Source organism: Erinaceus europaeus, chromosome 19, assembly GCF_950295315.1.
Source record: "Erinaceus europaeus chromosome 19, mEriEur2.1, whole genome shotgun sequence".
Classification (NCBI taxonomy): Eukaryota; Metazoa; Chordata; class Mammalia; order Eulipotyphla; family Erinaceidae; genus Erinaceus; species Erinaceus europaeus.
The window spans coordinates 40,212,459-40,284,547 of record NC_080180.1 but is presented as its reverse complement, the minus strand read 5'-3'; the positions used below and the strand labels follow the sequence as shown (position 1 = coordinate 40,284,547).

Genomic DNA, 72,089 nt, shown 5'->3' with positions numbered 1-72,089 from the left:
TCATTTTTCATGGACCTGTATTCTCCCCACCCACCCACCCACCCCAGAGTCTTTTACTTTGGTGTAATACTCCAATTCCATTTCAGGTTCGACTTGTGTTTTCTTTTCTAATCTTGTTTTTCAACTTCAGCCTGAGAGTGAGATCATCCCATATTCATCCTTCTGTTTCTGACTTATTTCACTCAACATGATTTTTTCAAGGTCCATCCAAGATTGGCTGAAAACGGTGAAGTCACCATTTTTTACAGCTGAGTAGTATTCCATTGTGTATATATACCACAACTTGCTCAGCCACTCATCTGTTGTTGGACACCTGGGTTGCTTCCAGGTTTTGGCTATTACAAATTGTGCTGCCAAGAACATATGTGTACACAGATCTTTTTGGATGAATGTGTTGGCTTCCTTAGGATATATCCCCAGGAGGGGAATTGTAGGGTCATAGGGTAGGTCCATTTCTAGCCTTCTGAGAGTTCTCCAGACTGTTCTCCACAGAGGTTGGACCAATTGACATTCCCACCAGCAGTGCAGGAGGGTTCCTTTGACCCCAAACCCTCTCCAGCATTTGCTGCTGTTACCTTTTCTGATGTGTGACATTCTCACAGGAGTGAAGTGATATCTCATTGTTGTCTTGATTTGCATTTCTCTGACAATCAGAGACTTGGAGCATTTTTTCATGTGTTTCTCGGCCTTTTGGATCTCTTCTGTGGTGAATATTCTGTCCAATTCCTCCCCCCATTTTTGGATGGGGTTATTTGTTGTCTTGTTGTTGAGTCTGGTAAGCTCTTTATATATGTTGGTTATTAAACTCTTATCTGATGTATGGCATGTAAAGATCTTCTCCCATTCTGTGAGGGGTCTCTTGATTTGGGTAGTGGTTTCTTTTGCTGTGAAGAAGCTTTTTAATTTGATGTAGTCCCATAGGTTTATACTTGCCTTAGTCTTCCTTGTAATTGGATTCGTTTCATTGAAAATGTCTTTAAAATTTATGCGGAAAAAAGTTCTTCCAATATTTTCCTCTAAGTATCTGATAGTTTCTGGTCTAACATCCAAGTCCTTGATCCACTTGGAATTTACTTTTGTATTTGGTGAAATACAGTGATTCAGCTTCATTCTTCTGCATATGTTTCAACCCATTGTTTCCAACACCATTTGTTGAAGAGACTCTGCTTCCCCCATATAATAGTCTGGGCTCCTTTGTCAAAGATTAGATGTCCATACGTGTGGGGCCTCATTTCTGGGCTCTCAATTCTATTCCACTGGTCAGTGTGTCTGTTCATGTTCCAGTACCAAGCAGTTTTGATGACAATGGCCCTATAATATAGTTTGAGATCTGGCAGTGTGATGCCTCCGGTTCTGTTCTTTTTTCTCAAGATTGTTTTGGCAATTCTAGGTCTTTTCTGGTTCCAGATAAACATTTGTAGCATTTGTTCTATTCTCCTAAAAAATGTGCTTGGGATCTTGATGGGGATAGCATTAAGTTTGTAGATGGCTCTGGGTAATATATTCATTTTGATGATGTTAATTCTTCCAACCCATGAGCATGGAATATCTTTCCACTTCTTTGTGTCTTTTTCAATTTCTTTGAGTAGTGACTCATAATTTTCAGTATACAAGTCTTTCACTTCTTTGGTTAGGTTTATTCCTAGATATTTTATTGTTTTTGTTGCTATAGAAAAAGGAACTGATTTCTGGATTTCAATTTCTTCTAACTTAGTGTTTGCATAGAGGAATGCCACTGACTTTTGAATGTTAATTTTATAGCCTGACACATTACTGTGTTGCCTGATGATTTCCAAAAGCTTCTTGCTAGATTCCTTAGGTTTTTCCATGTATACTATCATGTCATCTGCAAATAAGGAGAGTTTGACTTCTTCTCTTCCAATCTGTATTCCTTTAATTCCTTGCTCCTGCCTGATTGCTATGGCAAGAACTTCCAACACTATGTTGAATAGTAATGGTGATAGTGGGCATCCCTGTCTAGTACCTGATCTGAGGGGAAATGCTTCCAGTTTTCACCACTGAGTATGATGTTGGCTGTAGGTTTGCTATATATAGACTCCACTATCTTCAGGAATTTTCCATCTATTCCTATTTTTTGTAGTGTTTTGATCATAAAGGGATGTTGGATTTTGTCAAAGGCTTTCTCTGCATCTATTGATATGACCATGTGGTTTTTGGTCTTGCTTTTGTTAATGTGGTGGATCACATTGATTGATTTACGTATATTAAACCAACCTTGCATGCCTGGGATAAACCCCACTTGGTCATGATGAACAATTTTTTTGTTATACTGCTGTATCCGGTTGGCTAGAATTTTGTTCAATATTTTCGCATCTATGTTCATCAGAGATATTGGTCTGTAGTTTTCTTTTTTGGTTGTGTCCCTGTCTGCTTTTGGTATCAGGGTGATGTTGGCTTCATAGAAGCTGGCAGGGAGTATTCCAGTGTCTTCAATCTTCTGGAAGACTTTTAAAAGTAGAGGTATTAGTTCTTCTTTGAAAGTTTTGTAGAATTCATTTGTAAAACCATCTGGTCCAGGACTTTTATTTTTGGGAAGATTTTTGATAACTGTTTCAATTTCATTAGCTGTGATGGGCCTGTTCATGTTTTCCACTTCCTCTTTACTTAGTTTTGGAAGTTGGTAGGTATCTAGGAAATCATTCATTTCTTCCAGGTTCTCTAACTTGGTGGCATATAGTTGTTCATAGAAGCCTTGCATGATATGTTGAATTTCTGCAGTGTCTGTTGTGATATCTCCTCTTTCATTTACTATCCGATTTATTTGGGTCTTCTCCCTTTTTTGTTTTGTGAGTCTGGCTAAAGGTTTGTCGATTTTGTTTACTCTTTCGAAGAACCAACATTTACTTTCATTGATCTTTTGTATGGTTTTCCTATTCTCAATGTTATTTATTTCTGCCCTAACTTTAGTAATTTCTGTCCTTCTGGTTGCTTTAGGGTTCCTTTGTTGTTCTTCTTCTAGGTCTTTAAGATGTGCAATCAGGCTGTTTATTTGTGCCTTTTCTTGTTTCCTAATGTGTGCTTGTATAGCTATGAACTTCCCTCTTAGGACTGCTTTAGCTGTGTCCCAAATATTTTGATAGCTTGTGTCTTCATTTTCATTGAACTCTCGAAACATTTTGATTTCTTCCTTGATTTCCTCTTTGACCCAGAAGTTGTTAAGAAGTGTACTGTTGAGCTTCCACATTTTGGCACTGTTACTAATCTTTTGTTGATTGTTAAGTGTTAGTTTAATTCCACTGTGGTCTGAGAAGATGCTTGGGATGATTTCAGTGCTCTTGAATAGGCTGATGCTGTCTTTGTGGCCTAACATATGGTCTATCCTTGAGAATGATCCATGTGGATTTGAGTAAAATGTGTATTCCAGTTTCTTGGGATGAATGACTCTGAAAATGTCCAATAGTTCTAGTTTATCTATCTCTTCATTTAGCTCCCTTATGTCTTTACTGATTTTCTTCCTGGATGATCTGTCAAGTTGAGATAGTGGGGTGTTGAAGTCCCCTACTATGATTGTGTTACTGTTAATATATTGCTGTAGCACTTTCAGTAGAAGTTTGATGTATTTAGATGGCTTCTCATTGGGTGAATAGATATTAATAATTGTTAAGTCCTCTTGATTGACTGATCCTCTGAGCATTAAGTAGTGTCCATTCCTATCTTTTTTAATCTTATCTATTTTAAAGTCTATCATGTCAGATATGAGAATAGCTGTTCCTGCCCTTTTTTGTGGGCCATTGGCTTGAATGATAGTTTTCCATCCTTTCACTTTAAGTCTGTGTTTGTCTTGTTGCGTTAGGTGAGTTTCCTGTAGACAACATATTGTTGGGTTGTGTTTTCTGATCCATCTTCCTACTCTGTGTCTTTTAATAGGTGAATTCAGGCCATTCACATTTATTGATATCAAAGATTGAAGATATTTTAACGCCATTCTTGTAGAGTTTTAGAGTGTTTTGATATACGTTCTATTTGTGGTGGTCTGGTTGTTTATAGGAAACCTTTCAGAACTTCTTTCAAGGCAGGCTTGGTGATGGTTGCTTCCTTCAACTGTTGCTTGTCTGAGAAGGTTTTGATGCTTCCATCTAGTCTGAATGACAATCTAGCAGGATATAGTATTCTTGGCTGAAAGCCTTTCTCATTGAGCACTCGATAGATATCTTGCCATTCTCTTCTGGCCTGTAGTGTTTGTATGGAAAAGTCTGCTGCTAATCTTATGGGTTTTCCTTTGTAGGTGACTCTTTGTTTTTCTCTTGCAGCCTTGAGGATCCTTTCTTTATCCTTATTCCTTTCCAATCTAAGTATGACATGTCTTGGTGTCTTTAGGTCTGGGTTAATTCTGTTTGGGACCCTCTGGGCTTCTTGAATCTTTATGTCTTTGGTGTTGTCTAGACTAGAGAAATTTTCAGCTATTATGGCCTGGAGAACGCTTTCTTCCTCCCCTTCTCTTTCTTCCTCTGGTAAGCCAATAATGCGTATATTGTTTCTTTTGAAGTCATCCCATAGGACTCTGTTGTTGTTTTCAGCATCTCTTAATCTCTTTTTGAAATCTCTTACTTCTTCTTTAGTTGTCTCTAATTCATCCTCAATCTTGCTAATTCTGTCTTCAGCCTCATTGATTCTATTCTCTCTGCCCTCTACTGCTTTCTGGAGTTCATCTATTTTGTTGCCCTGCTCTGATACTGTTTTAGCTTGTTCAGCTAGTTGTCTTCTTAGCTCAGCAATTTCAGCTTTCAGCTCTCTAATAACCATGAGATTATTAGAATTTTCTTCCATATTCTCATTTGTTGTTCCTGCAGTTCTGATTACAATTTTTTCAAATTCTTTACTCACTCCTGTTATTATTTCCTTAGCTAATGTTTGGATGTTGAACTCATTGTTTTGTGCTTCGCCCTCTGGAGGACCTTTAGCTGGACTCTTGTTCTGGTTCGAGTCTCCATTATTTTTTCTTGTTGTTTTAACCATTTTATATAAGTTAACAGTTTTTTCAATCCCTGAGTTGGAGTTCAGTGGTGTAAAAGCCTTTTTTTTTTCCCCCTGTAGGCTATGGTAGCCTGAGGGCTTTTAAACTATCAATAGGCTTCTTGGCTTAATCAATGACTCCTGACCAAGAGATAAAGCAGGGTGTGGCAGAGATAATCCAGTGGTTATGCAAAGAGACTTTCAAAGCCCTTCAGCTATGCCACCAAGGTATAGGTCTTCTCCTGAGTTTCCCGGTTAGATCTCTGTGCCCTGGTGTCCCTCTCTGTTGCTGCTCCAGATTCTGAGGGTAGTAGCAATGGAGACTCAGAGTTGTACTTGGTGAGTCTCTGGGGAGTCCTTTCCTCCCTTCAGCTGTCCCCTTGTTGGTGGAGCAGACTGGAGGTGGTGTCTCCACTGACAAACTGTCGAACTGTTAGCAGTCACTTAATCTCTTCTTAGGCCCCTCTCTCCTCTCTGTCACCAGCCACGCGTGTTTGTACTCACGGGTGATTTACTGGGTTTCTGTGGTAATTCTAGTCCTGTCTTGTTTCAGTCCGGGTGGTCTCCTTTGGTATTCCTAGTTGATCCGGGAGAGGAGAGGAGAGGAGAGAAAGAGATCTGCTGCTCGTAGCTCCGCCTCCGGAAGTCGAATCCCAAAAATATATTTTCTGAGAAGCAGAAGTCCTTATAAAACTTGGGTCATGCATAGTCAGAAAGACAAGGACAATAGATAATGAAGATTCATCAGTGGGTATTTGAAAAGCTATATGTGACTGACTGCTGAGAGGAATTCGTATTAAATTATTTGTGTTGGTGTTAAATTGTGCTTAGTGCCCTTTCAAAGAAATACTAGTTATTCTAATCTTTCAGTCTGGTTTGAATTGCACTAATGGATATACTGTCACAGCTGGAAGCCTCTGCCAATTATTCACAATATGAGGGGGGGTCACATACTTAAGTGCAAAACAGGAGGGAGAAGTGGTAGCTGAGATAGATTACACATAGTCTTCATCACTGTTCACTCTCTTGGATTCAAAGTTATTGGATATTCTGTTGAGAAAAAAATCTTTGTAGATGTCATAATACACTCAATCTTAAAAATTCACATCATTAGAATATTAAAATATCAACTCAGATATCTTGCAGCAAAGAAATTCATCTCACTTTGATCAGATTGTCTATAAATTTATCTGACCTTAGAGGACATTTGATAGACTTCTTCTTCACACAATGGGTAATGCTTGTGTTTCCCAAAACAAAACTCTGAGTAGTGAAGAGCCACTGAGGGTTTTTTGTTTTGTTTTTTTAAAACATATTGAAAGTAATTGCTTTAGTGGAATGACTTTCAGGAAGTGATGATTTAAGATTAGCACTGAAAATTACAATTTTTCCATTCCCATGGAAGCAGTTGAACTGAAAAGAAGACACACTGAGTCAATCACAAAGTGATGCTTTATTATAGATGAGTTTGCTTCAGAGTTTAGTGTACGGCACCAGCCACAATTCAAGGCTTTTGGTTACTAGGGATTAATAAACACAGCTGGAAGTCTCTAAATCATTCAGAAAAAAAAAATCTATAGCGGTAGTTTTTTTTTTAAGTACTTTTCTTTCTTTGAACTTTTTTTTTTACTGTGTTTACCCTACTTGATCTATCTTTAAAGATTAAGAATGATTTAATCACATCACACAATTACATGAATTAATTAAAATCAAATATATTGCTTATGCAATGCATTTCCCCCCAGACTAAAACAGTGGAAAGTAAATAAATAAATTCCTTTTGCGGGGGCCAGGTGGTGGTGCACCTGGTTAAGTGCACACATTATAGTACTCAAGGACTCAAGTTCAAGCCCCTGGTATCCACTTGCAAAGGGAAAACTTCACAAGTGATGAAATAGGCTGCAGGGGTCTCTTTGTTTCTCCCTTTTTATCTCCCCCTTCCTTCTTAATTTCTGTCTCTATCTAATAATTTACAAAAAAAACCTTTTTGCACTAAGTCGGCTGTCTCCCTTGGAGTTTGGTTTTTGGAGAGAACTGGACCATCCACCTTTGAATTCAGTCTGGTCACTGAGCGAGCACTGAAACTGCTGCTAGAGAAACCCAGGTCCCCCCAAACTAGTAGAGAGTTCTTATCCTCCGATCTCATAGACATGATCACGTCAGAAATTATAACTATGATGATTTGCAATGGATTTTATTATTGGAACTCAGAGATATCTGGAGCAGCCAGACCAGAAAAAGTCCAGAGCTGCCTCTCAACATCTAGCACTTAGACTGGAGTTCTGATTAGTCAGTGTGCAGGAGCATCCTCCAGGTTCCCCTTGTTCAGTTCTTCTTCTAGCGTTTGCCCTTCTTCCATAGCCAGTCAACAGCGTCAGGTTGAAAGCTGTCAGGAGCTACTTGTTGCTGGCTTTGAAAGTGACTGGAATCCATGTGGATTCAGTCGGCTAGGAAGGATCGTCAGATTCCCCAATGAATGGGTACTCACGGGATGCACCACGAGAAGGTCGATCCAATGCAATCTGGCTTGTATTCTTATTTGATGTTCTTTTGCCTTTTCTTTGTTGCATGGAGCAGGAGCCTTTGAGACATGTAGTCTTCCTTTCTAACCATGGCTTAGTTCTGAGTTCTTTACCTGCATCTGCATTAAATATTACAGGCTCCCAGAGTAGGGTAACAGGTCAGAGTCATCTCAAGCAAAAATCATTGTTTATTTGCCTACAATAAGAAAATCTTGCTACTACTATACTTCCTTTAGTAATATTATTTATTTATATCCCAGGCTAAGAATAATGAGCAACACCAATGTCGTTTTCTTATATTCAGAACAGTTACAAAGAGGTTTACTGAGGACAGCACAAGGAGTTCATCTTCTTGGCTAGTGATAACTTTACATTAGCCGAATCGGGGGCTGATTGCATGACACTGTTTTTGCTCAAGTTGCAGGGCCATACATTTTAAAATGAAAGAGTTGGGCATTGAGTGATGGCACATTTGGTAGAGTGCATGCATTACCATGCCCAAGGACCCTGGTTCAAGTCCCTGTTCCCTACCTTCATATCCAGTGAAACAGAGCTGCAGGTGTCTCTCTTTTTTCTCTCCCTTTCCTCTCAACTTCTCTCTATCTCTATCCAAAAAAAAAAGGGGTGGGGGATAAAATGGCTTCTTAGGTGCAATGAATTCATCATGAAGGCACCAAATCCCAATAACCCTATGTCAATAAAAGTAAATAAAAATAAAATGAAAGAGTTGGTGATGTCATTAAAAACTAAGATAATATGTAAATGCAAAGATTATGATAAAACATATGTAAATGAATGTTTAACAAGGATAGCTTTAATATGAAAATCTTGCCTGCTTTCCAAGAGATTTAAAAAGCATGTTACTTGTCAGAATTCAGGTAGTGGGAATTATGTGGAAATGTACCCCTCTTGCCCTATGGTCTTATCAGTATTTCCATTTTATGTTAAAAAAATAATACATTTGTAATCTAGAGTCAGTTTTCTAAAATTGAGACTGTTCAGGGTGTGCATAAAATAATATATTTCAATGTATCAATGTAACATTTCCTGTTAATAACCTGGGAGGTGATGCAGTTGATAAAGAGTAAGACTGAAACATGAGATTCTGAATTCAGTACCCAGAATTGCCTATGCTAGAGTCATGCTCTGTTTCTCTCTACCTTCTTCTTTCCTCATTAGTAAATGAATAAATTTAACTAGATGCCTTCCTCATCTACTTCCTATTTAACTTCCCTAAATCACTCTAAATCTCACTTTAAGATAAAGTAAGGACTATAAAAATTGGATTAGGGCAAGGGACATTGTAATGACGGCCCTTTTGGTTACAACCAGGCCACCTCATCATCTGGGGTCCTAGTCAAGGAATCCTGGGATTTCCACATAGATATGAAGGGCCTAGACCTCTAACAGATTCCTCTCTCCACCACCACTAGTCATCTCCATTAGGAATAGTATCATAAACCCTCTTTTGGTCCTCTACAAGAACTTTCCCTCAGTGTAGAACAACTATGATAAAGACTGCCCCACTCTCTGAAGGGAGGCTAGATCAGCATACTCTGCCATTCCAGGAAGACTGGTCCTGAAATGAATGTGACTTAAAATGTTCTTAGCTATGACCATGGAATGTGAGCTCAGACTGACAGGGATGCAGAGGTTACACAGGTTTCTGTGCTAAATATGAATTGTCATGGGCACTAGGTCAGATTGATGGAGTTTACAGTTAACGGTATTTATATACTTTTTTTTTCATATTTGGGAGCTACTCTTTTCCCTGACCTACCTGTCTGGTCCTATTTCCAACTCTTACACCATCTCCCCAGATAATACCTTTAGCCTACCTGCATGTTAGCTATCAGGCTCAGGAAAAAATTAGTAAAGACTTGGGCCCCTTGGAATATACCTAAAATAGACATTCTTGCTTCTTTCAACGTGAAGACCCCAAGTTTCATCTGCTATAGTCTTACCTTTAAGTTCCTGATTACTAAGCAATTTGTTCTGCTTTGTATCTTCGTGTTTTTCAGTCACCAAGTTGCAGATGCTACCATGACTCCAACCTGATTTCCCTGGGCAGACAACCTCAGCAATGTGTCCTGGAATCCCACCTTCCCAGAGCTCCACCCTACTAGGGAAAGATAAAAACAGGCTGGGGGGGGGGGGGGTATAGATTGACCAGTCAAGGCCCATGTCTAGTGGAGAAGCAATTACAGAAGCCAACCTTCTACTTTCTGCATCCCATAAAGATCTTTGGTCCATTAGTGGGGGTTGTGGGCAAACGCTAGAAGAAGAAGTGGGGGTTGTATTGTTATATGGAAAACTGAGAAATGTTATGCATGTACAAACTATTGTTTTTACCGTTGAATGTAAAACATTAATTCCCCAATAAATAAAATTAAAAAAAATATCTTTGGTTCATAATCCCAGAGGGATGAAGAATAGGGAAGCTTCCAGTGGAGGGAAGTGGATAAGGAACTCTGGTGGTGGGAATTGTATGGAATTGCACCCCTCTTATCCCACAGTCTTGTCAATAATATAAAATAACTAATATTAATAAAAATAAAGGAATAATTTTAATCCAATAATTATTTGATGTGAAGTACATGACTTCATTTAAATCAGAGTGGCCCCTTTAAAGACATTCTTTTTTAAAAATTTCTTTATTGGTAATTAATGGTATATAGTCAACAGTAAGACGCAGTAGTTTGTAGATGTGTAAAATTTCTCAGTTTTCCTTATAATAATTCTTTCTTTAAACAGAAGGGGATATATCTTTTAGGAGAGGTTCAAAGAGAGGGATAAAACTTTGCAGATTTGATAGAATATTACTCCAACCTGATGTAGCTTAAACTTCATAATACAATCTTTTTACCTATTTCCCAAATTCCTAGTCTAGTTTCTAATTTCAGGCAAGACTAGAGTAAGGTGTAAGGAATATCACAAGTTAATGCAATTAAGAAAATGAAAATTCTAACAGATGTGTTAAGATTTGAAATAGTCTTTACTCAGTGATTTTTGTTCACATTCATATATTTCAGAACATACAATTCACAAGTGAATATTTGGTTAATAAAAACACAACAGTGTATAATACATATCCAAACATTCTTATATATAATAAACATTTTCTGGAAGAGAAGGGGAAAGAGAGAGAGAGGGAATGAGAGAAGAGAGTGGGCAAGCATATCTGGGACATATTAGGTGCTCAGTCGATGCTTAGTGAATGAATGGATAGATAAATGAATAAATAAATGCTTTTGCATGCAAGTTTATTTGAACTTGCAGAAAATGCAAACTAGTAAATTGTACCAATTCTTAACATATATATATATATATATATATATATATGTATATGTATATGTATTACTAATTGTACCTACAGTCTAACTAAATAGAATTATCAACTTTTAGGTGGATCACTCTTCTAAATTATGGCATCACATAATCAACAGTGATTTCTTTCTTTGTTTTTCTTCCCTGACAATATAATAGTCATTTGGTGAGGAAGGAATTACTTACTGTTCTTTAATAAAAGATAAATCAGATATGACAATATTCAAAGCAGGCCTATTAAAACTTGTTTTATTTGCTTTCTTTTTAATGTATTCATTTATTTAATAGGACAGGGAGAAACTGCGAGTGAAAAAGGAGATAGAGAGGGAGAGAGAAGGAGAGAAATAGAGACACCTGCAGCATTGCTCTTTGTCTCCTGAACCTTCCTTCCTGCAGGCAGGGCCCTTAAGAATCATGTGCAATGTACTGTGCACTCAGCCAGGTGCAGCATCAGTCAGTCCCAGCTTATTAAACATTTTAATGGACTGGTCAACAAGACAGATCACTAGGATAGTATGCTGATTTGCAATGTGCAACCCAGGTTTCAACAGGGCCTTCACCACACTGAAAAAGGTTTGCTGCCATGGTTTATTGATCTCTCTACATCTCTGTGTCTCTCTATCTGAACATGAAAATAATTTATTTTTTTACCACAGTAGTGCTCAGCTCTGGATTCTGGTGATACTGGAGGTTGAACCTGGGACTTTTGGTACCATGGGCATGAAAGTCATTTGCATAACCATTGTGCTAAAATCCCTTACCAATAAATTAAAATGTTTAGTGGACTGCTGGTTCAAACCCCATCACATTGAAGAAAGCTTTGGTACTGTGATTTTTTTTTTCTGTCTCCCTCTCTGCCTGTCTCCATCTCTTTATCTGAAAATGTCAGCCAGAAGAAAAAAGTCCCCAAGATAATAGGTAAAAAAAATCATGGAAATACGAGTTTAATAAAAACTACAAATTGAAATCTACAGCTAGTTTCCAAACAACTTATTTTGCCTCACTCTTTAATTCAGTAGAAGCAATAAAGCTGATAAACTACTAATCTTTGTTACTGAGTCTAAAAATGACTATACAGTGATTGTGGAGACTACAACGATGCTTCTAGACATGAACTGGTTGTACATCACATTTACTGAAGATAGACTCAGTCTAATTCAGGAAATTTTGAATTAGCATGACTACATGCTTTACTCAAGTCATTGAGAAAAGTCATTGAGTGTATCTACTTAATGGAAAGGTCGACTAGAAGTTAATTAATTAAGGAGTGTTGGGAATGGGTGGCATTATAGGCTTCTGTTTAAAATGTAGTAAAAAAAAAAAAGGTCTATAAGTGTAGAGATAAGTAGGCAAAAGCAAGACTGCATAAAAAAGATTGATTTAAAGTTGAAATTTGTAAAAGAGGGAAGGAAGGCATTTTTTGAGATAAATGTGTGTAGTCTCACAGATATTTTAAGTGGAGAGGCTCTTTAGCTGAGAACTAACTTCAATGGAAAAATAAGTAAGTCACTGAGTGATGTCCAGAAGAACTAGAGCTGTGAAGTTAACCATCAGCCCTTGTAGTTTTCCGCTCATAGTGATCAAGTGGTGGTAAGCTATCCATGTGTTGACAAGAGGGCAAAACAATACGAAGTAAATCATAACATTTATAGACTTTGATTAGTCATAAACAAGGCAGATTCTTATCTGACATTTAAGTCTATCAGAGGTCTAGCAGCTGCCAAAACAGAAGAAGTTTGCGAAATTTTCCATTTCCTGATTCCGACAAATTGACTCATAAATTTTGACAAATTTGGTTTGAGAAAAACTAGTGTTTTAAAAAATGGTAATGAGCTTATGCTTTTAATATCAATCATTAACAAATGCACATCACAAGCTCAACCAATTGTTTCTGGCTCTAAAAGTGCAGGTTGTGTGATTTCAAATTAAATAATTTCAAGAATGAAGCCTGAGCCACAAAGCTTGTAGGAACAACTTAATACTGTGAGGAGGTTTTGCTTTTTTTAAAATTTTTTTGCTACTCTTACTTTTTCTATTACATATAGTATCTTATTCCCTCTTTTTAATTTTTTAAAAGATGTTTTTGTTTATGAGGGGATTGAGAAAGAGAGGGGATGATAACACCACTCTGTCCCATACGATGCTGTGGATGGAATGTTTCGATCTTATGCTTGATGGTCCAACACTTTATCCACTGTGGTCATAACCCTTTTAATTAAAAAAAAAAGAATAGAAATGTGAATAATACAATCTATGAAAAACTTGAACGTTTGAAATAATTTGACATTTTAATTTAGAAAGAAAAATTAGAGTGTTTCTTAAATAGGAACAGAGAGGGAGAACACAAAATGAAACTTGGACTGAACATATCATCATGGTGTATTGCATCAAAATAAAGGACTCTGGGGAATGAGGGGGAGGAGGAGGTTGAGGAGAACCGTGGTGATGTAGAGGGAGCTAGATTGTGGCTGAGAGTATTCTATAGAGAATTTTCAAAAGGAGATAAGAAATTGTACTCATGGGAATCGGGCTGTAGCGCAGCGGGTTAAGCGCAGGTGGCGCAAAGCACAAGGACCGGCATAGGATCCCGGTTCGAACCCCGGCTCCCCACCTGCAGGGGAGTCGCTTCACAGGCGGTGAAGCAGGTCTGCAGGTGTCGATCTTTCTCTCCTCCTCTCTGTCTTCCCCTCCTCTCTCTATTTCTCTCTGTCCTATCCAACAACGACAACAACAATAATAACTACAACAACAAAACAACAAGGGCAACAAAAGGGAATAAATAAATAAAATAAATTTTAAAAAAATTAAAAAAAAATTGTACTCATGTGTCAATGACTGTACTGTAAACCATTAACCCCACAATGAGACTGTGTGTGTGTGTGTGTGTGTTTCTTAAACTACATTGGGACTACACTGAACCAAAAATATAGCTTACCTGAAAGATTGACTATTGTGTTCTGATTATGATTCAGGTTTGAGCTTGACCTCTACTGCACTGAGGGAAATTTAGTGCTATGCTATCATCTCTCTCTCTTTCAATATTTTATTTATATTTATTTTAGATGCATAGGGAGAGAGAGAGAGTTAGAGTTAATATTATAGCCATATTTCACTGTTCCTGAGTACTTAGACCTCTTGAATTAAAAAAGAGGGGGGAAGCTTAGGTATGTTAATCTTTTGTGTAATATTAAGTTATACCTTAAAAATAACTCCCCATTTCTAAACAGTACTTATTAACACTTTGTGGAACTTCAGAGTATCAAGGGAAGCAGTTTAGGAAAAGCTAGTTTATAATATTTGTTATTCCACTTCCAGTTTCTCATTTACTGAACAATTTATTATTTAATGTGCATTTAAATTATATAATTACTGTATCATTGTTGCAGTCAGGCTCCTAAGGAGAAATGAAGAATTGGGTGCAAGAATGGTTTGGGGTGAGAGTCGGCGGTAGCGCAGCGTCTTAAGCACAGGTGGCAAAGAGCTCAAGGACCAGCATAAGGATCCCGGTTCGAGCCCCCGGCTCCCTGCCTGCAGGGGAGTCGCCTCACAGGCAGTGAAGCAGGTCTGCAGGTGTCTTTCTCTCCCCCTCTGTCTTCCCCTATTTCTCTATTTCTCTCTGTCCTAACAGCAACGACATCAATAATAATAATAACTACAACAACAATAGAAAACAACAAGGACAACAAAAAGGGAAAAATAAATATAAAAATTAAAAAAAAATTAAAAAGAATGGTTTGGGGTAAAATGGATGGAACTGGAGATGATTTTACTAAAAGAAATAAATAAGAAGTGAAAGACAACTGCCAGATGATTTCACTCTTGTGTGAAATATAGATAACTAAAGCACATGCACTTGTGTAAAAGAAATAGTAACCAAATTATTTCTTAGACTCTGTGAAAATTATGGTGGTTATCAAAGAAAATGGAGGGAGAGGGTAGGGGAGAGCATAGGATGGGAACACAGCAACACTGATGGTAGGTTTGGTCAGCTGTACACACACAGAGTGTGTGTGTGTGTGTGTGTGTGTGTGTGTGTGTGTGTGTGTGTGTGTGTGAATATACTCCTCAAATCTTATAACTTTGTATAATAATGTTTATTCAGCAGTAATAGAATCTTAAATATTGTACAAATAAGACACAAAACACATGTAAGGGGGTAGATTGCATAGTGGTTATGGAAAGAGACTATCATGCCTGAGGCTCCGAAGTCCCAAGTTCAATCCCCCGCACCACCATGAGCCAGAGCTGAGCAGTACTCTGGTGTTTCTCTGTTTTTCTCTCTCTGCATCTCTCTCAAAAATAAAATAAATAAAATACTTTAAAAAAAATTTACAAAAACATGAGCGAGATCTATAAAAAAACAGGGATGATATGCTAGCCCACAGCTGCCAATCAACAGGAAGAAGCTCTTATCACATCAAAGCTTGAGGATGAAAGAAAAGAAGACTAAGAATGAAGAGTCCTGTTTTTCACAGAGCTACCTGGGAGGAGCCTTCAGTGGAGGAACACTACCAATACTACCAACAGTCAGCAGACCTGAGGGGGAAAAAACACAACAAAAACAACCCAGTTTTCTACAAACCCACATGTCTCCTGCAGTGTGTGAGAGTGTAGTGTACTGACCCCAGTGAGAAGCCATAAAACAAGAGGCATCGTTGATGTCAGTCCTTCCAGTGTACTGACAAAATGACAAAAGATAAGCAGTGGACCTAGGTGGTCCTGGAGGTGGTGCAGTGGACAAAGTGTTAGATACTCAAGAATGATGTCCTGAATTCAGTACCTGGCAGTGAGTGTACTAGATTGATAACCGATGATCTTTCTCCTCCTATCTCTCTCAATAAGAAATGAATTAAATCTTAAAAATAAAAAGAAGTGGACATAGAAAGGCATGAATAATAGTCACTCTTTTACAAACTCGACCTGAAGCATTCCTTTCTCTGCTATATATGGGTTATCTTTGATTCCCTTTACCCATCCATAGAACAAAATAAATGAAGAGACTTAAGGAATAGCATGTGTATTTTAGGGAAAAAAAGTAAGTATATGTTCCTACATTGATTTTTTTATTTTCTTTTTTAAATTTCTTTATTGGGAGATAATTTTTTTAAGTTGACAGTAAATACAACAGTTTGTACATGCATAACATACAATCCCCCCACTCGGTCCTCTGCCATTATGTTCCAGGACCTGAACCTCCCCCCAACCCCACCCACCCCAGAGACTGTTACTTTGGTGCAATACACGAACTCCAGTTCAAATTCTGCTTAGTGTTTTCTCTTCTGAGACTGTTTTTCAATTTCTGTCTATGAGTGACATCATCCCATAATCATCTTTTTCTTTCTGATTTATCTCACTTAACATGATTTATTCAAGCTCCATCTAAGATGGGCTGAAGAAGGTGAATTCACCATATTTATTTATTTTTTAATTTTTTCCCTTTTGTTGCCTTTGTTATTGATTGTTGCTGTTGTTATTATGGTTGTTGTTATTGCTATCATCATTGTTGGGGAATTCACCATTTTTAATAGCTGAGTATCAGTATTCCATTGTGTATATAGACCACAACTTGCTCAGCCACTCATCTGTTGTTGGACACCTGGGTTACTTCCTGGTTTTGGCTATTTCAAATTATGCTGCTATGAACATAGGTATACATAAATCTTTTTGAATGGGTATGTTTGGTTCCTTAGGATATATCCCCAGGAGAGGAATTGTAGGGTCATAAGGTAGGTCCACTTCTAACCTTCTGAGAGTTCTCCAGACTGTTCTCCACAAGGGTTGGACCAACTGACATTCCCACCAGCAGTGCAGGAGGGTTCCATTTACCCCACAACCTCTCCAGCATTTGTTGCTGCTACCTTTTCTGGTGTATGACATTCTCACAGGAGTGAAGTCATATCTCATTGTTATCTTTATTTGCATTTCTTTGACAATCAATAACTTGGAGCATTTTTTCTTGTCTTTTGGCCTTTTGGACCTCTTTTATGGTGACTATTCTGTTTGTATCTTCATATCCTCACCCTATTTTTGGATGGGGTTATTTGTTTTCTTGTTGTTGAGTTTGGCAAGCTCTTTATATATTTTGGTTATTAGCCTCTTGTCTGATGTATGGCATGTAAAGATCTCCCATTCTATGGGAATTCTCTTTGTTTGGGCATTGGTTCCTTTTGCTTTGTGGAAACTTTTTAATTTGATGTAGTCCCATTGGTTTATTTTTGTTTTAGTCTTCTTTGTAATTGGGTTTGTATCATTTAAGATGTCTTTAAAATTTAGATGGAAAATAGTTCTGCCAATATTTTCCTCTAAGTATTTGATACTTTCTTGGTCTAACATCCAAGTTCTTGATCCATTTGGAGCTTACTTTTGTGTTTGGTGAGATATAGTGGTTCAGTTTCATTCTTCTGCATGTTTCAACTCATTTTTTCCAACACCATTTGTTGAAGAGACTCTGCTTTCCCCATTTAATAGTCTGGGCACCTTTTTCAAAAATTAGATATCCATGGGTGTGGTAGCTTACTTCTGGGCTCTCAATTCTGTTACACTGTTAAGTATGTCTATTTATATTCCAGTACCAAGCAGTTTTGACTACAACAGCCCTATAATACAACTTGAGATCTGGGAGTGTGATACCCCAACATTAATTTTTAATTTTACTTTTTTGACTTTTAACAGAGCACTTCTCAGCTGTAGTGTGTGAGAGAGAGAGGTTAATGGGGTGGGTGAAGTCTTAAACCTCAGGCATGAAAACCTTTATGCATATCCATTATATTATCTCCCCCTATCTTGCTCCTCCTACCCTGTTCCTACATTACTGCTAAACAATTAGAAGCAGACCAACAGGGTATCTTAAATAGTAAGTTATATTTAGTATTTCTTTTTTAAAGTTCTTTTTTTTTTTTAAATTTTCAAAGCTATTTGTTATTGGATAAAGACAGAAATGGAGAGGAGAGGAGGAAATAGAGAGGGAGAGAGACAGAGAGACTCCTGTAGCCCTGTTTCACCACTTGTGAAGCTTTCCCCCTGCAGGTGGGGACCAGGGGCTTGAACCCGGGTCCTTGCTCACTGTAATGTGAGTGCTTAACCAGGTGCCTGGCCACTATTCAGTATTTCTCTTTAAAAATTTAGTAAAGTTTGAGCCCAGTCCCTACAATACTAGACAAAGTATCTGTGCTGTGATGCTTTTCCCTCTCTGTTTGAAAAAGTCAGCCCAGAGCAGTGATTTCCTGGCGATAACAATATATATATTTAATCATCTTTCAGTGTGACTTGTTTTATACACAACTTGGTCCTACATTAATTCATTCTATGATCTGTGGCCTTTCAAAAGAAAGAAAAAAAACCCTATTTTTCTTGCCGTATGGAAATTATTCCTCCATCAAATCACATCGTATAAGCAAAGAAGTGCTCTTTGTTTGTTATGTGGCCTGGGGAATGAACCAATGGCCTTACCCATTTGTGCTGCTAGCTTGTGAACTCCCTAGCCCAATGTCTGTATTCTCTATTCTTAGAGATAGAGAGAGAGAGAGAGAGGAGAAAAGGAGATAAAGATATGAGGTGACAGCAATTTCTTTCCTTAGAATTTATCCCATGGGAAAAAACAAAACAAAACACCAATCCACATAAATCTATGTACACCTGTGTTCATAACAGCACTGTTTCAGAGGTCAAGCAATAAATGAGTAGCCAAGGAAATGTATATATGTCACAGCTGTTTATAATGAGAAAGTCGTCTCTTTCGCTTCATCTTGGAAGAAACTTGAAGGAATCATGTTTCCTAAGATAAGCCACAAGGAAAAGGACAAGTCACCTGATGATCTCACTTACAGGTTAAACTTAAGAAACACAAAGCAAAACTTGGACTGGGTGTGATGTATTTCCCTAAAACAAAGGATTCTGGGGAAGAAAGGGTTGGAGAGGGCATTAGGGTTCTGGTACATGACAGTGGGAAAGGACCTAAATTGGGGGTGAGAGTGTTTTGCGGACATAGCACGGAGAGATCAGAAATTGTACCCATATGTCAACAACTGTATTGTAAACCATTCACTCCTTAATAAAATGATAAAATAAAGGCATGGGGCAAGGACATCAGAATATAGGGCACCTGTACCCTTGATGCTGTCCATGTTGCCCCCCCAGGTAGCGCTGAGGGCTGAACCCAGGGACTCACTCATGGTAAGATGTGTTTACCTGATTAACTATCTCCAAGCCCTCAGAATGGCTCTGTTTGTTTTGAGGGTTTTTTTTTTCCTTTTTCTTTCTTTTTTTGTTTGTTTTTTTTTTTCCTCCAGGGTTATCACTATTTTTCCTCCAGGGTTATCACTATTTCATAGTGTTAGCACTATGAAACCACTGTTCCTGATGGCTATTTTTTTCCATTTTATTGGATAAGACAGACAGAAATTAAGAGAGGACAGCAGGGGGATAAGGAAAGAGAAAAATAGACACCTGCAGACCTGCTCCATGGCTTGTGGAGTGTCTTTCCTACAGGTAGGGAGCTGGGGGCTCAAATCTGAATCCTTCCACAGGTCTTTGTGCTTAGTACAGTGTGCGTTTAACCAGGCATACCACCGTGCAGCCCTTATGTTTTTATTTTTACATATTTTTTCTTATAACCACCATACGGTTCACTGGGACTGTGTGCCTACTCAATTACATCACTCCCCAATGGGTCCTATTTTTAGATAAATGGTAAGAGACAGAGAGGGAGAAATAGAAGAGAGACACATAGCACTGCTCCACCACTCCTGTTGAAGCTTCTCCTTTGGGTGGTGCTCCCCTGGAGTGGTTCAGTACCTTGAATCTGGGTTCTCAAAAGAAAGTTTCAAACTATGCCACTATTTTTTTTTTTTTATCAAATCTTGCACTTGCTTGTTCAATACACTCTCCTTTTCAAAGAGAAAGGAGCTACTATGAACATAATTTTGACTTAAGTATAGGACTGGTCTGCAGGGATTTAAGAGTCAGGTTTTACGGTTGCGTGCTGTGCTTGATGGTTCTCAACAGGGCACAGTGAGTAGCAATGCTGTTAGCTGGAAATAGAGGAGAGGTTCATAGAATCAAAGCACATTTCCTCACATTCATTTGAACTCAATTCTAACAAAAACCTTTCCTCTTCGCTTTCCAGTTATCTTCTTCTGACAGTCAAGCCAATATCATAGAGTCAAAGGAATCTTGGACTCACCATCAGCAAGCAGCTGGAGGGTCAGGACAGCTGAGGAAAGAGTAAGATCACTTCTTTGTGCTCAAATAGCACCTACAGTGCTCCTAAAATTGGGCTCTTACTGTGAAATTTCCTTCAACATAAAGCAAAGAAAGGTAAAGCTAAAGGGATAACCTACTTGACAGGGAGGAAATGGTGAGAATCTTAGGGGTGAGTGTGTGTGTGTGTGTGTGTGTGTGTGTGTGTGTGTGTGTGTAAAGAATTTCCATTTGAAAAATGCTAATTCTATTTTCCAACAACCAAAACATTAGATTTAATCATTATTGTTCTTGATTGGCATTTGGTGCAATTCCATTGTACAGTCTGGCTCATTTTAGTCACTGGCATGTTGGGGACAAAAAAAATTTGACATGATAGCAGAATTCTCCTGAAACTTCCCCTCTTTCCATGCGGGCACACATTCTCCAGTCACTGAGAGTAATGGATTGTTGTGTCCCCATACTGAATCACTCAATTGTCTTTCTTAGGTGATAACTCTACCTCAACACAGCTCTCAGCCAATGATGGTTCATAGGGAGAGCAAAGGTGTGCACTCAGTCCTTACCAGGGGCCAAATCTGAAGGACCATCACCACCCATGGGATTTGTCAAGATCTTTTTTTTTTTTAATGATTATTTATTATTGGATAGAGACAGAGAAATTGAAAGGGGAAAGGGAGAGGGAGAGGGAGAGAGAGAGGGAGACAGAGAGACACGTGCAGCCCTGCTTCACCACTTGCAAATCTTTTCCCCTGCAAGTGGGGGCAGGGGGCTTGAACCTGGATCTTCGCACCACTGTAACATGTATGCTCAACCAGGTGCGCCACCACCCGGCCCCCCGGATTTGTCAAGATCTTTAGTAGAAGAACAATGCTTCTCCCCCCTCAGGGAATGTTATTTTTCAAGAATGCTGTTAAGAATCATATCTTATGGCAGTGCCAATAAAGAATGTTTAACCCATTATATTTGTTGAGTGGATGAACAATTATATATTATTGTAAGGTGGTTTAACCTCTATTTCAAGAGATTGAGTTGAGTGATCATTTTTGAGAATGCTTACTTTCCAAAATAAAAAAAAATTGTAGAATTTGTTTAGGGTAAAATTAATTTATAAAAATCAGATAGGTTTTAGAATTTCTGTCCTCAGAGATTGTGGACAAATGTCTAGTCATCAGTCAGTTAGCAGCCTCTTCCTGTTCTGGGACAGCTTTTCTTCTCTGGTAATTATCATTCTCCTTTTCAGAATCTAAGGAGTTGTCTTTATTTTTGTTTTATTTGTTCATTTTTTGTGTGTCTGTGTATTCCACAGTGAATATAGTCACTATGTATTATAACTCTAGACATTATTCATCCTTCATAACTGAAACATTGTACTTTTTAAGTTGCCACCTCTTAATTCCTCTCCATATATGTATTCATTCTCTTTGCCACAGGGATAGCTAGCTTCATGGATGTATACTTGTGTCAAATTTTCTCAAATTGGATACCTCACATATGTACAATTTATTGTATACCCGTGTTTCCTCATTTAAAGGTAGCTTTCTTTTTAAGAGTCACATTTAGTCCTCCTTCTGTTGTCTACATAAGTATCAAAAAATGAAGGAAAACCCTCCAGCATCTCATATGCTATTATTGTGGAAAAAAGTTGAGCAATGAAATTTGGAGGATATATTCACAAAGGATCACAATACTATGAGCTGAAAAATATATGGCAGGTAAAAAATGATTTTAATAATGATGCATGAAAAATGCTGTAAATTCTTAAACTTGGCGGAATACTGGCAGGTAAAATAAGTTATGAAATCAAAAACGCTCTTGTGAAAGGAAATCTAAAACTTCACATAAAGAATTATCAAAACTAATAACACATTAATTCAGTCTCTAATGAGAAAGAAACTGGATATCCAAATTTCCTGTCTGAAGAAAGTCTTAGAAGTAAAAAGGGAAAAATTGCATCTATGACTCCTTTTCTAGTTATATGACAGCTAAATGGAGTAAATAAAATAAAGAACTTGGCTTCAAATCCAGACACTGGGACATTTCGACTATGTAATATGAGCGATAACACATTTCTAGATCATGAACTTCTCAATGAGAAACATGAGATTTGTAACAGCCAACTTCTCATTTACTGTCAACATATGTGTATATATAGGAAAATTGTGATGTCAATGGATTACAGCACAGATGTTGACACTGGGGTACAACTCTTCATCTTCACATGATAAGTGTCAAGGTGTCTAAAAGACACTAGTCCTCCAATTTAGGTCCTTCCCCCCCCACACACACACACAATGTATGTCTTCTTTATGAACGCAGGGTTTCTGGTTCACAAAACAAATGTGTAAATTATCCCATTAAAAGTTTCTACACAAGGAAGTCAACTTGTGGCATATTTTTTTTTAATTTTCAGACTATATGCACATAAGAGATCATCAGTGCTTGGTTATATTACAGGGGCAAATAAATCTTAAGTCTCAGTTGTTTAGGACAACTTCTATTGTTCAGACTTTAGCAAAGACTTTAAGACATTCTTATTTGTTCTTGTCTTGTGAAAACCCTTATTTTGTTATATCTTATTTGCCACCAGGGTTATCTCCAAGGTTAAGGGCCTTCATGATTTCACCATTCCCGATGGATATATATATGTATATGTATATGTATATGTATACACATATATATACATATACATATATATTTAGAGAGAGTGTTGAGTGAGGAAGGCACCTGCAGCACTCTTCCCTGACTTTTTACAAGTCCCCCCATGCTGGCGCAGATGAGGGCCAGTGACTTGAACTCAGGTCTTTACACAAAGTAATGTGTGCCTGCTGTCTGATGTGCCACTGCCAAGTCCTAACTCTGATATCTTAACTCAGGCCATCCAAGACTTCTTCTGCTGAGGAAGAGAAAAAGTAATAGTGAAATTAAACTACATTTAAAAGCTCAACTTAGAAATAACTTATATGGGGAGTCGGGTGGTAGCACAGCAGGTTAAGTGCAGGTGGTGCAAAGCACAAGGACTGGCATAAGGATCCCAGTTCGAGTCTCCAGCTCCCTGCAAGGGAGTTGCTTCACAAGCAATGAAGCCGGTCTGCAGGTGTCTATCTTCCTCTCCCTTTCTCTGTCTTCCCCTCCTCTTTCCATTTCTCTCTGTCCTATCCAACAATGATGACATCAATAACTACAACAATAAAACAGCAAGGGCAACAAAAGGGAATAAATAAATAAATACAATAAAATACTTTAAAAAGTCTTTAAAATAAAAAAGAAATAACATCAATTTCTCTTATATTTCACTGATGAAAATTAGCTGCATGATGTGACTAATCAGAAGACACAAATTTCCTCTTATGTGCTTAAGAAGGAGAATACAGGTCTCCATATGGTATATCTGGCAGCACATATACTAAAATTAGAAAGGAGGAGATATTGTGTATAAGCTGAACATTAATAGTCCATGTCACAGTATCTTTAGATGCCTCAATGCCATTTTAATTACCTATTACATGATTCTTAGCATGAACCAAAACACATGTGACCTACGTTATCTATTACTAAGAAGTAACTGAAGGGCCAGTGAAATAGCTTACTTGGGTAGTGTGCTGCTTTGCCATGTACACAACCCAGCCCCTACTGAACTAAAGGAGGCTTCAGAAATGTGGTATATTTCACTCTAGCTTTATGTCTCCATTAAAAGGGGGGGGAGAATCCAGGCCATGGCACAGTGGGTTAAACATACATAGAACTATGCAAGGAGACAAGTTCAAGCCCCGACTCCCCACCTGCAATGGGGCTGCATCACAAGTGCTGAAACAGGTCTGCAGCTGTCTATCTTTCTCTCTCCCTCTCTATCTTCTCCACTCCTGTTGTATGCTTTACATTGGGTTGTTCTAGATCTCCCCCGCCAAGAGAATTGGATCAGTCCAGTTAGTTTTCACGGGCCCGCTTGGCCCCGCCCCTGGGAACCCCGAGAGAGGGTTGCAGAGTTCCAGAGTTGAAGAGTGGCAGAGTTCAAGGGTTTCTGAGTGCAGAGAGTTAGAGAGAGTGCTTGCGAGAGGGGTTCCTGAGTTCCGGAGTAAGAGAGAGTGCCTGCGCCGCTGCAAAGAGACAGCAGAGTTCTGTTTGGTGATTAGTTTGGTTTAGTTTATGAATCGTTGTTCCTGAATAAAGAAATACAGCTTCCCTGCCCAGCCGTATGTCTCCGCGTCTCTGTTACCCGCCCGTGAAGCTAGCCTGGCCAGCAAGAGCCAGTCCGAATTTTAACAACACACTCCTCTCACCTTCTTTCTGTCTTATCAAATAAAATGGAGAAAAGAAAAAGAAAAGGAAAGGACAGAAGGAAGGAAGGAAGGAGAAAGGAAAGAAAGAAAGAAAGAAAGAAAGAAAGAAAGAAAGAAAGAAAGAAAGAAAGGGAGGCTGGGTGGTAGTGCAACATGTTAAGCACACATGGCTCAAAGTTGAAGGAATGTGTAAGGATCTGGGTTCAAGCCCCCAGCTCCCTACCTGCAGGGGTTCACTTCCCAAGTGGTGAAGCAAGTCTGCAGGTATATGTCTTTTTCTCCCCCTCTCTGTCTCCCCTCCTCTCTCAATTTCTCTCTCTGTACTATCCAGCAACAACAACAATAATAACCACAACAAGGGCAACAAAATGGGGAAAAATAGCCTCCAGGAGCAGTGGATTCGTAGTGCAGTCACCGAGCCCTAGTGCTAACCATAGAGGCAAAAAAAAAAAAAAAAAAAGGAAAATATGGCCACCAGGAACACTGGATTTGTAGTTCTAGCACCAAGACCCAGAGATAACCCTGAAGGGGAGGGAAAAAATGAAAAGAAAGAAAGAACTGAGCACTGGAACACCAGAAGAGAAAAACATTATTTGATTAAATCACAAATTTAATCAAGTTCTAAATCAAATTTAAAATACAATAATACCCCAGAAATATTTTGATTTCTGCTCCAGACCACCACAATAAAGCAAGTACTGCAGTACCTATAAGACATGTGAAGGTTTTGGTTTCCCAGTGCATCGAAAAGTTATGTTTACACTCTGTTGTACTTTATTTTATTTTTTTTTTAATTTTTTATTTAAGAAAGGATTAGTGAACAAAAGCATAAGGTAGGAGGGGTACAACTCCACACAATTCCCACCACCCAATCCCCATAACCCACCCTCTCCCATGATAGCCTTCCCATTCTCTAGCCCTCTGGGAGCATGGACCCAGGGTCGTTGAGAGTTGCAGAAGGTAGAGGGTCTGGCTTCTGTAATTGCTTCCCCGCTGAACATGGGCGTTGACTGGTCGGTCCATACTCCCAGTCTGCCTCTCTCTTTCCCTAGTAAGGTGTGTCTCTGGGGAAGCTGAGCTCCAGGACACATTGGTGGGGTCTTCAATCCAGGGAAGCCTAGCCAGCATCCTGGTGGCATCTGGAACCTGGTGATTGAAAAGAGAGTTAACATACAAAGCCAAACAATTTGTTGAGCAATCATGGATCCCAAGTTTGGAATAGTGGAGAGGAAGTGTTAGGGAGGTACTCACTGCAAACTCTAGTGTAATCCTGCTTTCAGGTATATATTTTGCAGTAGTTTATGGATACGTGTGCACATACGCTCTCTCTCACAGAAGCTGGTGTATGTCTAGATTATGGGACTTTGTTAGAAAGTGAACTACCTGAGATGAAATTAGAGTGTACTATAAAAGGAAAGGTCTCACCCGAGTAATGAAGCTGAAGGGTTGTCATTCCACACGTGAAGTCTCTGGATACACTCTGAGGTGAAGCATGTTGAGATGGCAATCGTTGCTTTGGTTAGGTTGTGATCGGCGGATGCAATATTATTTGGTATGGATTGGGAGATGCATACGGGAAAGTGAGCCCTATCCAAGGGTGCCAGGACTGGGGGAAGTAGGGGCTCTATAGTGAAGATGTGAGGTTCCTGCTGTCTTAGGGTTCAAAAAGACAATCAATAGTTAATATTATCATCACATTATTTGTTAATTGGGTTAACTTTGAAAAGTCCCTTTGTTATGGTTTGCTGTACAGTACCCAGTATCTTGTATATAGCTGTGCTATTGGAAGCTTCTAATCTACTTGGTCTAGGCTTTTGAGAGAGTCCGCATATCAAATACGTAGCCTATCTATTGAAAAGATTCAGTTTGTCTTTTGAGAACCTTTGAGACATACAATTGATTTCCCCCTCTCATATTAATTAACTACTGATTTATATGTCTACATTTTGCTAGGAGTGTACATAAACACCATTCCCATCACCAAAGGACCGTGACCCATCCCTCCCGCCCACTCCCACCCCCCACTGGCCCAGGAAGCTACATGTCTACCCCTCACCACTGGGTTTTTACCTTGGTGCCCTACTTACAATTTGATCAGGTCCTGCTTTTAGTTTCCCTTTCAGATCTTCTAAGTCAGCTTCTGTTGATGAGTGGGATCATCCCATACTCATCTTTAACTTTCTGACTTAGTTCACTTAACATAATTCCTTCTAGCTCTGTCCAAGATGGGTCAGAGAAGGTGGGTTCATTGTTCTTGATAGCTGCATAGTATTCCATTGTGTATATACCACAGCTTTCTCAGCCATTCATCTGTTGTTGGGCACCTGGGTTGCTTCCAGGTTTTAGCTATTATGAATTGTGCTGCTATGAACATAGGAGTACACACCTCTTTTTGGTTGGGTGTTATGGAGTCCTTGGGGTATAACCCCAGGAGAGGAATTATTGGGTCATATGGAAGGTCCATGTCTAGCCTTGTGAGAGTTTTCCAGACTGCTCTCCACAGAGGCTGTACCAATTTACATTCCCACCAGCAATGTAAAAGGGTTCCTCTGTCCCCACATCCTCTCCAGCATTTGTTGCTGCTGTCCTTTTTGATGTATGCCATTCTTACAGGAGTGAGGTGGTATCTTAGTGTTGTCTTAATTTGCATTTCTCTGACAATCAGTGACCTAGAGCAGTTTTTCATATGTTTGTTAGCCTTTTGGATCTCCTCTGTGGTGAATGTTTTGTTCATTTCCTCTGCCCATTTTTGGATGGGGTCATTTGCTTTTTTGCGGCTAAGTTTGCTGAGCTCTTTATATATTTTGGTGATTAGTTTCTTGTCTGATGTCTGGCATGTGAAGATCTTTTCCATTCTGTGAGGGGTCTCTCTGTTTGTTTAATAGTTTCTTTGGATGTGCAGAAGCTTTTCAATTTGATGTAGTCCCATTGGTTTGTTTCTGCTTTGGTCTTCCTTGCAATTGGGTTTGATTCATCAAAAATGTCCTTGAGGTGTAGATGGGAAATTGTTTTACCAATGTTTTCCTCTAAGTATTTGATTGTTTCTGGTCTGACATCTAGGTCTTTGATCCATTTGGAGTTGATTTTTTTTTCTGGTGAGATAAAGTGGTTCAATTTCATTCTTCTGCATGTTTCAACCCAGTTTTCCCAGCACCATTTATTGAAGAGAACCTCCTTTTTCCATTTAATCCTTTGGGCCCCCTTATCAAAGATTAGATGCCCATAGGTGTTGGGATTTACTTCTGGGCTTTCAATTCTGTTCCACTGGTCTGTGTGCCTATTTTTGTTCCAGTACCATGCTGTTTTGATGATGATGGCTTTATAATATAGTTTAAGGTCTGGGAGTGTGATGCCTCCATTTCTGTTTCTTTTCCTTAGGATGGTTTTGGCAATTCTAGGTGTTTTCAGGTTCCAGATAAATGATTGTAGTGTTTGTTCTATTCTCTTAAAGAAGCTTGGTGGAACTTTGATGGGTATTGCATTAAATTTGTATATGGCTCTGGGGAGAATGTTCATTTTGATGATATTTATTCTTCCAATCCATGAGCATGGGATATCTTTCCATTTCTTGGTATCAGTTTCTATCTCCTTGAGTAGCGACTCATAGTTTTCAACATACAAGTCTTTCACTTCTTTGGTCAACTTTATTCCTAGGTATTTGATTGATTTTGCTGAAACAGTAAATGGGAGTGATTTCTGGATGTCTTCTTCTTCAGATTTAGTGTTTGCATAAAGAAATGCCACTGATTTTTGTACATTGATTTTGTAGCCTGATACCTTGCTATATTGCCTAACAACTTCCAGTAATTTTCTACTGGATTCTTTAGGTCTTTCTATGTATAATATCATATCATCTGCAAATAGTGAGAGCTTGTCTTCTTCCCTTCCAATCTGTATCCCTTTGATTTCTTTCTCTTGCCTGATTGCTATGGCAAGAACTTCCAATACTATGTTGAAGAGTAATGGTGACAGTGGACAGCCCTGTCTAGTCCCCGATCTGAGGGGGAATGCTTTCAGCTTCTCTCCATTGAGTATGATGTTGGCTGTAGGTTTGCTATATATAGACTCCACTATCTTGAGGAATTTCCCATCTATTCCCATTTTTTGTAGAGTTTTGAGCATGAATGGGTGTTGGATTTTGTCAAAGGATTTCTCTGCATCTATTGAGATAATCATGTGGTTTTTGGCTTTGCTTTTATTGATGTGGTGAATGACATTGATTGACTTATGGATGTTGAACCAGCCTTGCATTCCTGGGATGAATCCCACTTGGTCATGATGAACAATCTTTTTGATGTGTTGCTGTATCCGGTTGGCCAAGATCTTGTTTAATATTTTGGCATCTATGTTCATCAGAGATATTGGTCTGTAGTTTTCCTTTTTTGTTCTGTCCCTATCAGCTTTTGGTATCAGGGTGATGTTGGCTTCATAAAAGGTGGAAGGGAGTATTCCTGTTTCTTCAATCTTATGGAATAGCTTAAGAAGTATGGGTATTAACTGTTTCCTGAAAGTTTTGTAGAATTCGTTTGTGAAGCCATCTGGTCCAGGACTTTTGTTGTTGGGGAGATTCTTAATAACGGTTTCAATTTCTTTGTCTGTGATTGGTGCATTTAGATTTTGTAGTTCTTCTTGGTTCAGTTTTGGAAGTGCATAGGTTTCTAGGAATTGTTCCATTTCTTCCAGATTCTCTAGCTTGGTGGCATATAGTTCTTTATCGAAGTTTCGCAGAATTCTCTGGATTTCTATGGTGTCAGTTGTGATATGTCCTGTATTGTTTACAATTCTATTAATTTGAGTCTTCTCTCTTTTTTGTTTGGTGAGTCTGGCTAGGGGTTTGTCAATTTTGTTTAATCTTTCAAAGAACCAACATTTGGCTTCATTGATCTTTTGTATGGTTCTTTTATTTTCGATGTTGTTTATTTCTGCTCTAACTTTAGTGATTTCTGTCCTTCTGGTTGCTTTAGGGTTCCTTTGTTCCTCTTCCTCTAAGTCCTTGAGGTGTGTAGTAAGTTCGTTCATTTGGGCTTCTTCTTGGTGTTTAATATGTGATTGTATAGCTATAAGTTTCCCTCTCAGTACTGCTTTCGCTGTGTCCCAAATATTTTGATAGGTTGTGTCTTCATTTTCATTAGTTTCCAGGAACATTTGAATTTCCTGCTTGAGTGAGTCTCTGACCCAGTGGTTCTTAAGGAGCATGTTGTTTAGTTTCCAAATTCTGTGTCTTTTAATAATTGTCTGTTTGTTGTTAAATGTTAGTTTTACTCCACTGTGGTCTGAGAAGATACTTGGGATGATTTCAATGCTCTTGAATTTATTGATGCTGTCTTTGTGGCCTAACATGTGGTCTATCCTTGAGTATGTGTTGTGTGGATTTGAAAAGAAGGTGTATTCCAGTTTTGGGGGGTGGAGGAGTCTGAAAATGTCCAAGAGGTCTAGTCTGTCAATCTCTTCATTCAATTCTCTTGTATCTTTATTGGTTCTCTGCTTTGTTGATCTGTCTAAGTGTGAGAGTGGGGTATTGAAGTCTCCCACTATTATTGTATTACTATTGATGTATTTTTGAAATTCTTTCAGTAGATGCTTAGTGTATTTAGATGGTCCCTTGTTGGTTGCATAGATGTTAATAATTGTTAAGTCTTCTTGGCTGATTGGTCCTCTAATCATTATGTAATGTCCTTGCCTATCTTTTATTACTTTATTTAATTTAAAATCTATCGTGTCTGAGATGAGAATGGCTGGTCCTGCCCTTTTTTGTGGACCGTTAGCCTGTATGATAGTTTTCCATCCTTTCACTTTAGGTCTGTGTTTATCTTGTTGTGACAGATGTGATTCTTGCAAGCAGCATATGGTTGGGTTATGTTTTCTGATCCATCCCCCCACCCTGTGCCTTTTGATGGGTGAGTTTAAGCCATTGACATTTATTGATATTATGGATTTAATGTATTGTAGTGCCATTGTTCTAAAAAACAATTTGTTTACTCTGATATATTACAAGTATTATAGTGATGTTCTTGTTTATAAGAGGTCTTTTAGTACCTCTTTCAGGGCCGGCTTGGTGATAGTTGCCTCCTTTAACTGTTGTTTGTCTAAGAAGGTTTTGATCCCTCCATCTAGCTTGAATGAAAGTCTAGCAGGATATATAATCCTTGGTTGAAACCCTTTTTCATTCAGGGCTCGATAGATATCTTGCCACTCCCTTCTGGCTTTTAGAGTTTGAGTGGAGAAGTCTGCAGATAATCTTATGGGTTTTCCCTTGTATGTGACTTTTTGTTTCTCTCTTGCAGCCTTTAGGATCCTTTCTTTATCCTTACTCCTTCTCATTGTGACTATGATGTGTCTTGGTGTCTTCAGGTCTGGGTTGATTCTGTTTGGTACTCTCTGGGCCTCTTGAATCTTGATATCCTTTCTGTTATTCAGGCCTGGGAAGTTTTCTTGTATTATTTCCTGTAGAATGTTTGCTTCCCCTTCCTCTCTGTCTTTCTCTGGCAGGCCAATTATACGAATGTTACTTCTTTTGAGATCATCCCATATGTCTCTGTTGTTGTTTTCAGTGTCTCTCAATCTCTTTTTAAGCTCTTTCACCTCTTTCTTTGTTTTCTCTAATTCATCCTCTGTCTGACTAATTCTGTTTTCTGCTTCTGTTAGTCTGCTTTCCCTTGCCTCAGCTTCTTTCTTCATTACAGCTATTTCAGCTTTCAGTTCTCTAATTGCCTCAAGATAATCAGTATTTTCCTTGGGGGTCTCAACTGTTGTTTCTCTAATACTGCCATTCCTTTCCTCCAATGTTGTTTTCATTTCTGTGATTAATAAGTTTATTATTGCTTGCATACTTTTCTTATCTATGGTTACTTCTGACTGATTTGTGGTTTCTTCTGGGCTCTTGTCTTCATTCATTGGGGTAGCAGTTTTATTTGTTTTTAATCTACCCTTTTTTTTAATTTATGTGTTTCTCTCTCTTTTTTTTTTTTAATGCTCTGTTGTTCCTCAGTTGTTGTGTTTTGAGCACAAGTAACACTGTACTAAATACCTTTATGACAATTGCACTCACCAACCTCTGGAATAACAGTAGCAACTGAAGTAAGTATTGAAGGAGTTTAATCATTACCAGTTAGCCAAACAATTTCTCCAGTCCGTGAAAAAATAGTAACCAAATCCCAGTGAAGAAAGAGAAAAGGAAGAGAGGATAGCAAGAATAAACAGTTATGCAAATCTACTATCCAGTGTATATTCTAAGGGTAACAAGAGTGTAAAGGGAACTAGAGCAGAGATAGACACATAGAGAGTCCACTCTGGGTCAGATTTCTTCTCCAAAGTAATTCACAAATTCAGAAAGGCAAAGAAGAAAGAAGTGTATGACAAGATTAAAAAAAAAAGAGAGAGAGAGATAGAGAGAGATAAGAGAGAGAAATGGGAGAAGATAAGAAGAAGAGTTGTAATTAAAGAGCAGTGCGAGGAACTTCCCAAATGTGTATCAGTGAATTAAAAAAAAAAAAAAAAAAACCCTGTTTGGTGGTATGGGGTATCCTGCTAGTAGCTGGTCCCAGGCACTGCTTACGGGGGGGCGGGAAGGATGTATGCTTGAAAATTAAAAGGAAGAAAAAAGAATTTTTTCCCCTACTCTAATTCTTAACCCAAATTAAGTTATAGACACATCCTTGGTATGACCGTTATGGCCCCTTATTGGCTGGCCTGCTAAAGGCAGAAAATCCTATTGTTTACACGAGATGTGTCCGGAGCTCAAAGGCTAGCCGCTTCTCAATCCGCCATCTTCCGGGAAACCCCGCCCTCCAGACTTTTTAAAAGGATTTCTCAAAAATGAAAACTAGCTCCAAGTCCTTTGATCCAATGAGAGCTATACTCAAGAAGTCTTTGGATCCACCCTCAGGGTCGCGGTGGACCCTGGCGACTCCCAAGAGGCAGCCCCCGAGCTAAAGTGCTCTCTCCGGGTCCTCTGCCCGCCACGCTCTGCAACCGGTGGAGGAGCCGCCTTCCTGGGTGGGCGGAGGACAATGCCCGGCGCACTCGCCTTGCCTGGCGCCGCCTGGGAATTCTGGCGCCCCGCTAGTCTGTGTCACCTTTGCTCTAATTGTTAACCCAAATTAAACTGTAATCACTTCTTTGGTGCCCCCCCCTTATTGACTGGCCTGCTAAAGGCAGAAAATCCTACCGTTGCCGACGATGCTATCAGAGCACTCGCTGTTAGCGATTTCTCAGGCCGCCATCTTCCTCTGTTGTACTTTATTAAGCATACAACATTATGACTAAAAACAGACTTCCCGTTATAAAGTATACCAAGATTCATGGAGTAAGTATGGTGTTGAACAAACAGTACTGAAGAACCTGCATGATGCAGGGTTGCCACAGACCTTCAATTTGTAAAAACACAGTATCTGTTTACACAGTAGAGCAAATTGCAATTCAAGGTGTTGGACTCAAGGTTCTTTTCTTTGTGGAAGGAGATCACACTTTACCACCATAGGTTGGAATAGTTTTTTTTTAAATTTATTCCCTTTTGTTACCCTTGTTGTAGTTGTTATTGATGTCGTCGATGTTAGATAGGACAAAGAGAAACGGAGAGAGGAGGGTAAGACAGAGAGGGGGAGAGAAAGACAGACAACTGCGGACCTGCTTCACCAACTGTGAAGTGACTCCCCTGCAGGTGGGGAGCCGGGGATCAAACCGGGATCCTTAAACCAGTCCTCATGTTTTGCGCCACATGCGCTTAACCTGCTGTGTTCCCCCCCAACTCCCGGAATAGTTATCTTTAATAGTCATCTGAAAGTCATCATTCAGGGAACAGATGGGTTCATCTACTTGATACTGTCTCCATTGATAATGTCCAAGTCCATCTTGTCTTACTAGAGAATCTGTAAGTCTATTCTCACTAACTATCCTGTTCCCACTCTGCCTCTTAACGTACACCATATACTGAAGTCAGAGTGGCCTTTAAAAAGTTTAAATCAACAAGAGAGCGCAAGAATAGGCATCAGTCACCCACATAAGCTGGGACCAGGGAAGGAAGGGGTGTCCAGGCCTGCGAAAGACCTCAGCAGATGGATGCGCTAGGGGGGACCTGCTTCAGCCTCACCCACCACATGCCCTTCCCTCCCCGCCACTCCCCACCACATGGTCAGCCAAGGCTGACAACACCCCAGGAAAAGAAAGAGCCACTCGGGCTCACTTATTCAGTTACACGCCAGACACTTTCATCTGCACTATTCCAGCCTTTAGGTCCATGATTGGTCAACAATTTGTTTGGCTTTGTATGTTAACTCTCTTTTCAGCCACCAGGTTCCAGATGCTAGTGTAATGCCAACCAGACTTCCCTGGACAGACAACTTCACCAATGTTTCCTGGAGCTCTGCTTCCCCAGAGCCCTTCCCCACTAGGTAAAGAGAGAGACAGGCTGGGAGTATGGATCGACCTGTCAATTCCCATGTTCAGCAGGGAAGCAATTACAGAAGCCAGACCTTCCACCTTCTGCATCCCACAATGACCTTGGGTTCATACTCCCAGAGGGTTAAAGAATGGGAAAGCTATCAGGGGAGGAGAGATTAGAGACAGAGTTCTGGTGGTGGGAACTGTGTGGAGTTGTACCACTCTTATCCTATGGTTTAGTCAATGTTTCCTTTTTATAAATAAAAATTTTTAAAAAGAAAGAAAAGTCTAAATCAGATCTTAACATTCTTTGGAATAGTTTCAACATGTTCATATCAAAATAAAAATGCTTTGTTTTGCTAAGAACATTAATTCACCTTCTTAAATTACTCTCATAAATTTATCTTCCTATACAATTTTTTTTTTCTGTTGAACATCAGATTTCTAGAACCTTAATGTTGAATAACACATATTGATTGGAAACTCCCATTTTTTTCTCCACCTACCAGTAACCCCCATTCTATTCTAAGAACATTTTGTATACAACATCTGTATTATTGTATATTGCATGATCTTTTTTCCTTTTAAGAATGAACAGTATCCCATTGTATATATACATTATATATAATATTTCTTCTATCCATTTATATATTGACGGGCATTTAGATTGTCTTGACTATTGTGACTAGTCCTGCAGTAACTTAGACTTCCTTTTAAACTTTGACTTATTGAATCCTTCATATATTTCAAACACATTATCTTGTACTAATGCTCAGTTTTCTCCAAACTGTAGACTCTAGTTTGCTGCAACTCTAATTCAATCATATATGTATTAGTGATTTAACATTGATTTACAAAATTACAACATAGCAGGGGTATAATTCCATACCATTCCCACCGCCTGAGTTTTGTATCCCCCTTCCTTCTATTCGAAACTGCAGTAACTCTCCCAAGGTTGCAGACATGGGTTGACTATTATGTCTATAACCATTTTTTTTTCCCTATGGTCCTGCCTTCTCTTCCTTTCTAAGTCACACCTACACCTATTACTACTTCTAAACTTCCTTCATTTTCCCCCCTTCTCTCTCTGGGTCCTGAAAGAATTGGGGTTCAGAGCCCTCTAGTCATCTTCCCCTAAAATTCTCCCCCCCCTTTGGGAGTATGGACTAAAATTCTTTTTGGAGTGCAGAAGTAAAGTCACTATAAAGTTATTTTGGGCTGCCTATTTATGCCCTACAATTATTACTGAATGTCAATGACTTTGATTATGTCTCTTACATTACAAAGTAGTATATTATTTTACAGATTAATTCTAAAGAGTAATTTAGTAATTAGTAGCTATCCCTTGTGAATTACCTTAATTAATTTATTTATTTATTGGGTAGAGACAGAGAGAAATTGAGAGGTGAGGGGAAGACAGAGAGGGAAAGAGACATAAAAACACCTACAGCCCTACTTCATGACTCATGAAGCTTTTCCCCTGCAGGTGAGGACCAGGGGCTTGAACCTGAGTCCTTGTGCACTATAATGTGTGCCCTTAACCAGATGTGCCACTGCCTGGCCCTGAACCTATTCCTTGTGTAAGAATTCTGGAGAAAAATGTATCTCTTTTGTCTTGCCTCCAGCAACAATAATCTGACGCATATTTTCTGACTGGCAAATTTACTGGTCCTGACTAGAAGGAATTCATTTTCCCAGCACATTATAAACTCACAAGGTAATGTGGCTACATTGCCATGCATGTGCATGTGGTTCTGGTTCAAATTCCAAGAAGTGATTAGAGGAGCTGTAGTTCTGTAGTTTCTCTCTCTCTCCATATATATATATACGAACAAAATAACCTGAATAAGTGAAATCACACATGTATAAGACCCTTGTTCCATCCTACACACACACATACACATACAAAACAGATTTAGTACATAGTCCTAGACAGATTTCTGAGGGTAGCAAGAAAACCATCTAATAAACTACAGCAGATTTTATCTCAAACTTTATCTAAACAAACTAAACAGAAAACATTTTACTTAACATTCAAAGTTCAAATTTCATGGTCACTGAATTGGCTAAAAAAAAATTTGACCTAAATTAATTCAGTTGTTGTTTCATGTATCAATTTATTTTGCTTGCAGATCTAAATTTAAGCATGGGGTGGGAGGAGGGAGAGCTTCTGCATAAATTTTCAGCAAGCATGATGTAAACAGTGGCAATACTTGTTCCACTATCTGTTGCACTAAACTGCAATACTATTCACTGAAAACACAGCACAGGGATTGCAGAACAAGGGTTAAAATGAGGAAACCAACATGAAAACTGAAGAAAATTATTCCTGATATAAATCACATTTTTCAAGTACAGGTTTTGTCCCATGAAAAGCTGATTCATTTCCATTACCATGGTGACCCAGGAGAACATGAAATTGCCATGGTTAATGGTTTCTCTTAGGGGTCAATTTTCAGACTAATAGACATGTGTTCCTTTCTGTTCCCATTCTCCCTAACATTTACCTATGGTCTTACGTCAAGTGGTCTCTCTCTCTCTCTCTCTCTCTCTCTCTCTCTCTCTGTCTCTCTGTCTCTCTGTCTCTCTCTCTCATCAGGAAGTAGCATGTTCAAGAAGCTGAAGCAGAGCAAATTGTATGCCTGAGATAAATCTCCTCAAAGCAACTAGTGAATACAGAAACCACTTCAACAATGTGAATTTGTCTTTGACATTGAAAAATGCAGCAGAGGCTGCTAGGGATTCAAGGAAGAATGGTCCTGAAATGAGTGCATCCTAGAATGTTCCTACCATTGTACAACCACGGAAATCAACCTCAGACCGACAGGGATGCCGAAGTTACACAGGCTCCTGTGCTGCTAAATATGAATTGTCATGGGCACTAGATCAGATCAATGGGGTTTACAGTTAATGGTATTTATATACTTTTCCCATATTTGGGAGTTACTCTCTACCCTGATCCAGCTTTCTAGTCCTATTCCCAACTCTGACTCCATCTTCCCTGGCACTATTTTCAGCCCATCTATATGTTAACTATGGGGCTCAGGCAAAAATTAGTAAAGTCATGGCCCCTTAGAATTTATCTAACTAAATTAGACTTTCTAGCTTCTTCCAACATGAAGACCCCCAAATCCCATCTGCTATATGCTTATCTTTTGGTTCCTGATTATTAAACAATTTGTTCTGCTTCATATCTTAATGCTTTTCAACCACCAAGTTGAAGATACTACCATGGTACCAACCTGCCTTCCCTGGGCAAACAATATCCCAGCAATGTATCCTGAAACCCCACCTACCCAGAGCCTTGCTCCACTAGAGAAAGATAGAAACAGTCTGGGCATATGGATCAACCTGTCAACACCCATGTCCAGTGGAGAAGCAATTACAGAAGCCAGACCTTTCACGTTCTGCATCCCATAAAAATCTTTAGTCCATACTCCCAGAAGGATAAAGAATAGGGAAACTTCCAATGGAGGGGAGCGGAACTCTGACTGTAAAAATTGTATGGAATTGTACCCCTTTTATCCCACAATCTTGTTGATCATTATTAAATCAATTATAACAACAACAATAATATAATCTATTTTCTTCTGGGCACAAATCAAGATCCATCTATTGCAGGCAGATTTGGTTATGTGAGTTGGGCTCTGCCATATATGTTGTGATAAATTCTCCTAAATATTCCTCTCTTCATCTAAATGATGAGTAAGTATGTGAATACCCAGGCGAGCTTAACTGCAATGTATCAATGATGGCAGGAAAGTTGTCTATCTACTTACTGAATAACTGCTTAATGAATAAAGGAAGAAGCCACTCTGCTGACTTCAACACATGCCTTTTATTGTTATGGAAGAAATAATCTTATTATCTCAACAACTAAATTTTAGTGGTCTGCTTATTATTGAAACTGAGCCTATCCTAACTAATCTTGACTTCAGACTGATATTGGGCAAGTGTGTGTGTGTGTGTGTGTCCCCTATATAGTCATAATCATAAATTGTGAAGATATTTAATTTTTAGAAACCTCAACTGTAAGATCAAAATAAGGGTAATGATACATCTTTACAGATTATCTAGACTTAAATCTAATTAGGGATAATAAAGTGTTCTGTGCTTGTACTTGTGTCTTTTTACTTGACATAAGCTAACCTAACAAATGAGGGGGCAGCTTCATTTGGTTGAGTGCACACATTATAGTGCATAAGGACCAAGGTTACAAATCAAAGAAACTTAACATACCAATGTGCTTGATTCTCTTCTACAAAAAAAAAAAAAAAAAACTTTCTCCACCTCCAGGGATAGGGGACTCCATAAGTGATAAAGCAATGTTACAGGTATCTTACCTTATCTCTACCTTCCCTCTCAACTTCTCTGTCTCCATCTAAAATAAACAAAAGACATTTAAAATAACTAAAATATATATATATATGTAAATAACATTCTTTAGGAGTTCAGCCATAAATTCCCTAAGTTATATTCAAATTGTAATGGTTTTGTCACTATTTGGAAATATATATATTTACTACTTGTAAAAAAATTTTTTACTACTCGGATCCATCAGACTGTACTGATTGGCCAATAACTTGGATATACTACCAATCCTAAATAAGTAAATCTGTCACTAGGTAATAAAATGGTGAGTAGAGCCTAATAGTTGTGCACGCAGTAGAGTGCATTTTTTATAATGTACAATGACCAGAGTTCAAGTTTCTGGCCCCTACCTTACCTGTAAGAGGGAAGGTTCACAAATGGTGAAACAGTGTTGCAGGTGTCTCTCTCCCTCTTAATCTTTCCTTCTATCTCTCCTCTCTCTCTCAATGTTTCTCTGTCTTTATCCAAAATGAATAAATGAATAAACAATAAATAAAATATTTTAAATGATAATAGAAAAAACAATTACCAATATTTGTGGATGTGAGGGCGATCTGGCTGCGATATCTGTCACCCCATTGATCGCCAGGGTTGATTCAGCTGATCTGGCTGGCTAGGCGGGTGTCCCCTTCCTCCCTCACCGCTCCATGTGCATCCCTCCTGAAGCTGCACGCTCTGTTGAAGAAGACAGCCTTCCCCGAATAGAGAATAGGTCTTTGGTCGAGGGTATACGAGTAGCTGCGCTCCCCTGCTAGAACCTCCAAGCAAGCTCTCAAGGTCCAATATTTGTTTTTTGTTCATCTGTTTCCCAGACTAATGTTCAGCTTTGGCTAATGGACAGAGTGGGGTAGAGGCTGAACCTGAGACTTCAGAGCCTCAAGGATGTAATTCTATTTGCATAACCATTATGCTGTCTTCCCCACTCCTGCCTCCCCAGATCCCTGCCTCACTAGGGAAAAAGAGAGACAGACTGGGAGTATGGATCGACCCGCCAATGCACATGTTAAGCAGGGAAGCAATTACAGAAGCCAGACCTTCCACCTTCTGCACCCCATAATGATCCTGGGTCCATACTCCCAGAGCGGTAAAGAATATGAAAGCTATCAAGGGAGGGGATGGGATATGGAGCTCTAAGGGTGGACACTGTGTGGAAATGTACCCCTCTTATCTTATAGTCTTGTCAATATTTCCATTTTGTAAATAAAAATTAAAGTTAATAAAAGAGTTTCTTATGACAGGAAAATACACCTAGGAAAAGATGTGAGCATGCCAGAATAGCAACAAGACACAAGTAGCAGGTTCAGGCATGATGTCATGGGTGAGTTTGCTCGTAGAGTAAGCACCTGCAGGTGTAAACAACATCCTGGCGCTGACCAGCATCACAGTACTGGCATGCCAGGAAGCACTCCTTTTATATGCAATCAACCCATCTATAAGAAAAGACAAGGGAGTTGGGCAGTTGGGAGTAGCGCAGCGGGTTAAGTGCATGTGGCGCAAAGAGCAAGGACCTGCGTAAGGATCTGGGTTCGAGCTCCCAGCTCCCCACCTGCAGGGGAGTCACTTCACAGGCGGTGAAGCAGGTCTGCAGGTGTCTATCTCTCCCCCTCTCTGTCTTCCCCTCCTCTCTCCATTTCTGTCCTATCTAACAATGACAACAACAATAATAACTACAACAACAATAAAAAGACAACAAGGGCAACAAAAGGGAAAATAAATAAATAAAATTTTAAAAAGAAAGAAAAGAAAAGACACTAGCTAAAAAAGATCAAAATTCTAAACAAGTCACTGCTCCATCCTCGAAGACCTTAACTGACTACACTTAAATCACTACCCTTAGTGCACTTGGGCTTTGCTAACCACTCACACCTTTGCCTTGATATCCAGGGGGCGAGATTGGTCAGTAACACCATCATTGCTTGACTGGTGATAAAGCAAAAGGTTTGGTAAGTGGTAACAGCTCTCTGGGGTGGGCATCCACTTGGGGGAAGTGAATGAAAATCTCTGGTGTCTCCAAATTGTTATTACCTACCTACCTTAATACCCTTCTCCAACTTCACAACCACACCGATCAAATGGAAGAGCACTTTTCTCAGACTGAGGGGATACAGGGGTTGTGGGTCACAATCCCTTTAGCTGGCTATACTAATAGCATTATTTCTATTTGAGGTAGGCTTTCTTTTCTTCTTTTTGTTCTTCTTCTTGTTCTTGTTCTTCTTCTTCTTATTATTATTATTATCTTTATTTGTTGGATAGAGCCAGCCAGAAATCAAAAGGGAAGGGGGTTATAGGGAGAGAGACAGAAATATGCAACACTGCTACACCACTTGCAAAGCTTTTCCCCTGCAGGTGAGGACCAGGGGCTCGAATCCAGGTCCTTGTGCATTGTAACATGTGAGCTCAACCAGGTGCACCACTACCTGGCCCCTGATGTAGGTTTTATAGTCATTTTATGTGTAAAATTATTGAATAGAAGGCTACTGGCATTTATAGACTCTTTCCTCAATACATAAGTTACTTTAGCATTTCCTCAGAACATTTTAGATACTTTCTCAAGTCATGAAACATTGTGAAATCACTCATGGAAAAGAACAGGTGAGAAAAACCTGCTTTGTACTCAGGCCAGGTCTGAGGCCCCAGAACACCACAATGGAGCTTTGCTGTATGAGGAGAAGGATAGGGACTGTGGTATCTCTCACTCCCCTCTTCCTTCTATCTGTTGATATCTGTGTATCTGACAAATCAGCCCAAAGTGATAAAAATCATGCATACCTAAGACCATAGCAACACAAAAACAAGCAACAAGTTATTAAAAGATCAACCACTGGTACATTAATAAAATAAATACTAGAAAGTATTTAATGCTGATGGACACATTATATATCAGTTCTTAATTCTGATACTCAGCTTGACTTGGCTTCTTGATGCCTCAGTTTTGGAAGGAGAGAATGTCAGATTGAAGGTACCTGATTGACAGCTTCCTTCAACACATTGAAAAGAGCAACCCTCTACCTCTGACCTCCAAGCTTTCTAGTAAATGTCTTCATACCTTCATTGGCTTAATTAGTGTAGATTAGGTCATGATTCTAGGTGGGACAAATGTGCCATATTGTATCTTAGGAACAGAACACATCCTAGAGTACTCTGAAGTCAAGGTGAGTTGTAGTGTAATTTTGAGACCAAAATTTAAAGGAAAAGAACTGAATCTTATTAAGAGAGCCTTCAAAGAAAAGAAAAAAGAGAGAGGAAGGAAGGGAGGGAGGAAGAGAAAGAAAGAGAGAGAGAGAGTGAGGGGATGAAAGAAAGACAAATATAGCAGGCTTTTAAGCTGTGAATGGAAAAGCCTCTGAAGATTCCTACAGATTTTAACTTCCTAAGTAAACAACTAATATCTAGTAAATCTCATAAACAGGAAGTTCTTTAGCTGTGGACCAAAAAGTCAGAAATATCACTGTGGCATACCCCTGGCTTGGCCCATTCCTTGCTCTGACCTCATAAGGAAGGGAACATTATGATGAAATGGCAAAAGAGAAAAAAAAAAAAAAAAACAGATAAAAGTCTTACTGAGCTGGGTTTCTTGTCCATGTGCCCTGGAAGCTGTCTTGGTGACCTGTGACAGACTCTGATTAGTGAACTTGATCAACCTTTGGTTGCACTCACTTCACACTCTTACTATCTAATTTTTCAATCATTTAACCGTCCTTTTCCCTGTACTTTACCACTCACAATCCACGTCTTTCACTCTCCTTTCTTTTACCCCTTCCCTTTCTTCCAATCTCTTACCTAATATTTTCTCTATTTCCTTTGCTCTATCTCCTGTTTCCTGTATGCTGCTGTGGGATGCCCCACAAAAGAAATGGAGTGCATCCTTTAAATGACTGAAAAAGCCAAGTTCCTGAAGCAGGGACCCCGTGAGCTTCAGTAAGAAAGACACACCACAACAACCCTGGGTCCATACTCTGAAAGCTATCAGGGAAGGGGACGGGATATGGAGATTGGGTGGTGGGAATTGTGTGGAGTTGTACCCCTCCTATCCTACGGTTTTGTTAATGTCTCCTTTCTTAAATAAAAGAAAGAAAAAAAGAAAGAAAGACACACACCCCCATCACCTCTGCTCCCTCCATTCCCATGGAGATTAGAGCATCCTGAGCTCTAATCAAGACCATCAAAGGCTGGGCACACACAGCTGGGGAGTCTGAAGAGCAGTCAGGACCTCTGTGTCTGCACCAAGATCTGTGCCCAAGCCCCTGGTCCTTGGGGAGTGTATAAGCTGACGCTGACTTCTCCAAAAGGATCCCTAGAAAGAAGCTTCCCACACCTTGGTGTCTCCAAGCCTGGCAGAAAGGTCCTGGTGAGTACAGCACGTGACCTGGTGTCCTATGGGGCTCAGGAGGTGAGGTCCCCGTATGTCCGGCTCTATCCTCACCTCCACTTGGGACAAACCTAGAAAGCTGCATTGTTGTGGGCAGTCTTGTTGGTATGCTTCTAAATTCTGCTTCTAAGACCCCTTCTCTTTCATTGGTTTAATCCCCCCTGCTTAACACTGCATTCTATTTACTTAACCACTGTTAACTAAGCACCACCTTGCCTCCAGGGCATTGGCTTAATCCTCATTGTTTCTCATGCTTTTTCCTTCTCCCCACCCCCTATCCTACATACATCCTCTTCAGACCTGACTCTTCCGCCTCAGAATATATAAGGACAAGATTGTGATTAGAGATAACTTAGATTGTGCTGCATTCCACATGAATAAAGACTGAACTGCGTACCACTTAGCCATGAGTCCCTGGTCATCTCTCTCTCCTGCCCGTGAAGCTAGCCCGACAGAGTCTAAGAAGGGTCAAGTTTTGGGAAAGAGGTCACTATGCAGCAGAGTTTTAGGAACAGATGGAAAAGGTGATATTTCCTCCTTTTTATACAGGTTCTGGCAGTGTTGGAACATTCATCAGCCTGAGACTCCTGGGAACTGCTGAGTGAGAGGTGGGGCAGGAGAAGCAGGATGGTGAGAAACAGCCTGCAGTTCAGGGGATGGAGGGAAGGTGCCTTTAAAAAGGTAAGTTCCAAGTCCCCAGAGCCCCACTAATATTTTTCCCCAGGAGGTTTATTTTTCCACAAATGGAACTTCACATCAATGCCCATTAACAAGGTGGGGGGGTGGGGAGTGGGGGGGCAGGGAGAGGGGCTGTATCACCCCACTGACCGCCAGGGACATTTTTGTATAAATCACTGATACTGTTGATTTGGGATCCCTCCTCACCACACTCCTGTGTTTCAGAGGGCAGGAGAGTAGGAGTGGAGAAGAGCAGTGACTCAGGAATCACAGGCAGAGCTGGGCACTGAATGCAAGGCCTCTGCTGCTTCCCATGGAGGGTGTCAGGAAGAGAAGAATCCAGTAAATGACACAATAAATGATTGAGCTTTCCATCTAAGTGGTATTTTCTTTGACTTTAGGACACTGGTCATGAAGTGAACCAGAATTTTTTTTACCCCAAATCTTGAGCATGAGTGATGCTACTGAAGGAGCTGCCCTGCTCTCTTGCTCAATTCTTCACTTTTTTTTTTTTAGGGAGAATGAGATGTGAGAGATATTGTAGCATAGCTCTACCATGCATGGAGCTTCCCAAGTGCCATCCATGATGCTTCCATGTTGTAGAGGGTTGGGTTTGCTATCCAAGCTTCATGTGTGATGTTTTCATTGACTTTCCTTATTAACAGCAACATTCAGCGTGTGTTCCATTTTAAAAACCAAAAGTGAAAATGGAAAAACAAGTTAATTCTAGAAAAAGCATCCTAGAGTGATGGTTTGTTTTTGTCCTTTTTCTTTTTTTTTTTTTTTTTGTTCCTTCCTTTTCTTTCTTTTTCTTTCACTCTTCACCCACCTCTCCTCCTCTTTCTTCTTCTTCTTCTTTAATTAATGCCTGTATGTTTGTTATTCAGAGTAGTGCTTGGGCAATGGCATTATAAATGAGAGTGTTGGCTGGTGTATTGCACCAAAGTAAAGGGTTCTGAGAGAGTTGGGAGAGAGTGACTTTCAGATTCTATTGCATAATGGTGGAGGAGGACCTACATGAGAGGTTAGAATGTCTTGCAGAAAACTGAGAAATTTTACACATGTACAAACAACTATATTTATTGTTTACTGTAAACCATTAATTGAAAGAAGTATTTAGAGAATAGGAATAAAAACTAGCAAGTAACAGAAAAAAAGGATTTTGCTTCACTTGGTTTAGCATTATTGCCATCATTTACCTATTTTGAACATCCGCAGATCGCAACCTAATCAACACAACGAGTACCACTTCAGCATGCTTCACTTCAGACTGTGTCCAGAGACGTCAGTCATGGAATGCCAACCCTTCAGCCTCATTACTCGGGTGAGACCTTTCCTTTCATAAGATTCCCTAATTCAGTTTTAGGTGGTTCACTTCCTAACAAAGTCCCAAAACCTAGATATAGACCAGGTCCCATGAGATAGAGCATATGTTCACATGTATCCATAAATTAGGGCAAAATATATACCTGAAAGCAAAAGTACACAATAACCTGCAGTGAGTCAGTATATGCAGCAAACAAGTAGAAAGACCTAAAAAGACACCATAAAGTTCCTAATGAAATAGTGTCTACTTAGACTTAGATACCCTCCTCACCTACTTCCTATTATACAGGGAAGGTTTGAATGAAAATCCCTTAATACCCATTAATCACAATTTAAAAAATATTTTTGAATGTTATTTTGTGTGGCTACCCTGCACATATGTGATTTAAACTAACAATATCAAATGCTATTGAAGAACATTAAGTTAAAATCAACATGAAATCTTGGCATAGTTTTCTTCAATCATAGAATTGTATACTGTTAGGATTATGCTTCCTTGTCTCTTCATAAAGAGGAGAAAGCATAGAGATATATGACTTTTCCTTCAGCCAGTCTATTTTCCAAGTCACAGACAAGATAAATGTCTTCAAACCACTTGTATGTTAACTCTGGTTTAAAAGTAAGAGTAGGTATAGCTTCAGATGAGAATACCATGGATCCCCAAACATCCATTTTCCCAAGTTCAGTTCTATTTGCTCATTCCAGGATTCTCTGAATCACATTACCATAGTCTAGTCATCTGACCACAGCATAATTTCTGTACCAATTTGCACTTTGTTCGTTTTGAATGGTAGAGATGATAATATGTCCTGACCTAGTATTTCAGTCAATTATTTGAACAGGATAGCCATTGCCTGGTGACACTGCAAGTCCACTTTACAAAAAAGTGTTGCTTATTGCTCTTGCTATTATAACTGACAAAGTGTAATGTCCCTGTAGTACACCTAGAAGAGTTTACTCAGCATAAACTGATGTTCTGTATTTCAAAGGTTTTCTATAATTAAGTTTTATCTAACCAACTCTAGCCAGCTGTCTAGAATCACAGAACCTCTCTCTCCCTTGCCACACACCCAACTTCAACTTCTGTTTGCCACATTCCCTTTTTTTTTTTTAATCGTTAACGGTCACATTTCTGTCATTATAATTTTGTCATGAACAGATAAAAATTTCTAAGATCATATTTTAACTTTTTTAGTTTCCAATATCCATGACTTCCTGTCCTGCTAGTTTAATCAGTAAACTAGCTCACATGCATAATTCAGGATGAACTGTTTCTGGTAAGTTCCTTAAAAATTAATTAAATCTATCTGAAGCTTCTTGACTTTGATAACTTTTGTTAAGAGTACGACATATTTTCATGACTTTTATCCATTTTCTTCAGTCTCTGTGTGCTTAATCAATACATGTTGGGCTAGCTTCAGGGGCAGGAGACAGACCACCAGAGACTCATGGCTGAGCTGTACGCAGTATCTCTTTATTCATGTGGAACGCTGCACAATCTAAGCCATCTAAAACTATCTCTAATCACAATCCTGTCCTTATATATACTCGCCAAGTAGGGTGAAAACAGGATGTGACATAGAGAGGGTGGAGTGAAAAGACAGTGATAGAAATCAGGGTGACTACGAGAGGGGGCAGAGCAAAAAGACATTTTGAACCAGTGGGGATTAAACCAATGCCCTGCAGTCAGGGCGGTGCTTAGTTAACAGTAGTTATGTAAATAGAATACAGTGTTAAGCAGGGGGGGGGCTAAACCAATGAAACAGAAGGGGTCTTAGAAGCATACCAACAAATACACATTCCAACATTAGTATGGCTTTATAAGTCTAAATTGTGCTGCCTATTGTTTGTATTGTGTGAGCAGCATACTTTTTTTTTTTTTTGCCTCCAGGATAACAAATGATGCCATGTATAAAGAGTGATAAAAACAAAAATTAGAAATAATAGTAATAAATGCTTGTGTAATGTTGCTAACCTGTCAAATAGTTTGTAGATAACTCTTTAGTCAGTAGGATTTGAGTTTTTACTTTATGTGCAGCAAAAAAATAATAGATGGGGTGTGGTTAAAAATGGTATAAGCCTTGCAGTTAAGTTACTCACATATAAAGAAAACTTTAAAAATAGACACATTTTAAACTCTCATGCCAAAATACAATAATCAAAATTATAAAGATGGTAGTTGAAGTAAAGGGAGATCAAGAAAGCAAGAGCCCAGTGTAGTCCTGAGACACAGATAAAAAAAAAATGTGGAGAAGGAGTCGGGCGGTAGCATAGTGGGTTAAGAGCACGTAGCACAAAGCACAAGGACCAGAGAGTAAGTTTTCTGGTTCGAGCCCCGACTCCCCACCTGCAGGGGAGTTACTTCACAGTTCTGCAGGTGTCTGTCTTTCTCTCCCCCTCTCTGTCTTCCCCTCCTCTCTCCATTTCTCTCTGTCCTAACAAGGACAACATCAACAACAACAATAAAAAAACCAGGGCAACAAAAGGGGAAAGAAATAAATAAAAACAAATATAAATTTTTTAAAAATGTGGAGAGAAACTGGTCATGAAGATAAGTAGGTATTAACTTAGGTGAAGAGGGTGAAGAAGGAAAATCCATGAGTAAAACCACTGTAAAAGGAGTGCTGTAGGTGTAGAATGTAGAGAGATTGAAGGTAGGAGTAAAGCTATCAGTGTACACAACCAGAATCATTAATGCAGATAAGCACAGTCAATGCAGATCAAGCAGACTTAATAGTCATGGTGGATAGGACTGAATGATGGCTGACTCAGTTGAGTGCACACGTTACCATGTGCAAGTATCTAGATTCAAGTCCTTGGTCCTCACCTGCAGTGGGAAGCTTTAAGTCTGGTAAAGCAGTGCTGCAGGTGTCTCTGTTTATCTCATCTCTATCTCCCCCCCTCATTTCTCAATTTCTCTCTATCCTATCAAAAGGAAGGAAGGGATGGAGGGAGGGAGGGAGGAAAGGAAGGAAGGAAGGAAGGAAGGAAAGAAGGAAGGGAGGGAGGGAGGGAGAAAGGAATTTTTAAAAAAGTGGGGGAAATGGCCACTGAGTGCGGTGGATTCATTGTGAAGACACTCAGTCCCAGTGATAACCCCGGTGACAATTTAGAAAAAAAATTTTTGAAGTCATGGTGGAGCCAGATACGAAATTATTGCAGTACTAAACTGACATGTCTGGTTTAGATCTGACAAAGTTGAAAAAAAATGTTTTAAAATCATCTTTGAATTCAGATGCTTGGCCTAACATTTCTCAGCTGTGTGACTTTTATAAAGCAGGCAGACCTCTTTGACCTTCTGTTTCTTCATCTGTTAGAAACATTCTTAAGTTAGGGGAGTATTGTAGATACATTGCCAGTACAGTTTTTTTTTTTTTTAAAAAACTATGGTTCCAAAAACAAGGACTCAGGAAAGGTTAAATGACATGGCTCGTTACATAAAAACAATTTAAAAATTAGGAAAACAGATGATGGAAAAAATTCTTAAGCTGAGTGATTGCCACTGACTCTTAGTACTCTCAAATCTCAAATTTCTTCCATAAAAGCACATTCGTTTTGCCAGCTTTGCAAACTCCAAATACACAGGGCTTGAAATGGAAATCACAAGGCTACTAGGAAACTGCAGAAAAAAATGTTTAAACTTTGTATTATATATTATTTTGTCCACTCTGATGATTGATGATGCACAATCACAAACCAATATTAAGATCTAATCATGTAAATAGGGAGTTAGAAAATAGTATTATGGGGGGGCCAGGTGGTGGCGCATCTGGTTGAGCACACATGTTACAATGCAGAAGGATCCAGGTTCAAGACCCTAGTCCCACCTGCAGAAGGGAAGTTTAACAAATGGTGAGGCAAGGGGGTTAAGCAGTGTCATGCTGGGTTTAATGCACATAGTACAAGCGCAACAATACGTGCTCAAGTCCTTGGCTCCCCCACCTGCAGGTGGGTCGCTTCACAAGCAGTGAAACAGGTCTGCAGGTGTCTATCATTCTGTCTCCCTTTCTGTCTCCCCCCTTCTCTTAATTTCTCTGTCCTATCTAAAAAAATGATAAAATGGCTGCCAGGAGCAGTGAATTGGTACATCCAGCCACAGCAATAACTCTGGAGGCAAAAAAAAAAAAGGATGAAGTAGTGCTGCAGGTGTCTCTTAGTTTTTCTCTTCATTTCTGCCTCCCTCTTCCTCTCAATTTCCAGCTGTCTCTATCCAATAAATAAATAATAATAAAATATTAAATCAATAATTAAAAAACAGGTGTAATCCCACTTTTAAAAATGTAGTATTATGTTATTGTTCATTTTACTGACAGTAGAAACTTCCCTGTTATAAAAGGAAATACCTTGTTCTTAGGATGTGTCACTGAAATACTTAAAGATGGCAACAATACCTGTAACTTACCCCTCAAATGATTCTAAAAAAAGATACATACATATATAAATATGTTTATTTTTATTATATGTATTGTATATATGCACATGTATATATATATGTATATCGAAGTGTAAAATACTTAACTGTACTTAACCTTATACTCTCCTTCTAATTTTCATATGATTTTATTATTTACAAATAAAACACTTAAGAGAAAAAAGTTAGGGTGAAGATTTGCATGCAACCCAGTTAATGTGAGAAAGGCAGGGGGTCAGGGGAGGAGTGCAGTGACAGATATGAGATAGTAATGTTCTCCGTGAGTGATCCATGATTTTGCCTCTTACTATCTGCATTTCACTTCATATATGTTACAGACACTCTTATGCATGTGAAACAGAACATTAGAAAGGATTATGAAGGTGGAGAATAATCTCAGTGCTCTCGCTCAGGACTTGTATACCCAAGACCCCCTCCCCCCAGTATGATTCTTGGCACTGCATATAACCAGAGTTGAGAAGTGTTGTAGTCTCTCTCTCATTCTCAAAAAATAAATCTTTTAGAAATGTTATATGTCGTGGGGGTGATAGCATAATTATGCAAAAAAAAAAAGCCATAAAAACTTTCATGTCTGAGGCTGCAGAATCCCAGATGCAATCTCTCCCTAAACACACACACCACCACCGCCACTGCCACCACCACCATAAGCCAGAGCTGAGCAGTCCTTAATCTTCTAAGGACTTCTCTCATTAAAATACCTATATCTATCTATATATCTATATGATACATATAACAGGTCCAGAGTCCTAGCTCAACCCTTAGAACACTAACATACATGCACGCCTAAGGCCCCACAGACTGCAGGTTCAATTCCTGATACCACCTTAAACCAGAGCTGAACAGTACTGGAGTCTCTTTCCATTCTCATTCTCTATCTCCAAATAAATAAATAAATAAATAATTCTTTAAATATATATCTAAAGATCAACCCCCTTAAAGAAAAGAGGGGAGTCGGGAGGTAGCGCAGCGGGTTAAGCGCACGTGGTGCAAAGGGCAAGGACTGGTGTAAGGATTCCGGTTAGAGCCCCGGCTCCCCAACTGCAGGGGAGTCGCCTCACAAGCAGAGAAGCAGGTCTGCAGGTGTTCATCTTTCTCTCCCCGTCTCTGTCTTCCCCTCCTCTATCCATTTCTCTCTGTCCTATCCAACAACAACAATAAAAAATAAATAAATAAAATATATTTTTTAAAAAATGGCCTCCAGGAGCAGTGGATTCATGGTGCAGGCACTGAGCCCCAGCAATAACCCTGGAGGCAAAAAAAAAAAAGAGAGGGAGAGAGAGAGAGAGAGCAAAAGAATAAATAATACTTTGTAAATAAAAATAGGGACTTGAGCAAGAAAATGACAAAGTAAAGCTGCCTGTATCCTTGTCTAAATGGTCTAATGACATGTAAGCAATATATTTTGAAAAGGTGAGGTGACTTACGAAAAATGATTGGCTATTTGCCAAAGAATTTCTAAGCTGTTTGAAATGCAATAAGAATTTCAAGGTTAAGGGTTGCCTTTATTATGTCAGAGGTCTGGAAATGTCTGTGGGAACTGAGGGATGCATTAGCTTTCCAATGATGAACTGAAAGACCTTGAAAGATCTGCTTTAATATCCCAGATGTGCATTGTTCAGAGAAAAATTTCCTTTAGGACACAAAGGTTTTTCAAGTTCATGTGATTCTCAAAGTTTTAAAAACCAAAAAGCAGACTCACTGGTGTTCATAGACAAATTGCTATACAAAGAACTGTAGGAGGAAATATGGGGACAGAAAAGCATGATTACAAGCTTACAGTAGTTACATCACAGAAATGAACTATGAAGTAATCAAAAATATGAAGCTAGACATAGAACATATTAAAAAATAAAGCATGAAAATCAAAAAAAAAAAAAAGAAAAGAAAAAGGAGTTTGACTTCCCCCCCCCCCAAAAAAAAAATAGTAGGTAGGGCAAACGGTAGATAGCATAATGGTTATGCAAAGTAACTCTCATGCCTGAGGCTCCACAGGCCCAGGTTCTATCCCCTATACCACCATAAGCCAGAGCTGAACAGTGCTCTGGTAAAAAAAAAATAAAAAAAAAATAGTAGGTTAAGAACTGATTATTTGTAAGAGATCTGCTGCTTATAGATCTTGAAGTAGGGGTAGGATTGCCATGGATACCCATCTCCGAAAGAACCATAGTAAAAAATAAATAAATAAATAAATATAAAACCCCATCCTAGCAACAAGTCAGGATGATAATGATAAAGTCAACACACAGATGGCCCATTGTATAGACTGATGATGACTTTTCTAGGCCGCCTGCAGCTTTAGGGAAGCTAGCATTTGTGCCAGGTACTGACTGGTAGATAGAAAAAGAGAAATATGTCTCAATGTGCCTGACACAAGTACCAGCAGGATAGGCACACACCTCACTGACATGATGGAAACTTCTCTCCCTTGGCCAGATATAATCCCACCAGCTCTGCAGATAAGAAAGTGATTTCCACCAGAGGTTCTCATCTGCTCCCAGTCACACACCACACCCACAGCCCTAACACCTGCCAGTGTCCTTTTCAGCAGGGTCTATCAACTTCTCCTTGGGTTCAGAATTAGAGATTTATACATCTCAATAGTGCTTTTCAACATCCTCCTCCTTGTTTTGTATGAGGCAGACATTATTTAAGACATTTATGTGGAATTATAGTTACTTCCTCATCTTAGTGTGGAAAAGGCTTCTGCCCTGGAATTTTTGTTTTGTTTTTGTTATATTTTACTTGTCTGTTTCTTTTTCTTCCATTTAACGTTCCGATAAGGGCATTAAACAAACATACACCACTTTGCCACCTTACCTGGAAGTCACATATCTTCTTTGATTAAACTCCATAGGAGACTGAAAAGTATTCCTTGTAAGCCTGTGGCTAAAATTTAATTTTGTCAGCCACAGAGCATAAAAGAGAGTTTTTTCTTCAGTGTGTTACTGAACATTGAGGGAAACATTCCCAGAGTTTCTCGATTAAATTAAATCAAGCTTTTCTTCTTCCCTCTACATTGCACTAAGGATTTTTAATGGATTGGCTAATTAGCCTAGGAAGAAATTATTCTAACAAATACAAAGATTAATCCATGCTTAGTTAACCAAGTAAGAAGATAAAGGACAACTGCAGATAGTTTCACTCATATGTGGAATATAGAGAATTGAACATAAGAATTTGAAAAAAAAAATCAACCTATATCTAAGACAACAGTGAGGTATCCCCCTCACCCCTGTGAGAATGATACACATCAGAAAAGGTAGCAGCAACAAATGCTGGAGAGGTTGTGAGGACAAAGGAGCCCTCCTGCACTGTTGGTAGGGATGTCAATTGGTCCAATCACTGTGAAAAAGTCTGGAGAACTCTCAGAAGGCTAGAAGTAGACCTACCCTATCACCCTGAAATTCCTCTCCTGGGGATATATCCTAAGGAACCAAACATACCCATCCAAAAAGGTATTGTATACCTATATTCATAGAAGTATAGTTTGTGATAGCCAAAAGTTCGAAGCAGTCCAGGTGTCCAACAACAGATGAGTGGCTGAGTAAGTTGTATACTACTCGGGTATTAAAAATGGCAAATTCACCTTCTCCGCCCCATTTTGGATGGAGCTTGAAGAAATCATGTTAAGTGAGCTCAGTCAAAGAGAGGATGAATATGGGGTGATCTCACTCAGGCAGAAGTTGAGAAACAAGATCAGAAGGGAAAACACTAAGCAGAACTTGAACTGGAGTGGGTATATTACACCAAAGTAAAAGACTCTGGGGTGGGAGAGAAGGTTCAGGTCCTGGAACACGATGGCAGAGGACTTAGTGGGGGTTGAAATGTTCTGTGGAAAAATGGGAAGTGTTACGCACGTACAAACTACTGTATTTTACTGTCAACTGTAAACCATTAATCCCCTAATAAAGGAAATCTATTTTTTTCTCATAAAAGAGACTTATGTGGAGAAGTGAATATTTGGGCAATTATAATCATGACTGAATTTACCTACTTATGCAAAGATTGAATCATTATCATATTCTCCTAAAATAAATATAATAGTATATGTCAAGTGTATCTGTATTTTAATAAAAGATCAGTAACACCTGAACTGCATATTGATCATCTAACTAGTAATACCAATTTCTTCCATGACTTAGAAGTAATTTCAGTACTTTCATGTAGGTACTGCATCTTGCTTTAAAAAAAAACTACTGCTAGGGACTATGTAGTGATACACTCAATAGAGTACACATGTTACCATGCTCCAGAACCAAGGTTCAAGGTCCCAGACCCCAGAGGCAGACGGGAAACTCCGCACATGTTGGAGCAGTCATGCAGGTGTCTCTGTTTTTCTCTCTCTATGTCCCCTTCCCTCTCAATTTCTCTCTGTCTCTATTATAAAAGAAGAAAAACTGAAAAAACAAAAGTAGGAAGGAAAAAAAGAGAAAATGAAAGAAAGGAAGAAGGAAAGAAATAAAGGAAGAAAGAAAGAAAGAAAGAAAGAAAGAAAGAAAGAAAGAAAGAAAGAAAGAAAGAAAGAAAGAAAGAGAAAGGAGGGAGGAGGAAAATGGCCCCTTGGAGCAATGGATTCTTCATGAAAGCCATGAGACCCAGCAATGACCTTGATGGAAATTAGAAAAAAAAATCTGTTTTTAATTTAAGTCCTTTGTTTTCCTGGAAACATTTAAGTACTAAATCATTGTTAAAGTTTCAGCACATTTATATTGACCTTATACCTCATAGTATTAATTAGTAGACATTTTCTATTATTTGGGAAATAATCTCACTTCAAATTTCAAAGAGAATATATCCAAGACCAAGTATTTACACAAATGGGCATTATTTACTCAAAGGCAATCTTTCTGCAGAAAGTCATTTAAAAGCTTTGATAGTCATTTGAATATAATTACAGCAATTTTTTTTAAGCTGGGGAAAAATTTTGATGCTTACACAGAATTGCAGTAATAAATTAGATGTAAAGACCATGACCTAAATGTCTTTGTCACTTTCCAGAGTACATTGACAATAATGAAAGGTTTTATGACCAATATAAGCTTGTAGACACCACCTGACAAAGACACCTGTCTTTGCTCTCACCTCCCTAATGTATATATGTATATATATATATATCTTATTTTATTCTGCATAAAATGTACTGTCATTTTGTCTACCTAGTGGTACTTAAAAAATCATCTATGTCTTTTGTAAAAACCTTAAAGTGCCTTAATGAAACAGTTTCTACTTAGACCTAGCTAGCCTCCTCACCTACCTCTTATTACATGTCCCTTAATCACTCCAAACCTAACCTTGTCAGACAAAGTAAGGACTACAATAGCTGAATAAGGGCAACAGACTGACATAATTTAATGATGACTCTTTAGTCACTACCAGGCTACCCCATCACTCCTGGTCAGGGAGTCCTGGAATTCCCACACAGACATGATGGGCCTACACCTCTAACAGATCCCTCTCTCCACTGTCACTGGGCATCTCCATCAGGAACAATATAATGGACCCCTTTGTGGGCCCCCTATAAGACCTTGCCCTCAATGTGGATCAACAATTGTAGGGAATGTTCCATTCTCCAAAGGGAGATTGGGCAACATACTCTACCTACTACCTGAGGAAGATGGGTCCTGAAATTAGTGCAGCCTGGTATGTTCCTAGCCGTGACCATAGAATGTGAGCTCAGACCTATAGGGATGCAGAGGTTACATAGACTCCTGTGCTGACTATGGGCCCCAGATTGAATCTATGGGGTTTACAGTTAATAATATTTATATACTTTCCTTCCATGTACCTTGGAGCTCCACCTCCCCAGATCCCTGCCTCACTAAGGAAAGAGAGAGAGAGGCTGGGAATATGGATAGACCTGCCAACGCCCATGTTCAGTGGGGAACCAATTACAGAAGCCAGACCTTCTACCTTCTGCACCCCACAATGATCCTGGGTTCATACTCCCAGATGGTTAAATAATAGGAAAACTATCAAGAGGAGGGGATTGGTTATGGAGCTCTGGGGGTGGGCATTGTGTGGAAATGTAGCCCTCTCATCCTGGTCTTATCAATATTTCCACTTTATAAATAAAAATTTTTAAATTAAAAAAAAACAGTTTGAGGTAAGAGCAGAATGTGACAATGGGGAGGTCCTTGTTTTGTGAGTAAATGTAGCTCTTTGTAGAAACAATTCAGAGGCAATTCAGTCATTTGTAAACTTTGTCTTCATAATGCTATAGATGTTGCTGCTATCTAATTCATTTTAAATTACTCTTATAATAATTAGTTCCTGGCAGCCTGTGATATTCTAAATATGAAATGTAGAAAAGGTATTATACTTTAATGACATGGGTTAATTGTATGTGTATAAGCTTTGAAAATCATTCCAATAAATTACAGGTTCCAAATGAGCTTACTGATGTAAACCATTTTGTGTTCAAGGTAACTCAATAGACCCACGTTGATTGTATGAACTCTGCTTAGATAAAAGCTTGATAAATTATGCTCCTGCTTGTTTTTAAGTCATGTAACCTTGGGAAATAGGCAAGTGAAGATAGCTGGATTTTTCAGTTAGCCCTTCGTGCTTAAGCAAAAGCGTCATTATCGATGATCACTTTGATTTTCAGTGCTTAGGAATAAATCACAGCTCTTTCCACAAATTATGAAAATTCAGCTGAGAAGGTCAAGCATGAGGCACAACAATCTGAGTCACTGAGTCCTGAAGCTGAAAGTGATGTTAGAGATCAACCAAAACCTTCATTTTTACACATTAGGAAACACAAATGTACAGAGGTTAAATGGGTTGTACAAATGAATGTTGTCAGTACAGCCAAAGTGAAAGAGTTAGGTTCTGCCTTTGATTTCCATATTCATTCCATGGTTCACATTAGTTGTATCTTCAGATCAATTCAGTTCAATTTTACTCGGTACTATCACACTCTTTATGTATCAAGTATTGTGCTGAGTGATGGGAACAAATGAATAAAAGATAATGTTAAGAATATTATCTTAAGAACAAAGAAGCATATAAATATGAATGCCATTTATTGGAGATACGTACCACAATAAAAATAATGGCATTCAAAGAGAGAAGTCTATCTATTCAGGTCAGGAGTCAGTTTAATCTTTACCAAAGAGTTCTTTCCTGAATTGGGTTGAGAGGAGATTAGTTATTTGTTAAGCCAAATGGAGAATTAGTCCTATCAGAAAGAAAGAACAAAGGTGAAAGCAAAATCAAACATATCCTGGGGGGCAGGAGATAGCTCACATTGTAGTAGTTTACCTTTTGTGGTTCCCAAGTTTGGGTTCCTGGCACCACATGGAAGTACCATGCATGGCACTAACATAAAACTCTGTGAACAGTACAATATTGTGTTGACTCCTCTCTCTCTCTCTCTCTCTCTCTCTCTCTCTCTCCCTCTCTCTCTGTCTCTCTCTGTCTCTGCTTCTGCCTCTATCTCATCTCCTGTGGCTTCACTACTCTCAAAAACATTTTTATTAGTGATTTAATATTGATTTACAAAATTATAGGATAGCAAGGGTATAATTCTACACTGCTCTCTCCATTCTGTGCTCCCATTGGAAACTTTAGTAGTTCTCCCAAGGTCACAGATATGAGTTGACAATGTTATTTCTCCCCCCTCCCCCATATATATTCCTTCCCTTTTCCTCGTCTCTCTCTAGGTCCTGATGGAGTTGGAACTCAGAACCCTCTGTCCATCTTCCCCTAACATTTTTCTCCCTCTGGGAGTATGGACCAAAATTATTTTTAGGGTGCAGAAGGTGGAAGTTGTGGTTTCTACAACTGCTTCTCCACTGGACATAGGTATTGACAGGCTGATTCATACCCCAAGCTTGTTTCTATCTTTCTCTAGTTGGGAAGGGCTTTGGAGAGATGAGATTCCAGGAAGCATTAGTGAGGTCATCTGCCCAGGTTGTTCAGGATGAAATCATGATAACATTTGCAACATGGTGGCTGAAAAGTAGTAAGATAAAAAGCATGATAAAAATGATTAATAAAAAAGAAATAAAAAGTAGGAGTCTTCTTCATTCATAGTGACCTTGGCTGACATGGATGTTCTATGAAATTATTTATGTTAAGGAAGGAACAACATAGCCTTGCTACAAATTCTAGGTCAGTACCAGATAAAAGCTGTCAGGACTGTTTCTTTTTCTTTCTCAGTAGGCATTCTTGTCAGATTTTTTTCTCCCTTAATGGAAATACTTTAAGGATTATTCATTAAGTATGAAATTTGCTATCATTTTGAATAGCAAGTTCTAAGATTTCAGAAAAATTGATGTCTATTCTTACTAGGAAATTTTATCACAAAGGAGTAATAAGTTAACCCATCATAGAAATGTCTGGGTGATGAAGATAAGCATGAGGTTGACATAAAGGCCGAGATGATTTTTTCTAATTTGTCCCATTTCCTTGACCTCCTTGTCATCAGGATCTTTGCTCTCAAAACTATCTTCCACTTTAATATTATAATAATATTTATCATTACATCACTTTAAAAACATATTCAGTAATTCTCCTCTACTTACATAAAGCAGTCCAAAATACTCTGCATAAACATGCATTCAAGCTATGATTTTTTTATTTATATGTCTAACTTACTATTCCATATGTAGCTCTCAATTTAGTTATTTTTCTAAGTGCACTAAGTAAACATATTTGAAGAGCACTGATCAAATGCCAGAGTAACTTTTATGAATGCAGAAATTAATAAATTAATAAATCTCGTTATTTGCCCTTGTGGACCTCACCATCCTCACAGGAGAAACAGCAGAAAGTAACTCTCACTATAGATCTGTTTAGTATTTCTTTTAGTCAATGTGAAAGACGGATGTCTTGAAGAATGCCAGTGAATACTAAGATTAATCAAATAGTGTACTCACTCCAATTGCTGCCACTATCTTTGCTGAAGTATGAGAGCTCATCATATTTAATATACAGCTGTTGGCTTTAATAATTCTCTCCTAGCTATGAAAATGAGGACTCTAGAATCAATCTGATTTTATCTGGATGGAACAGAAAGACATTGCTCCGTTTTACAAAAGAATGTCAACTTTGACTTTTTGCTGGCATCTAATAAAAGTAAATGGATCACATCACCATCCCACAGACATTCTAGTTGCACCTGGAAAGGAAGAAACATATTCATTGATAAAATACAGAAGATCAAAGTTTCATCTTTGGGGAAATACATTGGCTGTCGGTTCCTTGATGTATGGAGGGTGGAAGATAGTAAGTGGTCTTCACCATATTCAGATTTTAACTCAAATGAAGTACATGTTTACTGAGAAACCTCAATGCTTACTTGAAAATGACATATGTCATATTTATTCAATGATCTAAAATAAAGACTTGTCAGCTTTCAGTGGAGCTTTGAAGTGATCCAGTCTGATGTTCTTTCTCCCTCTCCCTTCTTTCTCTATCTCCCTTTCTCACTTTCCCTCTCCCTCCCCTCTCCCCTCTCTGTCTCTCTCTTGTAAATAAATGACTATATTTGATTTTAAAAAAAGTTACTATGTCACAGGTAGATATTTGTATGAGGAAAACAAAACAGAACAAAGAAAAAGAAAGAAAATCTGTTTGTTATCTATACCAATTGATTGATAGCTTAATCTGGTGATCTTCCCTAACACATGGGAATACCTAGTTCCATTTCAGATGGTATGTTTTCTAACAAAGTTACAGATGCTAGATACAGGCCAGAACCTAGCATACTGGGCATGTGTGTGCATGTATCCATAAATAAGGAGCAATTATATAACTCAGAGTAAAAGTGCTTAGTAGTCAGCCCTCCATGATTAGACTTAGATCTAATAAGCCTGGCAATCTAGTAGAATGGTCTAAAGAAGGCATCATAAATTCTTTAGTCATATAGATACCCTCCTCTCCTCCCCACTACTTCACTCCTCTCAATCACTCTATCTACTCAATTAACTATACAAAAGTAAGTAATATATAGTCTCACATCTTTTAATCTCTTCTGACAAGGCATCGTCATCCCTTGATAAGCTTTAGAAGAAACACCATACAACAGGCCAAGAGATACACTAGCAGAAACTATATATCAAGTAAAGGACAATTATTGCCCCTATGACAACCTTTATTAGAATTGTCATGGAGTGGATAGAAAGCATAATGGTTATGCAGAGACTCTCATGCCTGAGGCTCCAAAGTCCCAGGTTCAATCCCCCTGCAACACCATAAGCCAGAACTGAGCAGTGCTCTGAAAGAGAGAGAGAGAAAGAGAGAGAGAGAGAGAGAGAGAGAATCGAAACAAGCAAATGCAGAAAAACTTGATGGTGGGGCCAGTGGTGACACATTTGGTTGAGTGCACATGTTAGAATGTTCAAGGACCCGGGTTTAAGCCCCTGGTGCCCACCTGCAGGGGGAAAACTTTGCCAGTGCAAATCAGTGTTGCAGGTCTCTCTCTCTCTCTCTCTCTCTCCCTATCATCCCCTTCCCTCTTGAAGTCTGGCTGTCTCTATGTAATAAATAAATAAAGATAATTTTTAAAAACTTGTTAAAAAACTGAGAAATGTTATGCATGTACAAACGATTGTATTTACTGTCAAATGTAAAACATTAATACCCCAATAAAGAAAAAAAGAAAGAAAGAAAGACCTGATGCTAACTAATATTTAGGTCTATTTCCTCCCTAGCTGGAGGCCAGAACCCATCAACATAATAGCAGTTTGGATACAACAAATGACATTCAATACTCTAACAACCGGGAGAACATCTAAACTCATCAGATAAAGAAGAAACTGCAAATGCTAGATAAAGGCAAGAGATTGGCTCACTTAATGATGGCCTTTTATGTTATCAGGCCACTCCATCAGTTGGGGTTCTAGACAGAGAATACTACAGATTTCCCCATAGATAATATGAGCCTAGACCACTGATAGATCCCTCTGTCTACGATCAGGAACATCACATAAGCCCTATGTGGGCTTTCTCAGGACCATACCCTTACTATGAACTAGCAATGGTAGGGACTGTCTAACTCTCCAAAGGGAAGCTGGGTCACCCTACTCTACCACTCTATTTTAGTCATTGATTGAAAGCTTGTAAATTAAAACCTTGCAAGAGATAACACTTCAAATCTTCTAGAATGGTTAAAATCAAAATGACTAAGTCAGTTTGCTTTTTTTTTTTTTTCAATGAGTGAGAGAAAGAGAGCAGAGCACAGCTCAGCCCTAGCTAGTAGTAGTAATTGAATCTGGGAAGTTAGAGCCTCAAGCATAAAAATCTTTTTGCATGATCACTGTGCTATCTACCCAGCCCCTCGAAATAACTTACCTAATTGTTTTTCCTTTTGTTTGTTTGTTTGTTTTGGGGGAGGGGTTGGCATGGCTATTATCTGGAACAAATAGAATTTCTTTTGAGAAGTATTCATCCACTTCTTGGCCACAGGGGTCAAATGGAGTGGATCCTAACATATCTGTAAACTTCAGAGATAAGCATAACAGTCCACTAGTATAAACAAATAATTATGTAACAATCTGCTCCACTTTGGCTCATTTAAAGTCACTCTTGAGTATTCAATTCTTGGGAAAGAAATGTTTCTTCTTCCAGAAAACACCTAGAATTGCCAAAACAATCTTGAGGAAAAGAAACAGAAATGGAGGCACCACACTCCCAGATCTCAAACTATAATATAAGACCATTATCATCAAAACAGCATGGTACTGGAACAAAAATAGGCACACAGAACAGTGGAACAGAATTGAAATCCCAGAACTAAACCCCCACACCTATAGACATCTAATCTTTGATAAGGGGCCTGTTGCTGAGGAGTTATTCTGATGCATTCTCCGCCCCCAGGTTTTACTACGCCACGCGAAACCCTAGCATTGCCCCCTTCAACCAATCCTGGCCCTACACGTCACCTCTGGTTGTCGCCCAATAAAAAGCCCCCTCACCACCACCCCCCTCTCTCTGGGCTCTCAGCTCTCCCTCTCTGAGGTCTCGCTCCCTGCTCTCCCCTGTGGTCGGCCATTGCCGGCTGGCTCCACGTGGTCTGAACCAAACCCCCCCCATCCTATAATAAAGATTTGTGTACCCCTTTGCTCTGGACGTCCGCTCTCTTCTCCGCGGTGCAGCCCGACACCAGACCACCACAACAACAGGGGCCCAAAGTATTAAATGGAGAAAGGAAGCTCTCTTCAATAAGTAGTGCTGGGAAAACTGGGTTGAAATATGTAGAAGAATGAAACTAAACCACTTTATCTCACCAGATACAAAAATCAAAATGCTAAATGGATCAAAAACTTGGATGTTAGACCAGAAACTATCAAATACTTAGAGGAAAACACTGGTGGAACACTTCCCCACCTAAACCTCAAGGACATCTTTGATGAAACAAACCCAATTGCAAGGAAGACTGAAGCAGAAACAAATCAATGCGACTACATCAGATTGAAAAGCTTCTGCACAATCAAAGAAACTATCACACAAAAAGACCCCTCACAAAATGGGAGAAGATCTTCACATGCCATACATCAGATAAGAGATTAATCACCAAAATATACAAAGAGCTCAAGAAACTTATCAACAAAAAAGCAAATGACCCCATCCAAAACTGGGCAGAGAATATGAACAGAACATGTACTACAGAAGAGATCCAAAAGGCTAACAAACACATGAAAAATGGCTCCAGGTCACTGATTGTCAGAGAAATGCAAATTAAGACAACGTTGAGATACCACCTCACTCCTGTGAGAATGGCATACATCAAAAAGGACAGCAGCAACAAGTGCTGGAGAGGCTGTGGGGACAGAGGAATCCTTCTGCACTGCTGGTGAGAATGTAAATTGGTCCAACCACTCTGGAGAGCAGTCTGGAGAACTCTCACAAGGCTAGACACGGACTTTCCATATGACGCAGCAATTCCTCTCCTGGGGATATACCCCAAGGATTCCATAATACCCAACCAAAAAGATATGTGTACACCTATGTTCATAGCAGCACAACTCATAATAGTTAAAACTTGGAAGCAACCCAGGTGCCCAACAACAGATGAGTGGCTGAGAAAGCTGTGGTATATATACACAATGGAGTACTATGCAGCTGTTAAGAACAATGAACCCCCATTCTCTGACCCATCTTGGATGGAGCTAGAAGGAATTATGTTAAGTGAGCTAAGTCAGAAAGATAAAGACGAGTATGTTATGATCCCACTCACAAACAGAAGTTGAGAAAGAAGAACAGAAAAGGAAACTCAAAGCAAGATTTGACTGAATTTGGAGTAGGGCACCAAAGTAAAAACCATGAGTTGAGGGTGAGTGGGGATGTTCAGCTTCAAGGGGCAGGGGTTGAGGGGGTGGGAAGGAAGGAGGATAGAATAAGACACAGTCTTTCAGTGGTAGGAATGGTGTTTATGTACACTCCTATTAATTTTTAGTCATATAAATCACTAATTAATATGAGAGGGTAAAAATTGATTGAATATCTCAAAGTTTTTAATGCACTGACTGAGTCTTTTTAATGCATAGGCTGAACCTTGATATGTTGACTCTCTTAAAGTTCATAATGAAATAGTGTCTAAATAGACTTAGATACCCTACTCACCTACTTTCTATTACACTTCCCTCACTCTAACTAAAGCTAACCTTATCAAAGCAAAGACTACAAAAGCTAAATAAGGGCAAGAGACTGGTATACTTTAACAATGACTCTTTAGTCACTGTCAGGCCACCCCATCAGCTGGGGCCCTATTCGGGGAGTCCTGAGATTCCCAAACAGACATGATGGGCTTAGACCTCAAATAAATCCCTCTCTCCGTTGTTACCGGTCATCTCTTTCAGGAAAAACACAATAGGCCCCTCTGTGGGCCCCCATAGGATCTTGCCCTCAACTTGAGTCAACAATGGTAGAGAATGTCCCATCTTCCGAAGGGAAGATGGACAACATACTCTATGCTACACCTAAGGAAGATAGGGCAATATTGGGGCAGCATGGAATGTTCCTACTAATGACCACAGAATGTGAGTTTGGATCTACAGGGATGCAGAGGTCACATAGGCTACTAAGCTGAATATGGGCCCCAAATCACATCAAATTGATGGGGTTTACAGTCAACAATATTCATACACCTTTCCCATATTAGGGAGCTACTCTCTTCCCTGATCCAGCTTTCTGGTCCTTTTTCCAGCCATGACATCATCTCCCCAGACAGTAACTTAGATCCACTTGCATTTCAGATTTCAGGCTCAGGGGGGGAAAAAAACTAGTATAGTCATAGGCCCTTTGGAATATAACTAAAATATGCCTACTAGCTATCTACAAAACGGAGTCCCCCTCAACTCTTCATCTGCACTATTCCAGCCTTTGGGTTCATGATTAGTCAACAATTTGTTTGGCTTTGTATGTGAACTCTCTTTTCAGCCACCAGGTTCCAAATGCTAGCATGATACCAACCAGAATTGCCTGGACAAACAACCCCACCAATGTATCCTGGAGCTCCCCAGATTCCTTCTCCACTAGGGTAAGAGAGAGACAGGCTGGGAGTATGGATCGACCTGTCAATGACCATGTTCAGTGGAGAAGCAATTAAAGAAGCCAGACCTTCAACCTTATACATCCCACAATGACCTTGGGTCCATACTTATAGAGGGTTAAAGAATAGGAAAGCTATCAGGGGAGGGGATGGGATATGGAGTTCTGGCTGTGGGAACTGTACCCCCCTTATCCTATGGTTTTGTCAATGTTTCCTTTTTATAAATAAAATAATTTTAAAAAGAAATATTTCTTTTTATTGTTGCTGACACCTAAATTGGTGAAATAAAAACCTCATAGAATTGGTGATAATTTTAATCGTTGCACTACAAAGGCATTGATATAAAAGCTACCCCAGAATTTCATGGAGCTAAAAGATGGAAAAACAGGTCATTGCAACTTGGAGTCCAGCAGTACATGAGCTTGTTCTGACACTAGATGTGCCAGCTAAGAAAGTCAAGTTTTACTTTATATTTTTCCCTTCTGCATTTGCTTCTTAAGTTCTACCCATGAGTGGCATCATCTAGTAATCATCCCTCTCATGCTGGCTTGTCTCAAGCTCCATCCACGATGAGGTGAAAGAGAGGAATCGGAGTGACAGTGTTTGCAGACTCCTTTTAAAGACTGAATCCATTTGTCAACAACTGTACTGTAATTCAATAACCCCAACAAAAGAAAGGAATAGAGTCAATAGATTCCCCTTGTACTCAAATGATTTCTAGTCTTTTTTATTTTTTGTTAGTTTCCACTTTTAAAAAGAAATCCTGATTAAAATGCAAAACAACTGATTTTATCTTTGCTGCAGACAACCTAGTATGTTCCTGAGAAGATATCTATGTATTCTCTTCTTTTTGATTCATACATGGGGACATTGATTTCCTTTTTTTTTTCTGCTTTGCAAGTGAAATAGTTGAAAAAGCTGCTTCTAAGAATATATAAAATGTACATATATATACTATATATGCTATATATTCCATATATATTTTTTAAGTAGAAACTTCACTTTTTTTGTGTGGGGGGGAATCAGTGTGTAAAATGAATGTGCCCACTTCATTAAGCTACAGAGCAACCATCAGTGTTACAAGAAATGACAATCTATTATCTAAAGTGGATGGGATGGAGAATGAACAGGAACATGGCGGTGTGTATTACTTTCAGTCAGTCTTATGAATGCTTGGAAAGTGCACTTAGCATCAAAGAGATTATTGGGAAATGAAAGCTCTTGTATAGGGCTTTCTAGGATGAAGACAGTACTACAGAGCAGTGTACCACTTTCCACTGAAGTAGAGAAATGGCTTTAAAATTTGGATGTGACAAACTAAACGGAAGTTTTCAAGATAAATATAGGAATGAAGAGATAGCTCACTGGATAGAGTTCTTGCTTTGTCATATGCACAATCCTGGCTCACTTGGGAGATACTTGGGGAAGCTCCAGTGTTGTAGTGACTTATTCTCTCCCTCTCTCCCTCCCCCACTTTCTAGCCCTCTCTCTGATTAAAAATTTGCCTAGAGCAGTAAAATCACATATGCATAGAGCCATGCCACACAGATATGCAACAATATGTATCTATATATGCAATAATATATATACGTATTTATTAACATTTATATATCAGCAACAATAACTATAATATGTTTTATAACTTAAGAAATATTTTTTAAGATATACTAATAAATGCTATCCAGGCTAGGGTCAAGAATCAAGATGACTGATGACATGGAAATAGGTGATTTTTTGCGTGCTTAGAAAGGTGATTTGCAAATTGTACAGTTCATGAACAAATGTATATAATATGTCATGGATTCTCACTGAATAACTGACCTCTTAAATTGATCGCTATTGCCATTTATCTTCTTCAGATTCTTTCCTTAAATTAAATTTTATTATCACTCTTATCTTAGTAAACTTCCACAAAGTGGTATGAACGTGGCGCAGGGTAGATAGCATAATGGTTATGCAAACAGACTCTCATGCCTGAGGCTCCAAAGTGGTATAAACGGACACCTATGATTTTAAAAATGTTTCTTAAAACATTTTCCTTACATATTCCCAGAAAGTGAAAGGTAACAGCTAATTATTAGTTTAATAATGCAACACTTGTTACATAGTTAATATTACCTTTTTAAACAAAATTGTTATATCACATTTCTAATATACCTAATAAGTGTTAGAGTGACATCTCAAACCTGAAATAAACAAATTAATTCTGACCAAATGAAGCATGTTCTCTGGGGTTCAGGGCACCATGCCCCAGACTGTTCTAGGTTTCAACAACAAAGGGCCATTTTGCGTCTACATTTAAAATTTTCTGTTAATTCAGAGAAAATTTTCATTTGATTTGTGAAAATTATAAAAATAGGAGATGGTATTGGGTCAAAAGTAAATGCAATAGAGAAAAAGTAAGTGCAGCAGGTGTATAGATATCTATCTATCTCTTCAACACACTGTTTATATAGTTGATTCCACAGGGTACTGAATGAAGTTCGATTCATTAAAATACAACAAATACATGGTAAGATTATGCAGCCTCAGAGATAACCAGGAATGCCAAAGATAAGTAGGCAGAGAAATAAATTCGGTGACATAAGCAGGAGTCTCACCCCAAAATGATATAATACATATCATAGCCCAAAATTGTATTACACGTCAAGAAAAACGTGTCTGTTGTGAATCTAAGTAAATAAAGAAAAATTGTAAATAAACCATTGATCTGTTGGAAAGAAATAGAAAACATTTAACTTTCTCTTCCTTGAAATCATATAAAATATATTTCACATTATAGGCACAAATAATTGGTAGTATTTCTCCTAAATGAGGGAGCTGAAAATCCTTATTGTAAATCTTGAGTATTCCATTTTTGAAATTTGTAGATCAGCAGGGCACAGAAACAGAATGATTTGTGGGAGAAACAAGAGGCTCTAGTTCTCGATTATTCTCTCTCTCCCTCTCTTTCTTTCTTTCTTTCTTTCTTTCTTTCTTTCTTTCTTTCTTTCTTTCTCTCTTCCTTTCTTTCTTTTTTTCTTTTTAACTATAGCTCTACTCAACTCTCGCATACAGTGGTGGAAAAGACTGAACCTGGGACCTTGAAAGCCTCAGACATGAAAGGCTTCTGCATAACCATGATTCTATCGCCCTGGCTTCATGGTTTCTTATTGTTATTCATTGGGGAAACTGACAATCCTTCCTAGCCGACTGAATCCACATGGATCCCAGTCACTTTCAAAGCCAGCAACAAGCAGCTCCTGACAGCTTTCAACCTGACGCTGTTGACTGGCTACGGAAGAAGGGCAAACGCTAGAAGAAGAAGATTGTTATTCTTTGTTTTCCCTGAGTTTTTCAGTAACAATCTTTGGACTATAGTTAAGAAGTGGGAGGAAAGAGCTTGCAAAACAAAAACGTCATCATTGCTACCAATCCAACGTGCATCTAGACTTTAGAAGGCTTTACCTTGATAAAATCAGACACTAGGCAAGAAAAGGCAGAGTGAGTTATTGCTGGTTCATGATGACTTCATTAAGAGTCTTTGCCAGAATCAATACTGTTAAATGTTGCTCTGTTTGATACTATAAATATTTCATAGCCGGCAGTGAATAATAACAGTATGGATGGGTGAAAACTATGCTTTTCTTTTAAGAAGTAGAAAAGGGAAAATGAAACGAAAGAGAATATTGAGGGGAAAATCACAGGAGTAGTCTCAAGTATATCAATTTTTGGAAAGTAAACACATTTTAGGATCTGGCAATAAATTTGCTTAAAACCTTGACTACATGGAAATTTTAACACTCATTTTTACCCTCCGGTCTTACCAAGGAACATCCATCCACCTCAGTCTGAAAACTGTAAAATGAACTTGCTAAAATTACTTCAGTGAGATCGTTTTAGTTTCCCTCTCTAAAAGATTTTTGATGTTGTGATTTCTTTAACTGGGATAGTAAAAGAGATTATAATCAAGATGTAATTAAAGTTTTGTGAAAAGTGACAGCCTATTTCTAAATCTTATACGGAAATTTGAAGGAATGAGAAAAGCTAAGGCAATCTGGAAAACAAAATGTAGGACTCGTGAAATGACTTGCTTGGGTAGTGTGTTGCTTCACCCTATGTGTGACTCACGCTCGAGCCTAACTCCTAGTAATTTCTCTCTCTCTCTCTCTCTCTCTCTCTCTCTCTCTCCCTCACTGTCTCTATTAAAAAAAAAAAAACAGCAGGGGCCAGGAGGTGGTGCATCTAGTTGAGCGTACATGTTACAGTCCCCAAAGACTGAGGTTCAAGCCCCCAGTCCCTACCTGCAGGGGGAAAGCTTTACAAGTGGTGGAGCAGTGCTGCAGATGTTTTTCTGTCTTTCTTCCTCTCTACCACCCACCTCCCCTCTTGATTTCTTTTTCTTTTTTTATTTTTATTTTACTTATTTCACTCCCATTTTTGTTGCCCTTATTGTCGTTACTTTTATTGTTGCCATTGTTGCTGCTGGATAGGACAGAGAGAAATGGAGAGAGAAGGGGAAGACAGACAGGAGGAGAGAAAGATAGATGGCCTGTTTCACCGCTTGTGAAGCGACTTCCCTGTGGGGAACTGGCGGCTCGACCCAGGATCCTTGCCAGTCCTTGCGTTTCACACTATGTGCCCCTCTTGATTTCTGGCTGTCTCTATCCAATAAATAAATAAATGTTTAAAAAAAAAAAAGTAGAGGAAATGGAGAACTTTGACCATTGAGTATTCAGCTTATGAAGGGACAATGTGGGAATCTGTGACAAAGCTACAACCTCCAATTTTAGCAATGGCTTTTATTCAATTGTAGAGGAGGTTTAGAGGATTGAATTTGGAAAGATAGGTCGTTACTTCCCCCACCAACTTACATTGTCACAGTCATCTCTCCCTAGGACAAGTAAACTTACCCTGTAGAAATCAGCATAATAAATATTTTCAGCTTTGCAAAAGGTATAATGTGGGTCACAACTACTCAGCTTTAGCATTGGTGGTCCAAAGCAGCCCTGGATGACATGTAAATGGAAGACAATGATGGTGCTACTATAATATTTATTTATGGATATTCGAATTACACATAATTGTCGTGTGTCATGAAATACTAGTTATCAACAGTTTTTGTTGTTGTTAGTTTCCTTTTTTTTTCTTTGTTTGCTTTGCTTTAACTAAGAGAGACAAGAATACTTTTTTTTTTTTTCCCAGATCAGCACTGGCTTATGGTGGTACTGGGGTTTGAACTGTAGAACTGTAGAACTCTGAGCTCCAGGCATGAAAATATTTTTGCATATCCTAGGTTATTGCTGGGCTCAGTGTCTGCACTACAAATCCACTGCTCCTGGAGGCCATCCCCCCTCCTTTTTGCCCTTGTTGTTTATTGTTGTTGTGGTTATAATTGTTGTCGTTGTTGTTGGATAGAACAGAGAGAAATAGGAAGAAGACAGGAAAGCAGAGAGGGGGAAAGAAAGATAGGCACTTGCAGACCTGCTTCACTGCCTGTGAAGCGACCCCCTGCAGGTGGGAAGCCTGGGGTTCCAACCCGGATCCTTACGCAGTGTCTGTGCACTTTGTGCCATGTGTGCTTAATTCGTTGTACTATCGCCCAGCCCCACCTGCTCCACATTTTTATAAGTGGACTGGAGTCAACCCTCAGGACTAATAAAGTGTGTTCTCTACTGCTGAGTCAATTCAGTGACTCAAAATACTACTCCTTTTAATTTCTCCAACCACTTAAAATTGTAAAGACCATTCTTAGCTTTTAGTCAGACTAAAATACATAGCAAATGGATTTTATCTGCTGATGAGTTTGCCCAACCTTGCCCCACCCCTACCTCTGTAGCTCTAAGGTTTGAGGAGAAAGTTGTCTCAATAAATGTCCAACTTTGCATGAAACATCTGTCTTCCCTTTTTGCAGTTAACCTTGAACTTTGTGAGCATTTTCTAAGGGAATTCCTCTCACACCAGCATCTCTGAAGGAAACTGATTTTTATTTCTTTCCCTTTGCCTATGGGAAAGTTGGAGAAGGTAATTTATTTCCTTCCTATAAAGTACTGTCCTAGACCATCCCTTACACTCCATGATAGTGAAGGCCACCAAAACAAGTCAAGATTTTTCATCCCTCAAACCAGACCCCTTGTGACTTTATTCTGGAAGATATAGTAATACGTGCATAGTTCAATAAAATTAAAGATAATTAAATCTCACTCAGTACCTCACATTATTGTTCCATAACTTAAAATCAGAAACTTTGAATCTTTTCTTTTTAAATATTTTAATTTTTTTGTGAAAGGGAGATTACAATAGAAATAGAGGTAGAGGTAAAGACCAGAGCACCACTTATCTCTGGCTTATGGTGGTTCCAGGGATTGGACCTGCAGCCTCAGTCACGCACATCTTATATTCTAATACTGAATTATGTCTCCAGCACATTTTACACTTATTTTTTCCACCGGGGTTATCGCTGCGGCTCAGTGCTGGCATCAGCACCAGGATTCCACCACTTCTGGTGGCCATATTTTCCTTTTTTTTTTTCTATTTTATTTGATAGGACAGAGAGAAATAAAGAGGAAGAGGTAGAGAGGGAGAGAAGGATTGACATCTGCAGATCTGCTTCACAGCTTGTGAAACATCCTTGCTGAAGGTGTGAAGTGGAAGCTTGAATCAGGGTCCTTATGTATGGTAATATGTGCACTTAATTGGGTACATCACCATCTGATCCCCTGTTCACTTTCTTTTTTAAAAATATTTTATTTATTTTTGAGAGAGATGCAGAGAGAGAGAGAGAGAGAGAGAGAGAGAGAAACACCAGAGCACTGCCCAGCTTATGGTGGAGCAGGGGATTGAACCTGGGACTTCAGAGCCTCAGGCATGAGAGTCGCTTTGCATAACCACTATGCTATCTACCCCTGCCCCCTTTTCACTTTCTTAAAAGCTTAGTTTTTGTGGCCTGGGAAGTGGCACAGTGGATGGAGTGTTGGACTTACAAGCACGAGGTTCTAAATTTGATCCCTGGCCTCACATATGCCGCAACAATGCTCAGGCTCTATCTCCTCCCCTTTCTTTCTCATTAATGAATGTTTTTTGTTTTTCCAGCAGGTTAACACTGGAACTTGGTACCTGAATAATAACTCTGCTGCTCCTTGGGACCATTTTTATTTCTTTGTTTTCTGGTCGACACAGAAAGGAATAGAGAGGGAGGGGCAGGGAAAGAGGAAGAGAGGGAAACAGAGAGGAGGGAAACACCTGCAGCACTGCTCCACTATTCATGAAGCTTCCTGGTGCAGGCGCCACCATGCGAGCTGCTTGACACGGTACCAGCTTCGCAGGAAGTTCAGCACGGCTGGACTCTCCAGGCCAAACTGAAACCATCTCGCCTTTTGCCATGATTAAGCTCTATGTGGTCTTAATAATATTTACCTATGGCCAGGCTCAGAGCCTGACCAAATGACTAAAATAATGACAAAACCTGCACTGTACTCTGTAAGATTGAACATAATGGAACAAGCAATATCAGTAATGCAGAATTTTTCAGGAGGCCCCAATAAGAAAAAATGTTTTCCCCTTTATCTACACCACTTCCTTTAGTATTCCCCCTAAAATATAGAAAAAGATTGGTGGTTCCCACAGTGGAGGGGCCACCTCACATAAATAATTAATGGAAAGTTATGGTACCTGCCTAGATACAATGGGCCTTTTAATCTACCACCCACCTCCTTATGCAGGAATAGTACACGAGAACCTAGGTCACATAGTAAGCTTACACAGAGGATGGATTCTAGCTAGAGAGTTTAACTTGGAACAAAACAAAACTCCTTGATCAAACAATGGAACAGATTTTGTGAAAAATGGGCTGCTCAATTTGTTTAAGGCCCCTAGAAACATAACAAGCTTGCACTTTCTATAAACCATTGTCTTCTGATGCACAGGGCCAAGAGAATGGCATAAAAGGTAGAATATTAATCTTAATCAATAGGACATTTGTCTTGCACACAGGTACAGGAAAAACAAGACATAGAAATGGTGATGTGATATCTAGGGTAGAAAGTGCCCCTGGAATGTAAATGTTCCACAAAGCAAGAGGTGTTCCCTACCTGTGCTGTTCTTACTTGGTGATTTTTGTTTCAATAATCAAAGCCCTGGTGATTTTTGTTTTAATAATCAATACCTTGGTGATTTTTGTTTGAATGATCTAAGCCTTATGAGACTATAAAAATAAACTTCTGCTTAAGTAAGACAGAGATGTCTGCTTGAGCTTGATTCAGCCTCAACTCACTAGTCTCTCATCCTTCATCCTTCGCCGACGCCCCTCCTCCTTCAGGCTGACCCTAATAACCTGCTGGGGCTGGCCCCTGGCAGCTTCCCTTCTGAAAGTGGACATCAGGGGTTTGAACCCAGGTCCTTAAGCATGGTAATATTTGTGCTCTACCAGGTTTGCCACCACCCAGAACCATTCTTTAAAAAATGTTTAAATATTATTTTTCTCTACTGGGGAGATAGCCGAATGGCTCAGTCCCTGAGAAGCACTAGGCTCAGTCCCTAGCTCCAAAGCTAAGCAGTGTTCTGATAAAATAATATGAAAGCTTTTTTAAAAAAAATGTTTATTTATATATTTATTTATTTTGCCTCCAGGGTTATCGCTGGGGTTCAGTGCCTACATTATGAATCCACTGCTTTTGGAAGCTATGTTTCCCCTTCTGTTGCCCTTGTTGTTTTATCCTTGTTATTATTATTGTTGTCATTTGCTGTCTTTTTTGTTAAT

General features: G+C 39.0%; 1 long non-coding RNA gene across 1 annotated transcript; it reads left to right on the top strand.

The window, feature by feature from the left end:
• Positions 1-42,122: 42,122 nt before the first annotated feature.
• Positions 42,123-44,301, top strand: LOC132534739 (uncharacterized). Its single transcript, XR_009546447.1, has 3 exons — positions 42,123-42,398; positions 42,969-43,100; positions 43,323-44,301. It is a non-coding gene; the product is annotated as an uncharacterized LOC132534739 (long non-coding RNA).
• The last annotated feature ends 27,788 nt before the right edge of the window (positions 44,302-72,089 follow it).